Raw genomic sequence first — 50,891 nt, forward strand, 5'->3', positions numbered from 1 at the left:
AGATTTTAGCTGCATCATTTTTAGAATTTTGGTACTCGCCCCCTCTCTGGCTGGCTAATTCTCTTTGTCCCTCTTTTATACAAACATGGGCTTGCTTCTATGCATATAGCAATGGCTCATGTTCATTCTTACCCAGAAAGTTTTCTTCTCTACAAGGCTGCTCAGAGAATTAGCCATAAGCCTGTCTCTACCTGGGTTTCTAAAACCCTTAGTATTACGGGTGTAAGTGGTTTTATTTCATCTTTTAGAAGGCAAATAACGTTGTAACCAAGTTAAAGGACATTTAACAAGTGGACATGACAGTAGTTATGAAAACATCATTTTATTCATTTATACATACACCTAATACATGAAAAGAAAATCTCAATTGAAATCCAGCGATCTAGAAATAATTCTGGTCATAAAAAGCACAGTTACTCCATGTGTCCAAAGTCAGCTGAGTCTGCTCAAGAAGTTTTTTATTCACTCCAATACCTAGAATCTCCTTAGGACCACATGCTGACACTACACAGGAAAGAAAGGAGCTAAATGCAAATTTCTAGAGTTTTATAATGATCAAAATGGTGCTTTATATAGTTTAAGCATCAACCAGAGAGTTACATATGAACTAAAAAGCGTTCAATGAAACTTTTTACCCCACACCCAGATTATATTCTGAGGAAGGAGGACTGATATGAGGGCTGAGACCCCACAGACAACATTCTGCTTTCTTCCTATCTCAGTCCACTATTGGACATTCTGGAGCGTAAGGCACTAGAACTGGGCTGAGAGAAATGCTCCAAGCTTCAGTTCTTGGTGTGCAAAGAAATCTTGGCATAGATGTTTTGAAACATGATAAAAATAACTCCCCCTCCTCTTGTAGTCTGTCCTTCACAGACAAAAAGACAAGGAGGTAGATGTTTGCAAAGATTTAAAACAGGTGACTCAAAATATGAAGAAAATGTATATAATTATTCAGAAGTGGAAAATTGCTTAGTGAGGCCAAGAGTCTTATACGGGGAAAATGCTGATGCTTAACAGAGAAGGCAAAGGTGTGTGAAACACTCACTGTGAAAAAGTTAGGGACTGCAGGAGAAAGCCCCATATTGACATGAAAATGGGGGCTTACAGATCAGCACCTTGTAGACCAAAGAAGTAGTGGCAGAGGAAGAGAGGTACTGCAAATCAACCCATAGCTCAGATGACACATTTCACCTACTCACCTGCTTCTCAGTCTGTGTGCCTACAGATGTAAGCGCAAGATGAACATTCTCTAGCCAAGAAAAACACCCTTTGGGTTGATACTATGCTGCTTATTTATCAACATTTGTGAGGTGGGGATGTTGGGATGCAGAAAATGAAAAATGACAGCTTATTCTTCATTACCCCAAATATTATAAATTAGTTTCCTTGGCTAAGAATCAACAGATACAAGGATGAAATCTGTAGCTGACTTTGGCAAACAGGCTGATGGAATTTACTCTTCCCAGGACTGGTACCAATACTATGAGGCATAAATTCTCCCAAAGTATGGTGATGAACTTTTCAGATGCTAGCAGATGTTTGTTCCTAAGCTAGAGAACAATTGACCGGAAAACCAAAGCTGTGAATCTTCAGTGAAACAGCATACCTTTAGCAGATCCCAGTATTTGTAACTCATACTGGCACTGCCATCCACATCCAACAGCAGAGCAGTGGAATACTAAAACCTACAAATTTGTTTTTCATGTTTAGTTATAATTCTTGCTTGAACACAACAGCCTAGAATACAGTAGGTGTAAAGGAGACAGGCCAGAGCTAGTACTGGGCCAAGCTGAAGTGGCTGTATTCCACTCCTGCACAAATGGGCTCTTAGAGACCAAAATGAAGCTACAGTTTAGTGCTGTTACATGATCCTGTGTCCCAGGACTAATGAGGCCTGTAGGGACCCACAGAAGAACAATTCAGACCATTCAATCCTTTGCTCCTTGTCCCTTTCTATAAGGTACCTGTCATGGAAGCAAACTCTGCTAAAAGTTTGAGTATATTTCAAATGACTGTGGTAGTGCCGAGAAACAGGTGTTTCATGTGGCATGAATAGCTAAGGGGAAAGAAAGCCTTCATTCGTATCAGAAAACTTCTAACCCTAGGTCATATATATATATATATATATATATATATATATATATATATACACACACTTTGTTACTTTGTTCAAAGAGATTTATCAAAGAACATGGAACCCCTCACTCACTTCTGGGAAAGAAATGTGCCAAAAGATCATTCCAGAGAATCTGTCATCTAAAGCTAAAGAGCTGACTGGCTCCCCACAGTGTGCTGTCATACAAGGCAAGCCGAGACAGCCTCACTGTCCAAGAGCTGGAAATTTCTCACAACTGAGGATGTACAGTCTTAGTCTTCCTGGATTTTCAGTCACACCTCTAGCGCAATGGTTCTCAACCTTCCTAATGCTGCAACCCTTTTGTTACAGTTCCTCATGTTGTGCTGACCCCAACTATAAAATTATTTTTGTTGCTGTAAGTTTGCTACTAATATGAATCATAATTAAATATCTGTGTTTTCCAATGTTCTTAGATGACTCGTGAAAGGGTCAAGGTTGTCCAACCCCAAAGGGGTCATACCCCACAGTTGAGTACCACTGCTCTAGACCCAGCATGTCTGTCGTTAACCTGCTTCTACTTCAAGAAGCCTAGAACTTCTGGATCAGGTGTTCCAGGTAAACGGCCCCCTCAACTAATGTAAGGTGTGTATGACACCCACCATAGAAAAAGCCGAAGCAAGTCAAGCACTGCCTGCGAGCTGAAAAGGCTGAAAACAGCAACAGCCAGAACTTCTAACTGAAGACTTCCTAGAAAGTTGCTGTATGTTTTTGGAATACAGTGGTTTCCCTCCAACTTAGAGACTAAAAAGTGAAGAAAAGAATCAAAATATATGCTGAAATTACTCTTGATGACATTTGTAGTTGAAGAATATGTTTTGGAAGTTGTGAGGGTTTTTGAATTGTTAAAGAGCAGTTTTGCTGCTACATCTTTGTGGGGTTTTTTGTTTGTTTGTTTTGGTTTTCAAGACAGGGTTTCTCTGTCCTGAACTTGCTTTGTAGACCAGGCTGGCCTCAAACTCGCAGAGATCGGCCTGCCTCTGCCTCCCTCTGGAAAGTTGGAATTAAAGGTGTGTGCCACCATGCCCAGCCTGCTGCTATATTGTTACTATTAATGCATAGGTCAAAATTCTTTTGTATTCAATTCCAAATAAACTTTGATTCACACAGACTCTGGAATGTTTACAACCATCGACAGTATTGGAAAGAACACAAAATACCTGGCGTTGTGTGTATCTACTTCCATCTTCATAGGTCAGCTAAGGGCCTGCTCTTGATCTCCTCAGTGGTTCACTGCTGCTGTTGCCTTGATCAGCTCAATAGCAGAGTATTTCTCCTTTCTTCCCTGTGCCTAGAAACAGCACCTCTCATCTCATTAAATACACATTTCCTCCAGAACAGTAATCCCCCTTCACAGCAAATTGTGTGCCTTTTTTATAAATCAATTAAAATCTTATCAGAAGCCAAGTAGGAGTGGTCTAGCGGAGAAAAAAAATTGTAAGAAATGTGTAAAAAGAGTAGTCTGAATACAGTTCTATAGAAATTTGAGCTGCTCTAATTAAGTGAAGGATTTCTATTAAGAATTTAACAGAACCAATGCTTCCAGAACTACGTTGAATTAAAGGCTGTCTCTGGAGATTTTTTGAGACAGGGTTTCTCTGTGTAGTGCTGGCCTTGAACTCACAAACATCCACCTGCCTGCCTCCCAACTGCTGAGAGAATTAAAGGTTCTCATAATCCACACTGGGGCAGTTTGTATACAAGAGAAAATTAAGTGTTGGTGTTATGTAGCATAGCCTGTGACATCCAAGTTTACTTTCAGAAAACACTGTCACAACCCCCTGGTGCTCAGGAGACTAGGGCAGGTGGACCACCACAAATTTGACACTAGCCAGAGTTCCAGTGTTAAGCCATCCCACAAAAAGAAAATAGCAGTACCACTGAAATGTGTAGTGCATTTTCCATTCCAAAATTCTGTCAGGAGGGCTGGATGTGCATGGGTACCAGGGGAAGCCTGGAAAGAAAAGATGGAAAATTGTCCTTATAGCTCTCCATGGTAACTGAATGTGGCTCTGTTCATACTAAGGGTGTAAAGTTTGGGACTCTGGTAGCTCTCTGGAATGCAGTATGTACAGCATGTCTTACTCACCCAAGACAACCTACCTAATCCCCTCTCCCTCTTCTAAAGGAGTAAGAATGAATGTTGAGGTTGTAGGCAGGCTATACAAGGCACAGATGAGGAAAATCAAGAAGGGCTAGCTTGCTGACCTATGATGAGCGGAAAGAAAAGCAGCACTCTTCTAACAGGAACTCAACATCTGCATTCACCCTGCTCCTGCTGAGAAAAGCAACACAAAAGGCAACAGGGTTTTTGTTTGTTTCTTTTCAAATACTGGCACACGTATACTCAGCTAAGAAACAACCAACCTCATGATACAGAACAGCCGAAAATAAAATTGCAGTCAGGTTGCCCTGGCCCAAACATCTAAGGACAAAGTTGGGGAAAGGGGTGCCAGGTTAACTACTAGTCCCTTCCACAGAGCAGTGTCCGTGCAGGCCCTCTCATCAGTGAGGTAGATGGCTAAGAGGTATCAGGCGGCAGCTTACAGCACAGTGGAACAGAATCATCTGCCTGGTTAAGACACAAGTTATTCCCAGGGCTGCATTGGACACACAATAATCTGCCAAAGTTAGCAGGTTACTTCTTAAGAATCCCAGCCCAAGGGAAATGGACTTCTGCCCTAAGACTTAAATAATGACTACATGCCTTACGATGAATTTAACTATCAGCCTGTCACCTTAACCTAACACCGCAAGTGGCTTCTGCCTTCCACTGGGAATGTGAGCCTGCTGGAGGGATGAGAAGAGCCTGGATTATTAGGAGGGGTGACAGCAAATGAAAAAATGGGGGGACAAGAAAGGCTTTCAAAGAAAAGTTTTTAAAGTAAGTCAAACTGAAGATTCAGATAGAGGACAAAAGTACCTCCCGCAAAGAGACAAGAACAGAGAAAAAAGTCAGCTCCCGGAATGATGCTCCCTCAAGGTGAGAGAATGGGAGGAAGGGAGGATGTCTTGGCATTACTTCCCATGAAAGTCACTCAGCTCCACATCATCCTTTCTACGCTTGTGAGTAAAAAAGGAGGTGACAGGGTAGAGCTTGGCCTTGGCCTGAAACCGATGTCCTGCAATGTCAATTTCATATTCTCCTCGGTTGATGAAATCCGTTGTCACCACCTGCTCCTCCCCACTGTCCTCAGAAAAATTGTGTACATAACCCAGGCATACGTGACGCTCAAGAGTGTAACTATAGGCACTACTGGTGGTCTTGCCAGCATACTTTCCATTCCGGTAAATGGGTTCTCCCCACCAAGGCCACAAGTCCAGGTCTGTGTCATGGTCATCCAGGATGAACATAGCAAGGCGTTTATATACCCCATTCTGTTTCTGCTGCAGCAGGGCATCCCGGCCGATAAAATCTATGCCCTAGGAAAGAAAAGGGGGGGCAAAGAACCTGAGACACCAGTCTGTGTGACAGCCCTTGGCAGGTAAAGGTGGGAACTGATGGTAAGTGCAGTGGAATGCAGCCTACATTCCTAGCTTTTGGAAAATGACAGTTTAGGAATTGTAAAAAGCTGCGTTCACAGCAGAGACACCAAAGAACTTTTTTAACAGCAGAAGTACATGCTTCTGTGAACAGATTTCAATCACAAGCCTACATGGAACAATGAATGTTAGAAAATTTGGAAAATCAAGAATACTCGCTAGAGGGATGGAAAGATGGTTCATCAGATAAATGCTCTTAACCACACAAGCCTAAAAACCTGAGTTTTTAGGTTCTGAGCCCCAGAACCTATGTAAAGTTGGCAGCAAAGAACTAGTTCCATAGAAGTAGAAGTAGCTTTGGTGTACTTCCAACAAAAAGCCCATGCATCTTTATGTACTAGTGCATATACTTACATATACAGGTGAATAAATGTAATAGTGATTATATCTAATTAAAATACAGGTCATTTTAGTGAGTTAACATTTTCACAGCACAAAAAAGTAACGGCATGTAATTTTTCACACCTAATTAATATGCTTGTGGCCAAAAGGAATACTATAGCTGGGCATGAGGGCACACACTTTTAATCTCAGCCCTTGAGAGGTAGAGGCTGGCAGATCTGAGTCCAAGTTCAGCCTGGTCTGTTGTGGATGTAAACGTGTTTGTTTTGGAATGTGGGACTGATTCAGATGGTCCACAGCAGCAGACTATTTGCCTTACATGGGCTCAGAGAGGAGCTCTTTACCAGCTACAGACAGTTTAAATCTGAGGACTCTGGAGACAGAATACATGCCAGAGCCCAGAGAACATGGCAGAGCGCCGAGAAATAACAAGGCTGATGCTGCTTCTCCCTTTGACTCCTGTTGCACTGAGACAAGAAGTTGGAGATCCCCTGAAATGAGGATTGGACTGGCTGCAAGGAACCCAACAACCCTAACCAGCAGGAAGCAGCTAAGAGAACTGAGACCCCTCTCCCACTAACCCTTTCTCCCTCCTACCTGTTATTGGGGTTTTGGAAGGGATTGGGATGAAGTAGGGAGAGAAAAGAAATAAAAGAGTTTTTTTTTTTCAAAAGTACGCCAACACTGGTCTATATAGAAAGTTCCAGGCCAGCTAGGACTGCACAGTGAGACCGTCTCAGAAAATAAAGACAGCAACTCCAAACGTACTGCCAAGGAACTCCCAAATACATTGTTGTAAATAAAGCCAGGTACAAATTTAACACCATCTAGGTTAAAGGTGGGCAGTGGGCAGGGAAGATCACACACTGTCATACTTGTGCCATATTAACACTCTAAAACAGAAATAAACTGCTGCTTCTGAGAAGCCAAGAGGACACAGCACACGGGATGATGTTCAGAGGTGGGAAAGAGTCTCTTTGTTGAATTACAGTTTTCTAAATAATGCCTGGGGGTGGAGAGATAGCTCAGAAGTTAAGAGTTCTACAGGACCCAAGCTCACTTCCCAGTGCCCTTTTGACAACTGCACGGAAATGCATACACAGAATTAAAAGTTTAAAATATGTTTAAGAAAATTAGGCAGCTGGCTGTAAGATGGCTAACTGGGTAAATACTGTGGTACACTTATGAACGGCCACAGTCGACTAAAAACCTTATGGCAATGTAAACAAGTGTTGTCAGGGTGTTGGGATTTCATGTGACGATGTGTATCCCACAAGTAAGTTTCCTGTCCTGAGAACACTGTTCCTTGTGACTTTATCTGATGCTAGCTAACACTTCCCTTTCTTTCCTGCTCTTGATGTGTTCAGCTGTTCCCATCCTAGACAGATCACACTGCTCAGCTGAGAGGCACAAGGGAGATTTTGATAAATAGTACCTTCTCTAACTTCACTCGAGACTCTCCTCCACATTCCAGGGGCGTGGTGAGGGTGTTTAAGTCCTGACCCCAGAAGGCAAAAAACTTTTCAATTCGAAGACTTCGAAGAGCATAATACCCAGCATTCCGGATTCCATATTTCTGACCAACACTCATCACCTCATTGTAGACATGCAGAGCGTACTATATGAAGAGAAGAAAAGTTAGCAACCGGTGTACTTCCTAATTAAGTGAAGCAGTGTATTCCATTGATTCTTGGGTAGGCTGAAGAAAAAATTTTCTCATTTTTAATGGTTAGTTTTGAACAGATATAGCCACATTTTAAAACTAAAACCTTGAAGCTGCTGAAAACATAAGCTCAGTTGGTAGACCATTTTCCTAGCCATTACAAAACTTGGTGGTAAATGCTTTCCTAGCATGCATTTGACCCTTGGTTCAGTTGTGGGCAACACTTATGCAAAAACAACCTCATACTACATATCAAATGACAACCTAGAAAAAGTATTATGTACAAAAAGTAGCAAAAGGGGCTGGAGATGGGTCAGTGGTTAAGAGCACCTGTTGCTCTTGCAGAGGGCCTGGGTTCAATACCTAGCAACTTACATGGCAGCTTACAACCATCTTTAACTCCAATCCCAGGGATCCAATGCCCTCTTCTGGGTTTCATGGGCACTGCATCCATGGGGCGCACAGACATACATGCAGGCAAGACACATATAAAAATAGCATATTTAAAATAAAGTATCTAGAAATATAAATTGATACCCGATTCTTCACTATGGATGCAATAGTAACTAGCTACAATTCTGCCACCACAACTTATTGTCTGCTGTGGACAATAAATACTCAAACTGCACCAAAATAAGCCCCACCTTATATGTGGTTGGGGAGAAATGAACAACTAAATTGATTTAAAAAAAAAAATCAGGCTCAGTGGTGGAGGTATTTGTGCTACCATGTAAGAACTTGAGTTTGATCCTGGATCCCACAAAGTGACAGGAGAGAAACAACTCTCAAAATTTACGGCTTTGACCCCCATGCATGTACCATGACAGGTATGCCCCCACCCCTAAACACTATATAAATCCAAAAACCAAGAGTGCGGTGTGGTGTAAGGAAGCCTAGTAAAGTAGGTGCAGTCCCAGATTGATACAAGAAGGCAGAATAGGAGGCCAGCTTGGGCTACAAAGTCAGACCTGGTCTGGGTGTTGGGAGATGGGGAGGTAGCATGGTCAAAAGAAAGATATGAACAAAATATTCCAGGAAACATCAGCTCTGGCTTATTATGTGATACCTATTTCCCTAAATGAGAGGATAGAAAAACTTTATAAGGAAATCTCAGAAATACACAAGAAATATTATTGAATAGTGTTAAATGCTACAGATAAGAAAATAATAAAGTACAAGGAGACAAATGAGGATAGCTTTAAATAAGTTCTAAGAAGTGATGTGGATGGACATGATGTCACATGACTTTAATCCCAGTACTCAGAAAGCAGAGACAAGGATCTCTTAAGTTCAAGCCCAGCCTGGTCTGCATAGTGAGTTCCAGGACTATATTGCGAAACTGTCTGAAAGAAACAAACACAAGTGATATGAATGCTAGGAAGATGGCTCAGCAGTTAAGAGCACTTGAACTCCCAAAGGACCAAAGGGCCTAGGTTTGGCTACTAGCACCCACATCATTAGCTCACCAACACTTCTATTTATTCATCCATCCATCCATCCATCCATCCATCCATTTATTTATTTATTTATTTTCACAATTTATTCAGTTTGTATCCCAGCTGTAACCCTCTACCACCCTCCCTCCCTCTTCTCCCCTTTTGCCCCTCTTCTAGTCCACTGATAGGGGAGGTCCTCCTCCCTTTCTATCTGACCCTAACCTATCAGGTCTCAATCAAGATTGGTTGCATGGTCTTCCTCCATGGCCAGGCAAGGCTGCAACCCCCAGGGGAAGGTGATCAATTAACAGGCCACTGAGTTCATGTCAGAGACAGCCCCTGCTCCTATTACTAGGGAACCCACTTGGAGACTGAGCTGCCTATGGGCTGCATCTGAGCAGGCGGTCTAGGTCCTCTTCATGTATAGTCCTTGGCTGGAGTATCGATCTCTGCAGGGGTCCCAGGGCCCAGGTTTTTTTGGTTGTTTTTTTTTTTTTTTTTTTTTTTTTTTTGGCTCTGATGGTCTCCTTGTGGAGCTCCTGTCCGTTCCAGATCTTTCTATCTCCCCCTTTCATAAAGATTCCCTGCACTCTGCCCAAAGTTTGACTGTGAGTCTCAGCATCTGCTTCAATACCCTGCTGGGTGGAGTCTTTCAGAGGCCCTCTGTGGTAGGCTCTTGTCCTGTTCCCTGTCTTTTCCTACTTCTATCCTGTTTGCCCTTCTGAATGAGGATTAAGCATCTTCCCCAGGGTCCTCTTTGTTGTTTAGCTTCTTTATAACTATAGATTTTAGTATGTTCATCCTATATGTCTAATATCCATGTATAAGTGAGTATATACCATGTGTGTCTTTCTGCTTCTGGGTTATCTCACTCAGGATGACCTTTTCTAGTTCCTTACCAACACTTGTAACTCCATTTCCAAGGAATCTCATACCCTTTTCTGTCCTCCTCAGGCTTCTGCATAACACATGTACACTATACATAAATTCAGGCATATATATATACACACACATACACACACATATACGTATGAAAAATAACAAATCATAGGTGTATGTATACATGCGTGTGTGTGTGTGTGTGTGTGCTGCAGGGAGGGTTGATGTGAGGCCTGAAAGGGAATAGTGGAGAGCTTGGGGATCTCTTTATAGGGAAGGACGTGACAGAAGAAAAACAAAAGTATTGGGAAACAAAGCAGCAGCCTGTCGTCGAGCGTGTTCCAAGACCAGCAGGAATGAGTGCTCCAGAAAAGACAGGCCAAGTTCAGAAGCAAGAGAGGATGTGGAGGGAAAGACTGTCCGCTCTGCAGACTGGCTTTCAATTTCGCTTTACCTCACACATAAAGAAAGTTAATTCAGTCGCCAAAACCAAGCATGCTGGTGCACACGTATAATCCCTGGCACTTGGAAAGTAGACCCTAGCCATAATACGGAGACTCCCAGGCCAGTTTTAAGAAAGAAAATCAACTGGGTGGCACACACCTTTAGTCCCGGCACTCAGGAGGCAGACATCTCTGAGTCTGAATTTGAGGACAGCCTGGTCTACAGAGGGAGTTCCAGGACAGCCAAGGCTACAGAGAGAAACCCTGTCTCAAAAAACAAACAAACAAAACAACAAATAATAAAACACATAACCACAAATGGTGCTAAGAATTCCCTTCCGTCTTTGAATTTATTTGCATGTACATCAAAATTACTGATTTGAAATTAGTAAAAATAATGGTACTACATTAGATTGTTGATGGGAAGAAGGGTATGATTTTACATTTCAGAAATTATAAGTTAATCATTAGAAGCCCTATTACATTTTACTAAAGAACATTAAAGTAGTAAGTATGGGAATATACACAAAGGATAATGTTTTATAAATACAAAGGCTTAAAAATAACTATGGTGCAGCTTGTTAAGAATTTCTGCTTTCTTTATTATAAGTTAAAAATTAGCCTTTCCCATATTCTGAATTGTCCAGCATCAGTAACCACAAGGCTGTACAAGAGGAAAGATCAAAAGGCTCTCCTGCCCCGCTTGGTTAAATATTGTCTGTTTTTACAGGATTTGTGATCACTTAAGTTTTATGATTTTGATCATTCAAGGATGTTTTGATTTATCTTGCATGATGTGTTAGATATTTTTTGAAATGTAGATAAAACGATGTAATCACTGTTGTAAGAAATATAAATAAACCCTGTGGCCCTGAGCAGTCAGTCTCCTCCTGAGTGCAGGTGCAGATAATACATTCTCAGGCCCAGAAAAAGATTTAAACTGTTGTCCGGTGCAACTTCACCCGTCGCCTAATACATCCACCCTTCTCAAGCCCTGTCCTCTGCTGGGACTGGTCTTCAGCAATCCACATAACTGATTTCGTAAGTTTTTAAGTTGAGGAAAAATTATGTTGATGTTTGACATTTTGTTTGTGAGCCGAGCCTTTAACAGCCTAGCCATCTTTTAGCCCACTATGTGTTGGTATTTGAGATCCCTAGTCTCATCTATCCCAGACTAGACTGAAACTCCTGCTTCCACCTTCAAGTGCTGGGGTTATGTCATGTGTTCCCATGCCCTGTTGATAGAGTGCTGGGGATCAAACCAAGGACTGACTTAGTGCTAGAAAAACAGTATGTTAACTGAGCTACAGCCCAGGCAAGTTTTTTTGTTTTTGTTTTTTAAGATGTTTAAACATTTTACTTCTGTTTCATGTGAGTGTTTTGACTGTATGTATGTGTACCATGTGCATGCTTGGTGCCCATGGAAGTCAGAGGAGGGCAGTATATTTCCCAGAACTAGAGATACAGATGGTTGTGAGCTGCCATGTGGTGCTGAGACAGAACCCAGGTATTCTATGCTCCCTCGACCATTTTTAAAATGAATGTGCATCTTCAACATTAATTGTAAAAAATGATAAAACCTCTTCCCTACAGCCTACCCAAGACTCAATGGAACCTACCATTCCAAACCTGGCAGTGCTCAGGAAGCTTGGGAAACTAGTACCCTGCCCAGAGACCCTGGAAAAGGAAGAATGAGCCCTCTTACCTCTATGGGGATATACAGCATGAATCCTGGCTCTCCTGTGTGAGTCATACTCATCACTCGGATCCCATTTGCATAGCCCACACTCATCTCCTGCAAAGAAAAATTAGTCAGCATTAGTCCCTCATGACAGTTAGGAAACTGAGTACCTGAGGGGAACCCTGTCAGTGAATCATCTACTGAATCTTAAAAGAGCTATATACCAAGGAAAGCATCTCATCCTCAAAGTGGAAAATAGCTTCCAATTCTCATGAATATTATTACCACTTCCTGTTTCATGTAAGCTAATTAGAAGTGGTGGCATATTCTTTACTCAGTATCAAATCTTGCTAAAACACTTGGATTAGCCAAGTAGCATCAGGAACAACGAAGACCAATCAAATGTCTTCTCTCAAGCCAAATTCGGGCATCTGCCATACAAAGGGCAATGCTCACAGAATACAATTCATCTAGCTTGGGACCAGAAACTCAATTTTCTTACATTACAGCTTCTCAGTTGCCTTGCAAGGGTCACTGACACACTTGCTGCCCTATAAAGAGAAGTGGTAAGTCTGAGGAAACACTGAAATAAGCCACTTCCACAGGAATTCTGACAAAATATGCCATCTGCCAGGCACAGGGGTATGGGCTGGATCATTCTTTAAAGTACAGAGAAGCCTGTGGAGGGATCTGCGCACTAGCATGGAAGTTTTTTTCTGCCTGGGAGAAAAAAGGAAATTTAATTAAACAATTTGCTATGAAAAAATCTCAACTCAGGTTTAAACTTCTAAGCACCTCCATGGCAGATGCATAGTACAAGTTGCCAAAGTGGCTGTGTGACAGCTTCCTGCAAAACATTCAGTTATTCAGCTGTAGTGTGTGCCAGGCAACTAGTTGTGTGTGTTGTCTAGGGTTCAGCTATACCATTTCCTCCCCTGAAGATGGCACATGTATATAGCACTATGTGTATGAAAACAAAAGCAAATAAGGAGAAAAAAATCTGACCTTAATATACACTATTCCTTACCTTTGTGTTGATTGCACATTTCTTTTCCTTAAAAGTTCAAATCAGCTGCTACAGGAACCAATAAATGTACATACCTGACAGTTAAATGTACTTCAGAGAATATCCTAATCCTTACAAAATAAAACAGGCTTGAAAAGTTAAAAAGAAAATTTGCTTGGTCATTTTACTTGCTTAATGAAGGTCAAAGTATTAATACCATCTTAAGAATATGAACCTGAGGCTGGAGAGATGGCTCAGAGTCAAGAGCACTGGCTGCCCTTCCAAAGGTCATGAGTTCAATTCCCAGCAACCACATATATCATAACCATCTATAATGAGGTCTGATGCCCTCTTCTGGCCTGCAGGTGTACATGCAGGCAGAAAAGTGTATACATAATAAATAAATCTTAAAAAAAAAAAAAAGAAAGAAAGAAAGAAAAAAAAAAAAATAATATGAACCTGGGGCTGGAGAGATGGCTCAGCGGTTAAGAGCACTGTCTGCTCTTCCACATGTCCTGAGTCAATGCCCAGCAACCACATGGCTGCTCACAACCATCTATAATATGATCTGATGCCCTCTTATGGCATGCAGTTATACATGTAGATAGAGCACTCATATACATAAAAATAAATTTTTTAAGATATGAACCTGCCACCACAATAAAAGAAATATTCTCTGATATTTAAAAAACAGCTTCTGCTAGGAATGTGGCTTAGTTGGTACAGTGCTTGCCTAGCATGCATGGAGCCACGGGTTTGATTCTCTGCCATATAAACCAAGTACATACACACCTGCAATCACATTAGAAGTATAAGGCCATCCTCTGCTAGATAACAAGTTTGGGACCAGCATGCACTACATGAGCCCCCCCACCCCCGCATCACAAACAATAAATTTAGATTACTAGCACCTACCTTGCAAAAGAGAGTTGGAAAGTGGTCTGGAGTCATAGGGGCATAGGATAACTCAGACAGCACATCCACAGCTCGAGGGCCAATCAGATTGAGGGCTACAGGGTAAAGAACAAGAGATGTCCAGCCTCTCCAGGGGACTGCTGAGCCAGTGCAAAAAGTCTCTTCTGAGCTTGTCCACTGTCCTTGTTTCTTTACCTACTACTGCGATAAAATACACTGACAAAAGCAACTGAAATAGTTTTAGTTCACAGTTCAAGGTCAGTCTATCATGTCAGACATCAGAAGCTTACAACAGTTGGCTACATGACATCTACAACTGGAAAACAATGACAAAAGCACGCTACTGCTTAGTTCCCTCTCTCCATTTCTGCAGTATAGGGTTCACATCAGGGAACAGTGCCAGCCACACTGGTGGGTGTGATTTTCCACAGGCATATACATTTATTTATCGCCCAGTGATTCTAGATCTTGTCAAAATGGCACTAAAACTAACCACCACATCCACCTAGGACCTAGCCTAGAGCTTTAAAGTCATTTTTAAAGTTTCCCTTTACTTAGGGACCTGAGGTTCAATGGCAAGTACCTGAGCCCTGGCATATAAACCTCTGCTAACAGAACTGCTGAATGCAGCTGCTGACTGGCTGGTGTGAAGAGCCAAGCTAGTATGGTTCTTCTCCCAAGTTCACAGGAAGGATGTATTTTATAGTCGTCTCTTCAGTGAAATAAGGGCTGTGAGACCAAGACCTAGTCAAGAGGATACTTCCTGGGCTGGCCATATGCCATTACCGTATAGTTCTCTTTCTCTTCCTACATGATGGAAGTAGCTCCAGGGATTGTCTATCCATGCTAGACTCTGCTGCCTATGACAGAACACATAACTGCTCTAGTACAGGCTAGAACACAAACAGTGTTCAATAATACTCTGCAGTTTGCTACACTAGTAGCAACAAGTTAATCACAGTTGCGGCTAATGAGAGTGAAGGCCTAGATAAGATGAATAGGTTGAGTTAGATGAATGCTAGTCTGGTTTCTCCTCCCACCATGTGTGGCTCCTAGGGATGAAACTCAATTAAGTTGGTCAATTATCTATGTGTAGAGTGTCTTATTTTCCTTTAAAGATTTATTTTCTTAAGGAATATACAGTTTGGTTTTTGGTTTTTTTGAGACACCTGTGGCTGCCCTGGAACTCACTATGTAGACCACACAGCTCCCGGGTGTTTGGATTAAAGGCATGCATCACTACATCTAGCGAAGGGATAAAGACTTGATTATTTTTATTTTATGCTCATGGATGTTTTGCATATATCTGTGTAGGTACTACCCATGGAGGGCCGAAGACGACATTGGAAGTGAGCTGCCATGTGGATGCTACTGAGTGAACCAGGGTGCTTAGAAGAACAGCCAGTGCTCTTAACTAAGCCCTCTCTCTCCAGCCCCATAGACTTTTTAATTTTTATTTTATGTATACAGGTGTTTTGCCTTCATGAATGTATATGCACATACAGGCAGGTGCACAGGGAGGCCAAAAGAGGGCATCAGATGCCCTGGAACTGGAATTACAGGCAGTTGTGAGCTGCCCTCTGAGTACTGGGAATGGAACCCTGGTCCTCTACAAGAGCAGAATGTGTTCCTAACTGCTGAACCATCACTCCAGCCCCAGCGGGTCTCTTTAACACTAATTCTGGCACTCACTTGTAAAATCAAATATAAACAAAGAGTATGTAAAGCAGAAGACAATCTGAATGTGCTTCTTTACTTGGCTGAGTCCAGAAGGCTGATTACCTGTGTATTTCCAGGTGACATCCTCCAGTACCAAGTTGCTGTCTTTCGGCATGTATTTGTTAAGCCAGGCCCAACAGTGGACCTGCTGGTCAGTTGGAGAGATCATGAAGAAACTGAAAATAAGAACACCCCAAAATAATCAAACCCAAAAGGCAGAAAAACAATCAGGAACCAAACATGTAGTTTCAAAGCCTCACTGAGAACTCTTAGAAGCATTCTCTTAACTTTCAGGGAGGCTATTTCATCCTAGATTCTATACCAATAATGGCAAAATTACAGACTTAGTAACATTCTTAAAGAACCTTCTCCTGTTAGGATAACATTTTTTTAAAGATTTGTTTATTTATTTTTTTTAAGATTTATTTATTTATTTATTATATACACAATGTTCTGCCCACATTTACCAGATCTCATTATAGATGGTTATGAGGTACCATGTGGTTGCTGGGAATTGAACTCAGGACCTCTGGAAGAGTGGCCAGCAGTAGCACTCTTAACCTCTGAGCCATCTCTCCAGGCCCCCAAGATAACTAACTTCTACACCAAGTTTTACATAGTACAACTTCTTCTGCTTTTATGTTTTATGTTTTTAGACAGAGCGAGTCTCACTTTATAGTCCAAGCTGCCCAGGAACTCATGTTGGCCTCAAACTTATGGTAAACCTGCTTCAGACTCCTGACATTATAGGTATGAGCTGCCACAGCCAACCTCAGTTTTTTCTGTTTGCCTTTACAGCTTCTTTACAGCTGCCTAATGATTTAGACAAGGGTATATGAAATAGTTTCTGGGTTCCTAGGACTGTGGGCTCTAGAGAAGTATTAAAGGCCCTGCTTTCAGAGGCCTGGAAGTATCAGCTTATTGGAAAGAGCAGAAGGGGACAGCAGCTCAACTCACCTGCGTTTGTTCAGGCGTGCAATGCTACAGTCATTTTCATACCCTCCATATTCGTTCAGCATACCAGTATGAACAATGTGGCCTACGGGCACATCCAGGTCATTGGAGAAAAGGTACTGAAGAGTTTCTAATGCCTGATCCCCAGTAGACTGCACAGAAAGGGACAAAGCAAGAAATGTAAACACAGGAGCACCTAACAGCACTAAACCTTACTGAAATTCAATGATATAACACCCACATGACACTATTTGCAGGTTTACCTTTTGTAAGAAGCCACAAGAAAAGCTAACCATCAGTACTTAAGATAAATGGACCTTTCTAAGGAAATTAAATAGGAGCTAAATTTCAGAAAAATATGATTATATAGATAAAACCCTGAAATAGTATAGAGTTCTTTCAGAGTCAGTTTTGAAGCAGCATGAAAAAAACAGGCATTTGTGGGCTGGAGAGAATTAGCTGCTCTTACAGAGATCTTGACTTCAATTCCCAGCATCATCAGAGCAGCTCATAACTAGAGTCCCATGAGATACGATGCCCTCTTCTAGTGTCCAGATACATAAGCAAAAAAAATACTCATACATAAACATGATCTTTGCTGGGCTGGTGGCACTTGCCTTTAATGCTAGCACTCAGGAGGCAGGCAGATCTCTGAGTTGGAGGCTAGCCTGGTCTAGGAAGTGAGTTCCAGGACAGCAAGGGCCACACAGAGAAACTGTCTCAAAAAAAAAACAAAACATTGGGGGTCTAGAGAGGTAGAGTTCATTGGTTAAGAGCACTGACTGTTCTTTCAAAGAACCTGGGTTAACTCCCAGTACCCACACGGCAGGCCCAGCATGCACATGGCACACAGGCATACACTGAAGCAAAATAACCACACACATAAAATTAAAAACATGAAAAATACAGGAAAGGAAGGAGAAAAGAAAGACAAGCATTCAATAAGTAGGAAATGTTTCCCACCCTGCTGTTTTAGTTCTCAAATACTTACAGTTATTTCAAATTTTGTGAAAGAAGACATGTCAATGACACACACAGCTTCCTTACAGCATTTGACTTCAGACTCCACAATATCAAACCAATCTGGCTTGTAGAAAGTCTTGCTCTGCTCCAATGCAAGAAGGTCTATGAAACAGAAAAAACAAGGTGGAAATAAAAAGACTTTTTGATACTGAGTAGTCCCTCATATATTTCGTTATGGCCTACAAGATTTTATTTTTCATTCTTCCAGGAACACATTCTAGCTATATGCACTTAAAATTTACCACTTTTAAGAAGGGGGTAGGAAGAATTGGTTCAGTAGCTAAAGTGCTTGCTATAGAAGCATGAGGACTTGAGTTTGGTCCCCAACATAGATATATAAAGTTAGGTGTGGCAAGGCATCCCTATAACCCCAGCAGTAATGGGAAAGGACAAGAGGATCCTGTGGGCTTGATGGCCAGCCAATTTAGCCAGTCAGTGAACTCCAGATTCAGTGAGAAAATCTGTCTCAAAAAGTGGAGAAGAGAGAAAACACTCAACAGCAATCTCTGGTCTATACAAGGGTGCATACATACATACACACATATACACACACACACACACACACACACACACACACACATGAAGCCAAGTGTAGTGGCTTATGCCCATATAATCCCAGCCCTTGAGATGCTGAAACAAGAGGGCTGATAAGGATTCAAAGCCAACCTGACATACAGACACATTCTTACCCTTGTTAGGTGGAACAAAGTACTTTGGTCTCTCAAATCCGTGTTTCTCCATCCACCTGGCTCCTTGAGCATCCAGCCGGTCATAGAGGGGAGATGTGCGTAACTGCCTCCCAGTCTGGAAGTCCCAACGGGGAACTTTCAGATCGTATATCAGAGCTACACAGATAAACAGTCTGTCAGCTGGGCCTGACAACACAAGCTTATAGTCCCAGAGACGTAGGTGACCAAAGTAAAAGGACTTCAAATTCAAGGACTACCTGGGATCCCAACTAGACTCCAGCCAAGCCAAGCCTGGGCAACTAACTTGTGGTGGTTAATGTGAATGGCCTTCATATTAGGTTTATATATCTGAATGCTAGGCTCCCAGCTGCTTTCCAAAGAGCTGCTTTGGGAAGGACTAGAAGGTGTGGCCTTGTTGAAGAAGGTATGTCACTTGGGGTGAGCTTTGAGGTTTCAAAAGCCCACACCAGATCCAGTATCTATCTCTCTTCCTCCAACTTGTATATAAAAATCATCTATTGCTCTAGTACCAATCATGCCTGCCTGTTGCCATGCTCCCCACCATAATAGTCATGGACTTAATCTCTGAAACTGTACACAAGCCCCCAGTTAAATGGTGTCTATTCACAGCAATAGAAAAGCAACTAGGGCAGCAAATTAGCATGTCCCTATCTCAAAGCAAAAACTCAAAGACGAAGGCTAGGACTGAGGCACACTTCCCTAGCATACATGAGATTCTGGGTTGAGTTCCCACTACCATAAAAAGAGAGGGGGGGGGACTGGAGCAATGTCTCAGTACTGGCTGCCCTTCCAGAGGACCTGGGTTATTTCCCAGAACCCACCTGGTGGCTCACAATTGTCCTTAACTCCAGTTCCAGGGGATTTAATGTCCTCTTCTGGCCTCCAAGGGCATCAGGCACGCAAGTGGTGCATAGGCCTAATACTCATACATAAATATTTAAATAATTTTTTTCTTTTTGATTTTTAAGACAGGGTTTTTTTGTGTAGCCTTGGCTGTCCTGGACTCACTTTGCAGACAAGGCTGGCCTTGAACTCACAGAGATCCACCTACCTCTGCCTCCCTGGGTACTGGGATTACAGGCATGCACTTGTAAAAATTTAAAGCCAGGCAGTGTTAGTGCATGCCTTTAATCCTAGCAGAGGCAGGCAGATCAGCCTGGTCTAAAAAGCAAGTTCCAGGAAAAGCGAGATCTGCTCTCAAATAAAAACAAAAAAATTTAAGTGTAAAAAAGGCACTTGATTCTTTGCTGTGCTGCAGAGATCATCATGTTTTGTGTACTTTTCCTTCAATATGTAACCTCTTCTGAAGAAAGAGGGTTTGTAGCATACCTTCATTTGGTGGTTCTGAAATCTGAAAGGTGACATTATTCACATAACAAAGCTAAAATCCAAATTAATTTCTCTTTTTTTTAAAGATTTTATTTTTGGAGCTAGAGAAATGGCTTAGCATAAGAGCACTAACTACTCTCCCAGAGACAATGAGTTCAATCCCTAGAAACCCTACATAAAGGGAGGAAGAGAAACAAACTTGTTCTCTGACCCCCACTCCTGCTCTGTGATACATGTATCCACACCCACACAACAGACACAAAAATACATATAATAAAATTTTAGAAAAAAAAGAAAACAATGGTTATTGGTGATAGAGTAGAGAACTTGCCAATTAACATGCAAGAAGCCTCAAACCTCAGTACCACAAAAAAGAAAAAAATAAATAAAAATAAAGGAGAAGCCAAGGAATAGTGGCACACACCTGTACTCCCAGCACTTAGGAGACAAACACAGGAAGATCAGGAGTTCATGGCAATATAGCAAATTAAAGACAGCCTGGATTTTATGAGACTCCATCTCAAAAACAAAACCTACCAATGATTTCAAAGCCTAGGTGGGAAGCTGAGCGTAGCACTCATGACCTACTAAAAAGGATGCATTGCTAGCAACACACAGGAAGCTGCAACATACGATCTGCAAGTCCTGCTCTACTTTCCTGCTCCTAAGTATCAGATGGGGCCTAAATCCTTATCCTCAAACCTGAAACTGCCACACATGAGAAAATCAACTCAAATACAGAGCTAAGGAAAACCTTGACTGATAAAAAGAATAGTATACTTACGCATAACTTCCATGACCCGATGGCGCAGAAAGGTGCGGCTGCTCTGGAGGGCTCCAAAGCGCTGCAAGTCCAGTTCCCAGACATTTTCAGATGGATAACCATATACCATCCATTCAGCAAGGAACCTGTTTAGATGGAGACAAAAACTGTTGGGCCTCAGATGATACACAGAGAACAATTCAAATAATATCATACAAGAAAAAACTAATGGAGTCAAGGGTCTGTGCTGCCACAGAATTTGAGCAATTCTGGGCAATTTTCTTATATTTACTAACATGAGCAAACATGGATCCAAGTACAGTTCTCATAGAACCACTGTAGAAATTCTTTTTTTAAACAGGCCCTGGCTGTCCTGGACCTCACTAGGTAGACCAAGCTGGCCTAACACCCAGAGAGATCTGCCTGCCTTTGCTTCATAAGTGCTGGAATTACAAGCAAATGCAACCATATCGACTTTTGGGGATTTTTTTTTTAATTTACATGTATGGGTGTTTAGCGTGCATTTAAAACAGCTGGTACGTGCAGAGGCCAGACAAGATCCCAGGAACTGCTGGGCTAGAATTACAGGTGGTTGTGAGTTGCTATGTTGGTGCTGGGAATTGAACCCCAAGTACTTTGGAAGAGCTGGTGTGCTCTTACCTGCTGAGCCACCTCTCCGGCCTCATTATAAAGATTTTAACCCTAATAATAAAAAGTCATTAAGACATGTCGTATCAATGAAGAAATGTGTGTATTCGTTTTTTATGAACAGTCACCAGGACAGTATTATGCAGTCGCCACACCATGTCTTTGCTCCAAATGGTTCGGATGGCTCTTCAAAGCCACCTGGTAAGTCACTCAAGGGTACTGACCTCATGAGTTTCATTTTTTCCTTTCATTTACTGAGTATTTTTTTATATGATTGGAGCTGGCACTTGTGAAGATCAGAGGATAATTTTGTAGAATCAGCTCTCTCCCTTTGCCTTTACATAGATTGCTGAAATTGAATTTAGGTCACCAGGCTTGTGCAAAGAGCTCCTTCATCCATTCAGCCATCTCATGAGCTCCCCAAATTCGGTGAAAAAAAATACTTTAATTATGATAAAATACAGTTGATCCTTGAAGAGCAGAGTTTTGGATAGAGCAGGTATATTTATTTCTGGACTTTTTTTTTTTTATTGTTGCTTCGTGACAATTAGAAAAAGCCCAACTCATTTATCCTACACATATCAAAAACACAGAGTTAGAGAGCTGGAAAGACAGCTCAGCTATTTAAGAGCTCATACCACTCTTTTTTTTAAGTCCCCAATTCAACTCCCAGGACCCACCCTATAATTTCAGCTCCAACAAGGGGGTTCAACACCTGACCACCACAGACACCTACATTCATGTGCACACACTCATATACACAGGTTAAAAATAAAAACTTTTTTAAAAGGAAAAAAGAGGGGCTAGAGAGATGGCTCCGCAGTTAAGAATACTGGCTGCTCTTCCAGAGGAACCAAGTTCAAGTCCTAACATCCACATGGCAGCTCACAACTGTCTGTAATCCAGTGCCAAGTGATGTGACACCCTCACAGACATACATGCAGGCAAAACACCAATGCACATAAAATAAAAATAAATAACTCTTTACATTAAAAAAAAAAAAAAAAAAAAAAAAAGGAGCTGGGCAGTGGTGGCATGCCCCTTTAATCCCAGCACTCAGGAGGCATAAACAGATGGATCGCTTGAATTTGAGGCCAGTGTGGTCTACAAAGCGAGTTCCAGGCTACATGGAGAAACCCTGTCTCAAAAAAAAAAAAAAGTATGCCAAAATGTATCATAGGTAAGTCTATTTTATTATTTACTAACAGAATATATAGACAAATATATTTTAGTATATAAAAATTCAAATTAGTTTTCTTGGGGAAAGTTGTTTTTGTTTTTAAACAGTTTCTCACTTTTTGTTTTGTTTTTTTCCAGACAGGGTTTCTCTGTGTAACAACCCTGACTGGCCTGGAATTTGCTTTGTAGACCAGGCTGGCCTCAAACTCACAGGGATCTGCCTTTGCCTCCTGACTGCTGTGATTAAAGGCATGTACTGCCATGCCAGGCCCCAGTTTCTCACTCTTAACTCAAACTAAGCAAAAATCACTATGTGGTCCAGACTGGCCTCAAACTCACTGCAATCCTCCTCCATCAGTCTCCTAAGTGTTAGGATTACAGGCATAGGGCACTATATCCAGGTGATCAATCTTTTTTTTTTAACCTGAGAATAAGGCATCCTATGATGCTGAAAATGACCTGATCTTGATCCTTCTGCCCTTTACTTCCCAAAAGCTGGGACTGTATGCATTCAGCAAGAATAACTGATCAACTATTTTAAAGTGTGTGGCTCAGTGGAATTAAGTCTATCTATACTGTTGTGTAACCACTATCATAATCCATTTCCAGAGCTCATTTCATCTTGCAAAACTGAGACACCAGATCTATTTAACAGTACCTCCCCACCTTCTCTTCCAAACCCTGGCAACCACTATTTTTCTTTATGTTCCTAAGACTACTAAGTAAAGTACCACACAAATGGAAGGGTACAGTATTTGTATATCTTTGTGACTGGCTTATTTTTTTTATTTTTGAAACAGTCTCACCATGTAGCCCTGGCTGGCCTAAAACTCTCTTCATGGGCCAGAGTGGCCTCAAATTCAGAGATCTACCTGCCTCTGTCCTCCCCAGTGAGGATTAAAAGCATGCAGCACTATCCCCAGCCAATTTTTGTAAATACCTACGTTTAAACTAAATCTAATTGCCTTGCTTGATTGCCTGTTTCACTTAGGATAGCTGGTTACTTCTAACCTTACACAATCAAAACACTAACATTTGTTACAAGAGAAGAATTACAAAAAAATTTCCACAGTTTCTGTGGCTAACTAAATGATTGAGTTTCCAAAATATATTATTCAGTAACTCTCAAATATATACTATTATTAACATTGCTCTCTGGTCACAGAACATATTCACAATAGGTAATCTGAAAGGGAAGAACCTGCAAGCTGTGGTGTCCACAGGTGACTCTGTGTAAAAAGACTTACTTTCCAGCTCCTCCACCCAACGACAGGCCAGCAGAGTTCATCCCTGCCAGGACAAAGTAGCCCTGTACTACAGGAGACTCGCCCATGATGCACTTCATGTCTGGTGTGAAGGTCTCAGGGCAATTCACCAACTTCAAAATCTCCAGAGTCTCCAATACTGGCATCCTACGCAGGAGGGAACTCAACAGGGGCTCTGAGCAATCAAAACAAACCCAAACAGAGTCCTCACCTTTAGGGAATTAAACTTTTTCAAGTTCTTATACTTTTTAACTCTTCCTTTCAAAAAATACTCTAGAGGATCTTTTTCTAAGAGTCATTTGGTCAGTTATGAGAAAGAAGAGAACTTGGTAAAATTACAGAACACACCTGCAAAATGCCTGGCAAGGAGCCACAAAACAAAAAGTAACACAAGGCTATAGACAGTAACCTCAAAGGGGTCAAGGTGTATGGAAAAGAACTTACATACCACCTAACATTTCCATAAAAGACAGCGTTTCCTACATTGAGATGGATGTAAAAACAGGTTTACACCTTATTCTGTACTATCTCTGGCAGTAACAGAGGGAGACAAGAGTAAACTGGTTAAGGGGTAAAAGGGTTTAGTATCCTATAAGCAGCAGTTAACTTGTTTACAAGCCCATCAAAGATGGAAGAAAATTAGGAGATCTTTTCATAACCTTTCAATTTATAACTATGTAACTACAATAATTTTTTAATAAAGACAATTAAAGTTATTTAAAAACGTAATAATTAGAAAAATAATCTACTTCCACAATCCTCCTGCCTCAGCCTTCCACAGGCTGGGATTACAAGCAGGTATACATCACCAAGCCCAGCTAGTAGTTCAGCTTTGTAGAAACCTCTTCAATTTCAGTAAGTCTTTGTAAAAGAAGGTCCCCCTTCTAAAGTTTCAGTGGTGATTTAAGTAAATAAGTCAAAGTTCATTAAGACCATAGACCCCTGAATCTAACCAGTAGCCATAGCCTTAGATCAAGCAAACTCTCGACTGTTCATGATTACTACTGTACTTCCTGGAGTTGTCTTAAAGATAAATAAAAAACTACTCATGAAAATGCCTTGAAAAATACAACATTTTAGATAAGTAGAAGGCACTGTTGTTATAATTTACTTCACATACCAAAGTGATCCCAATCTTCCCGAAGGTTCTGAATTTCCAACTGGTTCTTGCCTTCAGTGAAAATAGGTTTTGGGTTCTTTTCAAAGCCACCAGACAAGATGCCACCCTGCCAGTTCCTAATGTAAATCCTTCCATCAGCATCCACAATAGCTGAAGAAGAGAAATGACAAGGAAGTGTGATGAAGAGAAAAACAAGAAGTCAGAGACCGGCCAGATTCCTAGATGGAAAAACATTTATAAATGGCTTTACCAACAACACAGCATCCACTAGTCTTAAAATACCATTGGAGGTCATGGATAAGGACCTTCCCACTCAAGATTACAGATTAGATTGTTTCTCCAATTATCCCCAAAATTACCAGGAACCTAAAGGCCAACCCTCACAACCAAACTATACTACCACTGTGCCTGGCCAAAGTCTAATCTCCCTTCCTGGAGGTTCAAAGTTCATTCTCTGAAAAGGGATCAAAACCCACCTAAGTTCAGCATGCCAGCCTCTGCCTCCATAAAACAAAAGTGAATTCAAGGCCAGCCAGGACTATACAATGAGACCCTGTCTCAAAAGATAGAATAAAATAAAATAAACCCCACCCAGGCTGGAGAGATGGTGCAGAGGTTAAGAGCACTGGCTGTCCTTCCAAAGGTCCTGAGTTCAATTCCCAGCAAACACATGGTGGCTCACAACCATCTATAATGAGATCTGGTGCCCTCTTCTGGCCTGCTGGTTCACATGCAGGCAAAATATTGCATAAATAATAAATAAATCTTTTAAAAAATAAAAAAATTAACCCAACCCTCTCCTTTTGGCAGTTTGCACCACTGAAGTATATGGCCTGACTATGCACTTGTGCAACGCATGCCACTCAAGTTAAAAATGGAAAAGTTATGCTCCATATTCTCAATCATCTCTATTAGGAATTAAAATTAGCTTGAAAAAAAAAGTGGGGGGGGGGCCTAATGGTGTGTTCATTCTGGCCATCTTTTCCTAAGAAGTAATCAAAGAGCCAGGTGCAGTATCCCAGCACTCAGGGGGGCAGAGGTAGGATGATCTGTGAGTTCAAGGTCATCCTGATCTACAAAGTGAGTCCAGAACAGCCAAAGCTACACACAGAGACCCTGCCTCAAAAATCCAAAAAACAAAAACAAAAAAACAAAGGGGGGGGTGGGAATCAAAGAAAAAAAGTCAGAATTGGATTCGCCCCCTGTAACGTGTTCCAGAAAAGAAAAAATTCCTCTAGTCATAATGTGTCCTTAATGAAGAGTCTTCCTTTCAAAGGACAGAATACCAGCAAGGAGATAAAATTATTCATAGAGGAAAGAAAAAGCACAAGTCCTCACTTGGAGTGCTGCTCTGCAGAGGGGCGTCGCAGGGGCGAGTCAGAAGGTAGAAGTGCTCACAGGCGTGCAGCGGGATGCTAACCGGCTCCTCGTTGGACAGACCCAGCTCATATGCCCACTACAATGCACAGTTTGTGGGTAGGAAGAGGAACAGAAACACAAATGAGCAAGTTCAGCCCACTGAACTAATTTCAAGTGGCTTCTGACTGCTCCTGCTACAGTGTCAGGTACAGGGAGACACATTGAGCCTGCTTTATCTAGTTAAAGAATTCAGATAGCAAGCAACACTGTACTTTTTAAATCATAAAATTATCCTTTCAATGAAAAGAAGATAGAGTTCCCAGTCAAATGAGGCCCTAGAAATAAAAATGACTGGTCATCATCTAGAAACCCCAAATGCCACTTATTAAATAAACTTTACATAACAGAAAGTATTTCTAGGCCCCTTCAGACTGTAGAGTAGAAAGCAAATGACCAATCTGCTTCAGAAGTTGAAGCAGCTTACATTCTAGAAATTAGATCCATGGTTCCGGTATTTTATTTGAGTTTGTATAATGGATTCATGTTGATGCCTATTTGGTGGCCTTCTGATTAAAACAGAACTACTTTACTCAGTGTGGATAAAAAAAGGCTACACCAGCTGCCTGTATCTGAGGACTAAGTGTAGGTTTCTGGTAGAGAATACAATTCTGATTACCCAGTCCAAATAAGCAGTGTAGTACCTGGTGTCTCTTTAACCAATAAAATGATAATCTTATATCTCCACAGAAGAAAGTCCAAGTTAGATAAAGTCAGAAACCAAGTACTGCTGGTAATCTACCTGACCAGCACAGTTGACAAAATATTGGCATTCAATCTGTCCTTTATCCGTCTCCACACCGGTAACTTGACCTTTTTTGATCAATACATGAAGAACACTTGTCCGGTCATAAATCTGAACACCTGTTACAAAATAAAGAAAAAGAAAGCAAATTATCAGCCATGCAGTGGTTGTGCATGTCTTTAATCCCAGCACTCAGGAGGCAAAAGCAAGAGAATTTCTGTGAGTTCTAGGCCAGCCTGGTCTACAGAGCGAGTTCCAGGACAGCCAAGGCTACACAAGCGCGCACACGCGCGCGCGCACACACACACACACACACACTGTCTCGGGGGAAAAAAAAGGCAAATTATTTGATGTTACAAAATTAAGGTCACTGAAACTCATTCTCCACTCTAAAGAGATACTAAAGAAGCTTGCAGTGCCTTAATTTAAAAACAAAACCTCAGCACGAACAGTGACATACAACTATAATTTTAGCACTTTTGAGTCCGAAATTTGGCTAATATGCCAAGTTTCAGGCCAGTCTGAGCTATACTGTGAAACCCTACTAAAAAAAAAAAAAAAAAAAAAAGAACTTGGTGGTGCACACCTGTAATCCGAGAGCACTCAGGGAAGTAGAGGCAGGTGGATCTCTGAGTTTGCAGCCAGCCTGGTCCAGGACAGCCAAGGCTTACACAGAAGCCTGATTTCAAAAACACAAAAACACACACACCTGTCTGGCATGCCCAAAGTACTGGGTTCAATTCTCAGCACTATATATAACATATAATGAATCATAAAATACATTAAGTCTTTCTCTGATTCACTCTGGGTCACATTTACACTGTAGATTAAACTCCCAAATTTTTCTCTAGCCTTGGCACTTCTCAAATCCAGGGGCAAGGACTCTCATAAGTCTGACATGTATTAATCAGCACAAGCAGTTCTTTAGAACAAGAAAAAAAATTAACGATGAGGAAATAGTGGATACTATTGGAAAATGCAGTGCAGTGGTCAACACTGGAAAACTGAATTCCCATACCTTTCTTTCTCCATATCTTAAGCTGGTGTTGGTACCTACTGTGATACTCTCTTCTTCCCAAACCCATGCAAATAATAATTATAATTAATTAACTAATCGATACACAAAGACCTGCTCACCATTCTGGGAGGCAGCACTTGCCAGGGCAAGAGCCACATCAGCAGAGGACACTATTGCATCATCAGGAACATGCATAGCCCCCACCAGATCATGGACATTGAGGAGAGGGTGAAGTTCAGCCACTTTCTTCGGGGTGATGATCTCAGAAGGGATACCTACAACACTGCCACATAACACAAAAGGACAGTGACGTTTATGGGCTCTCTGAAGACCAAGTGTGCAAAGTAAGAGGAGTATATAGTCTCTTACGTACTTTAGCCTTGAGTTGATACGCTTCAGAGAGATCAAGCGGTCCTGAGTTTGGGCCAGAGAGATTGAGCCTGTCCTTGAATAACCTGTAAGAAAAGTCAAGCAAGAGGTCCAGTGGGACCCACCAGATCTGTAAGTTAGACTGTTATGAATCACTATCCTTGAGGAAGTACATTTGCCCCTTTAGGCTTCTAGCAAAAGTTACAACACCAGAGACAGAACCGCTCTCAGTTCACAGTTTTATGAGAGTCAACTAGCATCCTAACATACATAAAAGCAGTCATAATAATAAATGCGACAATAGGTTAAAGTCTTGCTAGGGACTCATCCCTTTCTTTTATCCCTTTTTAATAGTTTACATCTTTCCCTTTTAGTCTTGGTGGGAGTACATTCCTTAGTAAAAGCCATTCATAACATCTGTTACCAGAGAGTCAGTCAGATCCCCACTCCTTCCCCAGTACAGCCAAACAACAAGCTGTTACCTAAACAAAGCCAAGTGGACCTTCTTAGAACATTCAGTCTTGAGCAAGTGAGTGAATGACTGGAAGACTCTCATGTACTGCAGAGGCAGTAATGTCCTGGACAGCTCCTTTCTCTTCCCTAGATCCTGGCTCCCTAGCCTGTCTACATCTGGAAGTTTCCCGGAATTGTTATTAAGTTTTGATTCTTCTTGGGTGGGAAGGTCTTCTGAAACTGAGGCCCAATGCCATCTCCACTTCACCTTTTTTCATACTGATTTTTTCTGTTACAAAAAATTTCTTATAGCCAGACCTGATAGCACATGCCTTTAATCCCAGCACCTGGAAGGCAGAGGTAGATCTCTGAGTTCAAGGCCAATAAAGTCTACATAGTAAGTTCAAGACTAGCCCGGGCTACATCGTAAGACCCTGTCTCAAAAAACAAAACAAAATGTATTAATATATTATGTGATTACATGAGTAGATATACAAACGCCACAGCATGTGTGTGCAGGTTGGAGGACAACTTTCTCAAGGTCAGTCCTCTCCTTCCACTATGAGTTCAGGGATGGCAAGAAGTTTTACCTACTAAGCCATTTCACCAGTTTGTATTCTTTCTCCTCCTTCCCCGCTTCCAGGCTGTCCTTGAACTCCTGATCCTCATCCACCTTCACCTCTTAAGTCCTAAATTACAAGCATGTACCATCATACCTGGCTTATGTAGTGCTAAGGATCAAACCCAGGGCTTCATAAATGAAAGGCAAACAGTCTACAATATGAGCTATATCCCTATCCCTGTTTGTTTTTTTAAAAGATTTAATTAATTTATTTTAAAATTATGTGTGTTTATGAAGGTGAACACAATGTTTGCAAAGACCAGAAGTTATAGGATTATCTTATAGGAATAATAATACAAAAGGTAAATTATTGAATCTATATTTCAACTTAGAGCTTTAATTATTTTCCAACAAGGTTATTGTACATTGATAGATATTTAAGGTTTTCACTGGTATAAATCTTGGTATATAGAATTCAATTTTAAGGTTATTTTTTTATATAGATATTTGTTTCTACTCTGCTATGAGGTTATTGGGCCTATAAAACTAATTATAATATAAGATTTACTTCCAGTCTTTTTAAAAGCTGCTATTACAAACTGTTTGGGGGTAGTTTAAAAATACAAGTTAATAATTAATCAATCAGACTCAGAGTCATGTCAATCACTAGTCTCGCTTATCACAAAATAAACATCTAGGTAAACAGTAAGTGGCTAAAAACAAGCAATGTTTCCCTGTTCAGATTTACAATAGATAAATGAATAGATAAATAGATAGATAGATAGATAGAGATAGATCGACAGAAATATGATTATGTACTACTTATGATAAATAGATGGTCTTCAAAAACCTCAGAGACCTACAGAATATGGCATTTAAAGATGTTTTTATTAATTTAAGGATTTATTGACTAGACACGTCAGTTCCTGAGAGCACCCCATCCATTCGGAAAAATATGATGAGCATCCCAAGACTTCCAATTTGGAGTCTATTTCAACTGGGCAAAAGGTAATGCCCCTATACTCTCTACAGACAATATGCTTTGCGAAAATGGACAAAACCTGAGCTGACTGCCTAGCTCTGCCATAACAGGGTAAGCAAGTCCTTCTTGCTTCACAAATATGTCTGTCAGATATACTAAGCCAGAAGGCTGAAGATGATGCTCCAACATTATAGAGGTATTGGGTGACTGTCCAGGCAGCAAACTGTCTCTGTGTCATTTTTATTAGTTTTGGAAGCTGCTTGTTACACTTCCTGCTTGCTCAGATAATAATGTTATTCCTTCTCCATCCCTTGATAGGGTTGAAGACCAAATAGTTGTAGTCTTACAATTAAGCTTAGTTGTTTAGGAATTAAGAAAATGTTTTTGACAGATACAATATAAGATAGAAAATGATGTAGGTACAGAACTTTAAACTCACCAAGATAGGACTGTATTTTCTTCAAGGTTGCCAAATACAAATAAATGTAACTCTTTTATAACAGTTTTATGATTGTTTCATAATTGTTCTTACTATATATACAGTTTATTATAAAAAAGGCCTTTTAAAATTAGACAGAAAGGGGGAGATGTTACAGCATGGTCTGGTGCTTTATATTCAGATGTTAATTGCTTGCCCTCCAACTCCCTAAGTTCTTAATGTTCTACAAGCTGACCCACCCTCTCAAGTATACCAAAGTGATACTGTGTAACCTTGTGTCCAAATAATCCCTAATTGGTTAAATAAAAATGCCTACACCTGGGAAGGGCAGAAGTAAGACAATTGAAGCTAAGGTTCACAGGCTTAGAAGACCCGAGAGGGAAAAGGAAGAGGCAGACCCAGCATTGGTTATTGCGGAGAGAAGCACATGACCTGGAGGAGCCTGCTCTGAGCATCAGCATGGCTGGAGAGAAGCAGCCACATGGAAAGCATGTGCAAGTATTTATGGGACACTGGACAGGAAATAGCCCAGAGAGAAATGATTAGAGCAAATGGCATGGGATATAGGGCTGGGAGGTAAAAAGAGGTTAGTTTCTGCCCAGTTGCAGTACATAGGCATATTAAAAATCTATCAGGGGGGGGGGGGTTGGAGAGATGGCTCAGCAGTTAAGAATACTGACTGGGGCTGGAGAGATGGCTCAGAGGTTAAGAACACTCTCTGTTCTTCCAAAGGTCCTGAGTTCAATTCCGAGTGACCACATGGTGGCTCATAACCATTTACAGTAAGATCTGGTGTGCAGGCAGAATGTTGTAAAAATAATAAATTAAAAAAAAAAAAGAATACTGACTGTTCTTCCAGAGGACCCAGGTTCAATTCCCAGCACCCCATGGTAGCTCACACCTGTCTATAACTCCATGATCCAATACCTTCATGCAGACATACATGCAGATTAAATACCAATGCACATAAAATAAAATTTTAAAAAATATTATTAGATGTCTGTGTCTTTATTGATATGGTAGTAGTTAAATAATGACTGCTGTAATAATTCTGTGGATTAATAGTAAACATAAATAGTTACTTTTTTTCTACAAGAAGTGGGTGTTGGAGTCCCTGGAGTTGGAAATACAGGCAATTGTAAGCTTCCTAATGTAAGTGCCAAGAACTGAACTCAGGTCCTCTGGAAGAACAGTACATACTTTGTAACCACTGAGCTATCTCCCCTGTGCTGTTACGACAAAGTCTAATTCTTTAATCCAGGACGTTCTGGGATTCATAACAATGCTCATTCCTGCTTCAGCCTCCCAAATACTGAGGTTATAAGCATGAGTTCCAGCTTCTCTCAGGATTTTAACTGAGTGGTTAATCTGATCTGCCAACCTGACAGAATCTCCTAGCACACACGTGTGGACATGTCTGTGAGGTCATTTCCCGGGAGGCTCAACTAAGGACCGAAGACCTATCCTGAATGAGGCAGCACCACCCCACGGGCTAAGGTTCTAGCTGAAATAAAAAGAAGGCGAGTACAACAGCAACATCCATCTGTCTCCTAACTGTGGACACAAGGGGAGATGACAAGTCACCTCCTGTCCCTACCATGTCTTCCTCACTAATGTGTGCCACCATCTGTACCCTCAAACTGTAAGTTAAAACAGATCCTTAAGTTGAGTCTGTCAGGCACTTTGTCAGAAGCAACAAGTAATACACCCTCCTTCTCCAACACTGAAAAGCCTGGTTCTCCTCATCCTTAGTGAAGTTACTCTCTAGTTACTGCCATATATTACTCATTTGCTGAATCCCAGTACAAACAGAAAAGAACAGAACTGTCCACATCTCCTCAGGAAAAAAACATGCTAATTAAAGGCCAATTGCAGCAAATGGATCTGTCTTTAGACTAAGAGGGAACAGTTTAAACACCCTAGCCAAAAATGGACATAATGTAATGCCCATTATTATGGTTTCAGATACACAGAAGCTGGGGTAAGAGGGTCATTGGAGCCTAGGAGTTCAAGTCCTGCCAGGGCAATACAGTAGGACCCTGGCTCAAAACACAGAAATGCTCATGGTCAAATGCTCCCTAGGCTAATTCTTTCACCTTACTTTAGTATAATACTCACTTAAAATACTGTTGGTCTCTTCCCAGCCTTTGAGATTTTATATCTGAGAATATAAATGTTAAAATAATTCAAAAGTGGGGTTTGGAGGGATGGCTCAGCAGTTAAGCATTCTTGATACTCTTGCAGAGGACCCATGATCAGTTCCAACAGCCCACATGTTGCCTTACAACCACCTATAATTCCAGTTCCAAGAGATCAAACACCCTTTTTTGGCCTCTATAGGCACCAGGCACACACATAATACATATATACACATACACACATATCCAGCTCTTGCAGGATATTTGATCACACTGTGAACCTCAAGATTGTATTATTTACTGGAAAAACCTGTTTTCAGTTGTGGTCTGACTCAGCCTTAGCACATACCTTTAATCCAATAACTTTCTGCTTAAATATTGTAAACAAGATTAAATAAAGTCAACCATGAGTCAGAGCAAGCAACCAACTGACAGGAAGTAAACATATGAAAAAAACCACAGAGAGTAAGGGGAAGTCAGGCGGACAGATACGGAGACGCTCGGGAAGTAAAAGGGAAGGGGATTTTGTTTGTTTGTTTTGTTTTTTGAGAAGGCACAGGGAAAGAGGTTTCTTTACTCCTTTTGGGCAGAGGAGGTCAGTTGGGTGTTCTCTGCCTCTCTGAACTAGCAGGCTTTCACCCAAGCTTCTACCTCCCAAGTCGTTACTGGTAAAAAACAAAGGATTGAGATTTTGTTTAAAACAACAGCAAGCAAAATATTCATATAATGTGGTAGTTTGAATGAAAATGGTCCTCATAGGCTCATATATTTCAATATTTGATTCCCAGTTGGTAGACTATTTAGGAAGGATTAGGAGGTACAGCCTAGTTGGAGAAGATTTATCACTGGGGTTGGGCTTCGAGGTTTTAAAAAAGTCCACACAAAAGGCTGAAGAGATAGCTCAGCAGTTAATAGCATTGGCTGCTCTTCCAGAGGTCCTGAGTTCAATTCCCAGCAACCACATGCTGGTTCACAACCATCTATACTGGGATCTGATGCCCTCTTCTGGCATGCAGGTGTACATTCAGATAGAGTATTCATATACACAAAATAAATTAAAAAAAAAAAAAGTTTGCACCAGGCCCAGTCTCTCTCTCTTCCTCCATCTTGATCAGATAAAAGTTCTCAGCCACTGCTCCAGTACCATGCCTGCCTGCCCTCAGCCATGCTTCCTACCATGATGATTATGAACTCTAACCCTATGAACTGTAAACAAGCCCTCAACTCAACACTTTATAAATTCTCTAGGTCATGGTGTGTCCTCAGAGCGATACAACAGTAACTAGAACATGCATATAAAATAAAAATTAATCTTTAATATATATATACATATGACTTTTTTGGTGGGGGTGGAGGTCTCACTATGTAGCTCTGGCTATCCTGGAACTCACTATATAGCCCAGGCTGGCCACAAACTCACAGATATCCACCTGCCTCTACCGTCTAGGTGCTGGGACTAAAGATGCAGCACTATACTCAGTAACATATGATTTTTAAAGCCAAAATTACAGAAAGTTCGACTTAGACACCCCTTCCTGATTGCAACTGTTACATCCTGTTTTTCACCTACCAATGTCAGTAGCTTTATTTTTTCTGTATTGCTATTTTGCAAACATCTGCAGAGAGTAGCTTTAAATATGTTTGTTTGGGGCTGGAGAGATGGCTACAGTTATGAGCACATACATCTCTTCCAAAGGATCAGAATCCAATCCCTAGTGCCTATATCAAGCAGCTCACAAGCTGCTATAACTCCTGCTCCAACTTCTCTGGCACCTATGAGCACCTGCACTCTTTTCTGGCCCCTGAGAGTACATATATATGTGTGCCTACACACATGCAGACATAGGCACATACATACAAATAAAAGAAATCCTAAAAGGAAAAATTACAGTGGGGCATTGGTGCACACCTTTAATCCCAGCACTCAAGAGCAGAGGCAGTCAGATCTCTGTGAGTTTGAGGCCAGCCTGGTCTATAGAGCAAGTTCTAGTTCATCCAAAGCTATTATACAAAAAACCCTGTCTCAAAAAATCAAAAGAAAGAAAGAAAAAGAGAGAGAGAGAGAGAGAGAGAGAGAGAGAGAGAAGGAAGGAAGAGAAAGAAGGAAGGAAGGAAAGAAAGAAAGATTCAATTAGAACAAAAAACTAAGGCCAACACTGTGGAACTACTTTTACTAAGTTTGTTTTAGAGTCCTTGGTGGCCAAGTTCAGTTACCTTACAGGGAGTGTGGTGATGTACCCCAGGCAGGGACTAGAAGAAGCAACAAAACAAAAACAACAGTATTTCATTTCATTACCCAGAAAACTGAGATATACTCAGTCTCTGGATAATCCATCAATTTTGTACCAACTAATAGCCCTTTTCCCATTTTGTCACACTGTTTATTAGGACTGAACTGTCCTTCCAACAGTGCAGACATTCTCCTGGCTAGCATCCTCACTAACGCCCAGTACTATTTTAGTACTACTTAATTTACAGTTCTACATCTTCTTTCCCCTGACTACACAGATAATGTATTTTTTTCAATTTATTTATTATTTATATGTACATTGATGTTTTGCTTGCATGCATGTCTGTGTGAGGGGGTCAGATCCCCTGAGCCTGGAGTTACAGACAGTTGTGAGCTGCCATGTGGGTGCTGGGAATTGAACTGGGTCCCCTGGAAGAGCAGCCAGTGCTCTAATCCACTGAACCATCTCTCCAGTGCCCCAGATAATATATTTCTATACTTCATAATATTAGTTGGTAAAGTTTATGAATTGAACTATGATTTAACTGCTAAGCACCTGAACATGTGCTCTTTCTCCTTCTCTTTGTTTAGGAGCTAAGTGCTGCCATTAATTATACTTAGAAAGCAAGTCATTAACTGTATTTAAATGAGTGAAATGTATTTTTAAAATGGCCTAGAAAAACTTTCATATCATGATAATAATGTAATAATGATAGGATCTGTAGGCTTTGGGTTCAATACACTCATACCAAAAAAAATTACAGTTATAGAATCTGAAAATGCCCTGAGATTAGTGATTGCAATCTCTTCATTCTATAGGTAAAGAAGGTGAAGACAAGCTACATTACTTGCCCAAAAAATATCAAACACAAGTCTTTTTTTTTTTTTTGAGACAGGGTTTCTCTATGTAGCCTTGGCTGTCCTGGACTCGCTTTGTAGACCAGGCTGGCCTTGAACTCATAGCCATCTGCCTGCCTCTGCCGCCCCAGTGCTGGGATTAAAGGCATGTACCACCATATCTGCAGGCCAAAAGACAGCACCAGATCACATTATATAGATGGTTGTGAGCCGCCATGTGGCTACTGGAAATTGAACTCAGGACCTCTGAAAAAGCAGGCAGTGCTCTTAACCTCTGAGCTATCTCTCCAACCCCAAACACAAGTCTTAATTACCAGATGTAGTAACTACTGAGTAAGGGTTTGGAGACAGGAAGACCAATAAACAGCAGATTACCTTCTTACCTGTTTGGATGCCTGTTTCTTGCTCTAACTGATGGTAGAGTTTGTTTGAATAGTCGGCCATCTTTTGTTCAATGCTTGAATGCCTAGCAGTGCTGAGGATGCCAGCGCAGAACCTTGTTGAGCCAGCAGCCAGCCTGCAGCATAGATGCAAGATACTGTTAGAAAGACTCAGTTGTACCTATGGATATATGTCCAGGTTCCAGGGCTACAGAAGCCTCCGCAGATTAAAAGCAATGGTTGTTCCTATAAAAGATACAGGTTTGATTCCCATCACCCACACAGTGCTCACTATTGTGGCTCACAAGTGTCTGTAACTCCAGCTAGGCATGGTGCCACACGCCCTTAATCCCAGCACTCTAGAAGGAGAGGCAAGCAAATCTCTCTGAGCACCAGGCCAGCCAAAAACAACATAGTGACACTGTCTCAGCAGTTAGGAGTATGTGTTTCTCTTGCAGAGGACCTGAATTTTATTCCCAACACCTACACAGCGGCTCAGAGCCATCTGTAACTCCAGGTCCAGGTTTTTCCAACACACCCTCTTCTGGCCTCCACAGGCACCAGTCATGTATGTGCTATATAGAGACATATATGTAGACAAAACAGCCATACACATAAAAAATAAATAAATAAATAACACAAAGGACTGGGGAGATAACTCAGTGGTTAAGTAACCTTGCTGTTCTTCCAAAGGACCTGAATTTAATTCCTAGCACTCATTTGGTAGCTTACAACTACCTGTTTTTGTTGTTTTTGTTTTTTATACCTTATTTATTTTTATTCTATGTATAACGGTGTTTTAACTGCATGTTTGTCTATGTGAGGGTGCGGGATCCCTTGAAACAGGAGTTACAGACAGGTGTGAGCTGCCATGTGGGTACTGGGAATTGAACCTGGATCCTCTGGAAGAGCAGTGTTCTCAACCATCGAGCCATCTCTCCAGCCCTTACAACCACCTGTTAACTCCAGCTTATTTGATGCCTCTGGCATCTGCATGTACGCACACACTTAAAAAAAAAAATCTTTTCCCACCCCCAAAAACAAGGGTGAAGGAAAGAACTATCCACATATATACATACCTCATATATAATAAGTTTTTAAATTTTTTTGTAAAAAGAAAAAAAGTATTTTTTGTCTAGATATAGATCTGCATTCCACATGTGTGTGCTTCGTGCTCAGAGGCCAGAAGAGGGTATCAGATCCCCTGAATCTGGAGTTATAGGTGGCTATGATCTGCCATGTGGGTGCTGGGAACAAAACCTGGGTCCTCTGGGAGAGTAGCCAGTGCTCCTAACTGCTAGGCTGTCTCTCAAGCCCTGTAAATCTAAAACTGTACTGAATCAAATGAAAATTAATAAGAGAAAATGGGCAGAATGTAGGCACTTTTTTTCAGCTCATAAGCACAGGACACAGCTCTGAAGAGAATGACAACAGAGAGTAAGATGAGCTGGGCTGTGAATACATGCCCTTTTAACACTGTTGAAATGTGCTACCTCTCTTAAATCCCGAAAACATGAATGCTAGAGCATAGCTAAACACAGAGCAGATTTCACCTTGGGTCTTTGACATTATGGAAAAGATGGGGAATAAAGAAGCCCTATACTGTCACTGCAGCCAAACCCCAAGTCAAGTCAATTTGATCCTTACCTGCCCTGTTCCAAAAGGACAATATCCTGCCACCCCATTTTGGAGAGGTGATAGGCCACGGATGTACCCATGATTCCACCCCCACAGATGACCACCTGGGCCTGGGCAGGCAGAGCAATAGAATGTGCCTCGGCAGTGGACGTGCTGCTTCTTGCTGATGACCAGGTCTGCCATCCTGGGCTAGTTCTTTGTCTTTGGACTATCGACAGCAACCGGAAAAGCATCACCACCTGAAAGATATGATTTCACTCAGCTAAGAAGATCCAAAGAATACAAACTAGAAAGAAAAAGCAAACAAACAAACATATTTCATTCCATTTAAGTCAGTTCTTAAGACTAAATGAGAAAAAGATTAAACAAAGAACAAAACCGGGATGGAGAGATGGCTCAGCAGTTAATAGCACTGACTGTTCTTTCAGAAGACCTGGGTTCAATTCCCAGCATCCACATGGCAGCTCACAACTGTCTGTAACTCCAGTTCCAGGGGACTGGCATCTTCACACATATGTGTGCATTCAAAATAACAATGCACTAAAAAGTAATAAATAAACTATAAGTCCTTATATATTTGAGGACCTAAATTTCAGATTCTGCTTAAAAAAACAAAAAACAAAAAGCAGGCATGGTGGCACATAGCTTTTCTCACATCATTTGAGAGGCAGAGACAGGTGGATCTCTGTGAGTTCAAGGTCAGCCTGGTCTACATTGCAAGTTCCAGGACAGCCAAGACACACTGAGAAACCCTATCTCAAAAAAACGAAACACATACATGCACACACAGAGGCAAACCGAAAACTAGTATAAAGAAGTCTAACCAAGGGCAGGGCATAATGGCACACGCCTTTATTCCCAGTGCTTGAGAGGCAGAGATAGGCTAATCTCTGTGAGTTTGAGGCCAGCCTGGTCTACAAAGTAAGTTCAGAGACAGCCAGGGCTGTTACAAAAAGAAACCCTGTTTTGAAAACAAACAAACAAAAAAGAAGTCTAAACTAGACCTAGTTGCACAGGCCTATAATCCTAGGGCTTGATGAAGTGGAGACAGGAGGATCCCAGAAGTTCAAGGTCATCCTCAGCTACACTAAGCTTTCCAGGCCAGCCAGGGTTAGAGATCTTTTCTAAAAATAGATACTGAGAGAGACATAACAGAAAGAATACCAGCCAGTGAGATGGCTTAGTGGGTGAAGACACTGCCACAGGGCTTTATAACACCTGTAATCCATTTAGGAATAAGTTATATATATAAATATATAACTTACAAATATATACACACACATATATATGTACACATATAGATATGTATATAGAGAGAATCTAAGACATTTTAATAATAGATATATATATAGATATACATATATAAACATAGAGATACATGTATACATATGTGTGTATATATATAAACACACACACACACACACACATATATATATACACATATATATGGAGAAAGAAACTGTTTTGTCTGATGTATATGTGTATACCACACGTATGCATGGTTCCTGAGAATGTCAGAATAGGGTGTGAGACCCGCTAGAACTGGAGTTATAAATGGTTGTGAGCCGCCATGCGGGTGCTGAGGGCCCTCTGTAAGAGCAGCCAATGAAAGTAATCTTGGCAAATAGGATGTAGAGAGAAAGCTCATGCAAGTGAAGACCAATTATCATTTCTGCTTCCCATTAGTCTCAGTCTGGTACAGTGATGCACAACTATAACTCAGTACTTGAGAGGCTAAAGCACAAGGATTTTGAATTGTAGACCAGTCTGGGCTACATATAACCACATCTCAAAACACTCCAAAACAACAACGGCAGAAACTTCTCTACATGAGTAGATTTCTGAGGTCTCATCTTCACATACCTTAAATTTCTATCTATAAACTCAGACTCACTCAAATTCTCCACTGGGCCCTCTGGGTCAGTTTCAAGTTAAATACCCACCCTCTTACGAACATTCTCTCCACCTCCAGTCCCAAAGGAAACACAGCCCTCCTGGAGATCCTCGTCCTGTTCTACTGCCTACCCTTCCTATTCCGTTATGAACCATTACAACTTGGTCATGCTTGGAAAGACCCTTGGGTTGGCTGGTTTTCTGCAGAGTCATTTGGGAAGGAGAAACCTCAACTGAGAAAATCCCCTATCAGATTAATCTGCAGGCAAGTCTGTGATATATTTTCTTGATTAATGGCTGATATAGAAGGGTCCACTGTGGATAGTGCCACCCCTGGGCACAGTGGCTCATACCTTTAACTCCAGCACTTGAAAGGCAGAAGCAGGTGGGACTCTGAGTTCAAGACCAGCCTGGTCTACATAGCAAGTTGGCAGACAGCCAGAGCTACAGAGAAAGACTGTATCAAAAAACAAAGAGCAAGCTGAGTCAGCCATGGGAGTACGCCAGTATGTAGCACTCCTCCAAGGCCTCCACATCCATTCCTGCCATGTGTTCCTGCCTGACTTCCCTGGACGATGGACCTGGAGATCTGTAAGTGAAATGAACTTTTCCTCCCCAGGTTGCTTTTGGTCGTGGTGTTTCATGACAGCATAGAGACCTTAAGACACCCCTGCTCCTTTGTGATTCAGGTTAGCACCCTGTACCAGCTCTAGGACACAACATGGAAAACCAAAAGCATACTGCCTTCTCTGCATCCCAGCCCACTCCACTAGCCTCTTCCACACCCTGCAATCAATGACTGCCTACCGTTTGCCCTTCTCCTCAGCATGGTAATATGCTCAAGCCCCTCCTAGGAAATCTAATAAAAGAAACAAAAGCTCTCTATCATAGCATTTTTATATTGTGGAAAATTAAGTGTTTGCAAAAATTCAAATACAGAAAGGAACTAGTATCACAATCATCAATACCAGTATGCACAGTAATTTCCTAGAATTTTATGTCTTCTACCATCCAAGCCCTAAGCTCCAGTTTCCTCATATCTTATGAGTATACAATGGCCATTGAGGTTTTTTGTCCCTGCTCTTTTTGAGCCAAAATCTCACATATTCTAGACGATGTAACCAAGTATAACCTTGAACTCCTGATTTTCCTACGACCACATCCCAAAGTGGCAAGATTACAGGTGTACACCACCACCCTAGTTCAATCACAAAGAGTTTTTGTTTGCTTGGTTTTTTTGTTTGTTTTTGTGTATATGGGTGTTTTGTTTCTGTATTTGTCTGTTCACCAATTGTATGCAATGCCCAAGGAAGCCAAAAAAGGTCACCAGATTCCCTTGGAATTGTTTCAGACTGTTGATGGTACCATGTGGGTGCTGGGAATTGAACTCAGGCCCTTTGGAAGAATAGCCAGTGCCCTTTACCAGATCCATCTCTCCAATCCCCAACTGATTTTTTGTTTTTCGAAACAAAGTTTCTCGGTGTAGCCCTGGCTATCCTGGACTTACTTTGTAGACCAGGCCAGCCTTGAACTCAGAGAGCTCCCCCCTGCCTCTGCCTCCCAGAGTGCTGGGATTACAGGAGTGCACTGCAATGCCCGCTCCTGACTGAATTTTTTTAAACAAAAAGTTATTCTTGAGGATGAGAGTGGTAATACACACCTTAATCTCAAGAGGCAGAGACAAGCAGATATCTGGATCTCTTTTGTTAGAGGCCAGCCTGGTCTACATACATTCCAGGACAGTAAGGGCTATGTAAAGACCCTGTCTCAAAAATAAATAAATCAAAAATAAAAATTCTAAGGTGAATAAATTCTGTTGAGAGCCAGAACAAACCACTGCCCAAAACTTGAGACCTTGGGTTTCATACCAACACTACATTAAAAATAAAACATTCGGGGTTGGAAAGAGAGCTCAGAAGTTAAGAGCACTGGCTGTTCTTCCAGAGTTTCTGAGTTCAATTCCTAGCACCCACATGGTGGCTCATAACCATCTATAATAAGATCTGGTGTCTTCTTCTGGCGTGCAGGTATACATGCAGATAGAACATTGTATACATAATAAATAAAATCTTTAAAAAATAAAATAAAATAAACCCCTGCTCGGTTGTAGCCCATGGTAGCTCAGTAACCAAGTAGGTTTCCCTAGTTAGGGGAACGGAAACTATTTCTGACATGAACCCAAAGACTGGCTCCTTTATTTCCCCCCACCCCCGAGGGAGGAACAGTCTTGCTAGGCCATAGAGGAGGACATGGCAGCCAGTCCTGGAGATACCTGATAAACTAGGGTCAGATGGAAGGGGAGGAGGACCTCCTCTAGCAGTGGACTTGGAAAGGGGCAGGGAGGAGATAAGGGAGGGAGGGTGGGATTGGGAGGAAATAAGGGAGAGGGCTACGGCTGGGATACAAAGTAAACCACCTGTGATTAATATAAAAATAAAAAATAAAATGACACATTCTTGCTGGACATGGTGGCACCACACATTTAACCCACACACACACACAGTTAGCGCAGCCTAGTCTACATAGCAAGGTTCAGGACAGCCAGAATTATGTAGTGAGACCCTGTCTCAAATAAATAAAAGAAACTTTCAAAAACCTATCAATCGCTTGACAATAAATTAATAAGTAGAAAATATCCTTTTGCAACAAAAATAGGCTCTGGCCCTACCACACAGCGGCACCGACACTTCCCTCACCAACAACACTGAATTCAGTGGTTTTAGAGGATCTCTCACACCACACCGTTAAGACCACAGACCATGCCTTCCTACTTGCACACAGGTTCCTGGTTTCACTTCTTTAGCTCCTGGCTCACACCTCTTTGCTGGAGCCTGTCCTCTTCTACCCTGAGCCTTCCCATGTCTTCCCCTTTCTTTTGGTATCAGCACAACCCATGGCCTGACCCAAGAAGCCTGCACCCTGAGCTTCAGATCTATTTGTCATGTAAAGAATGGCCATGCCCACTTGATCCCACAGGGAAAACCCAGCACATCCAAATGCAGACAAACCTCCTTCACCCTCCAGGCTTCCCACACCGTGTGGCTCCACACGCTACAATCCAGAGTGTCACCTGGCTTTCTCCCTTTCTCCTCTCTTCTCCAGCCACTTCTCAGGACATTCCCATCCAGTCTACATCCTAAATCTCACACAGACACATCTACTCTCCGAATCCCCTGGACCTCTGGCTCTTGCTGGAATCAATTCCCAGCACCACATGGGGCGCACAATCGTCTCTAACTGCATTTCCAGTTAATTCAATGCCCTCTTCTGACGTTCGCGGACGTCAAGCACTTACGTGGTGCACAAACATACTTCTAGGCAAAACACTCAGAAAATAGATGTAGTTAAGTATGTATTTAAGTAGCTTAAAAAAAGAAAAAAGTACACCAGGAATGAGTCTACTCCAGAAGGTCTGGCAAAGTTCCGCGGTGGAAAGGAGGTAAAGCCAGGAAAATAGACACTGAAGACCTCAAACTCGTTCAAATTGAAACGTCAGCAAGGTTAATTTTTTTTATTTTATTTTCTTGAAATTCGTGAAAATAACTGTGTATCTCCAGCAGTAAGAGTAACGTCTAAATAGCCTTAAGACCCAGACTGATCCTGCTCAGATCTTACACCAACAAGGTGACGACCGCTCTATCCGGGAGTCGTGCTCGCACCTGTAACTCCCACCACACCGGATGCAGGATCAGGAGGCACGTTCCACGTTCCAGGTGTGCCTGGGCTACAGGGCGAGACCCTGTCTTTAGAAGACAAAAACAGTGACAGTTCTAACAACCCCTGAATTCTTCCTCCGGTAATTCTTCCTCGTTGTGAGCCACAGGTCACAAAGAACGACTGCAGAACGGAGGCGGACGCATCCCTCACAGGGAACTCAGTGGGATCACGGGAACAAGATCAAAAGCAACAGACTCTGACTGAACAGTCATTCCGACCCTGCAGGTTCGGCATCCAAGTCCCTGCCGCCAAAAAGCGGACCCTTAAAGGACGTCTTTACCACTAGACCCTCGACCACAGCACATCCCTATACATCAAGACTGCATAAATGCTCAGAGTGGACTTGGAGACGGCAGACTCGAACCTCAGGATCACACACAACAGTCCCCTCAAATCACCCACTGGAACCCACCGCCCTGATGGAGTCTCTGACAGGAGGTGATAAAGCACAGCCGAACCGCACGATGCCAGGTGGGAAACCAACTCCCCCGCCGAGATGCGGGAGCACAGCTGGCCGCGACAGCAGGTGCGTGGCCGCCAGAGCGGAGCCAGCCCCGAGGCCCGGCCGCCCTCGGGAGAGCCGGCGCAGGCCGGGGACAGCCGGCGCGGGTCCCCGCGTCCCGCACAGCTCGGCTGCCTCAACCCAACCGCACCGCCTCGGAGACCAGGAGGAGCTGGCGGGAGCCGGAGGCCAAAGCTGCGAGGACAGAGGCGTTGGGCGCGCAGACGTTCGCGGGCCGGAAAGGCCGCCCGCACCGGCAGGTCGTGGCCGCCTTCCTACCTCAGGGGCCCGCGGCTGGCGGACAGCGCGCTCACACAGGCCCGGCCGAAGGGAAAGCGCAGCGGCCGAAGGGGGTCTGCGCGGGCCGGAAAGGGGGACGGGGCATGGGAGGGAGGCGGGACGCAGAGCGAGAAGTTCCGGGACCGCAGGAGCCCGCGACCTTCCGCGCTTTACGGCCCGCGGCAAGGGTAAGGCGGGCGCGCGCGCCGGCGCCGTGACGTCACCCCGACGGTCCGGCCTGCACGTGGGCTTGTTTGGGTCTCGCTTGACCACGCCCCCCAGCGACGCCTCCGCCTCCAAGATGGTGGCGCCGTGCGGGAAGCTGCCCCGCCTCGACCCAGGGTGGACAGTTGGGGTGGTCGTCTGCGCCGGGCCCGAGCCCGGGTCCCGCTGCGTCGGTTCTGCGGCCCGGAGCCACCTCTCGGGCCCGGCGGTCGCCCCGTTCTCCGGCGCTGCGCGTCGCCTGAGGCCTTCCCGGGCTAGGCCTTGGCAGAGCCCATCGCAGAGCTGGTTCTGGTCGGCCGACCTGACTCCCCACCTCACTCCCTGCGCCTTTCCCGCTGTCTCCGCCCACAGGCCTCAGAAACGCCTTCCGTCCCCTCCAGCTCTCAGTCACAGCTACCAGTTTCTTTCCTCCTCAGAACGCATCACTAGCTCAGATACATGTGTTCGCTGCGTCCCTTACACCGGTGTGGACGCGCCGCTCCGACTTCTAGAGGACCAAACCTTACTCAGGTGTGGTTTCTCACTCAGCACCTTCTACCTGCACCTGGCACACGGTCAAATACATCCTTCTTACCGATAACGATAGAAATGGCGCATCTTGGACCACGATTTCTAGTTTCCATTCTCTGAGCCGAACCTATCTTGTCATACCAGCCAGTCTTGAACATTTTTTGGCAGCTCTTGCAGACCTGGTGCTGTGTTGAGTGCGCTGGCTACGAGGAGGGCTTCTGCCCCTAGTGGCAGCAGCTGCAAGCCACTCATTCCCCAGCTTGCATGGTTTATAACCAACTCAAAGGACAGTGAAAGCTCAACTCGGACACCCTCCCCCTTTTAAGTTTGTTTTATTTAAGCTTATTTGTATTCGTGTGTGTGTGTGTGTTCATGTGGCCCCGGTGGATTCAAACTGTAGCACGGGAGAACTTAGAGCTCCTAGTTCGCCTGCCTCCACTTCCCAAGTGGCTTGCTTTACTGTCACGCGTATTCTCCTGTCCGCTTAGTCTCCTGATACGGAAAAGTCCAAGGCATCTGCTAGATGAATTCCGTCACATTTTGGCTAGATATTTAATGATACCTAGCCAAAAAGTGGAAAAAAAAAAAAACACCTGTCAAAAACATTTGGGGATAGTTTTTAAATGCAATTTGGAGGGGACACAAAGATTTTTTTTTCAATCCATCTGCCTCTTACCATTTCCAGGCATAAAAACTGTGAAGAAACCTGCTTATCTGCAGGAAAGAATGAATGAAATAAGGCAGCGTGTGATATGTTGTGTCGCATGCAGTAAGTGCTTTCCCACACATAACTGTTATTGACTCTACTATAAATTTCTAAATCTGCCCAGGCAGTGGTGGCGCACGCCTTTGATCCCAGCACTCGGGACACAGAGGCAGGTGGATCGCTGTGAGTTCCATGCCAGCCTGGTCTGCAGAGCTACAGGAAGAAACACTGTCTCAAAAAAAAAAAAAAAAAGCTAAATCTAAAAGCTCTTTGCATGTCAATGATAAGATTTGTTCTTTGTAATTTCTTATAGTGTTGGGTGCATTCAAGTGGGCTGGAGTGGTTTTTGTTTTATGTTTTTGCTGGTACAAGAGATTGATCCTAGTCCTCACACATGCTAATCAAGCTCATGATCACTGAATGACAGCCCCAACCCTGTTTTTACAGTTTGGTCTTCTCTTTTTCCATAAATCATCAGAGGTGTTCTCTGATTGGCTCCTGACTTCTCTATGCTGAAAATCCCTTAGAGAATCAGATATTTTGCATGAAAAATGTTTCTTGGAAGAAGTTTTTATTTTAGTCACTCTGCCTATCATAAATAATAAGTAATCATTTATAGAGGATCCTGTCTGCATGTGTGCTAGAACACCGGAAGAGGGCACCAGATCTCACTGTAGATGGTTGTGAGCCACCATGTGGTTGCCTGGAATTGAACTCGGCCTTCGGAAGAACAGCCAGTGCTCTTAACCTCTGAGGTATCTCTCCAGGCCTAGTTAATCTATCTTATTTCCGGAGTTTTATTCATTCAGGAGTGTACCCTGTACAACCTATCTTTAAACTTCATTATTTAGAAACCCATGTGTTTTATTGTATATTTTTTTGCTGTATATATATGCATTACTTCAGTGTGTGTTTAATGTGTATGTTAATTATATGTCTGTGGGGTTTTTATTTTAATTTTTGTGTTCATTGATGTTTTGCTTGCATTGGGTGCCAGATCCTCTTGAACTGGAGTTACAGTTGTAAGCTGCCATGTGGGTGCTGGGAGTTGAACCCAGGTCCTCAAGAAAAGCAGCCAGTGCTCTTAATGGCTGAGCAATCTCTCCAGACCTTTTTCTTGGAAGACTTGAATGCACTTAACATTTTGTTCTTTGAAAACATATTTGGCATCCTTGTTTATCTCTTTGTCAAATACAGAGTTTGCAAGAGTGGGAAGATATTTTTAGCGCTTGTTTCTAAAGATCCATGCCAGGATGTTCTCTGGCTACAAGAACTGGAGTCAGAGCACATTTCTACAGGTTGGTTCCAGTGACTTGCATTCCAGAATGTTGGATAGCTGTAGATAGTAAGAATGAGAAAGAGGGAAAGTTTATTTTGGACTGTAGGCGCCCATCAGCCCACACAGTCTTTCCTTCCTCAGAACAGGAGTGGAAAGTTATGCAGCTTATTTCACAAAAGAGTCTCCTAGTTTACACTTAACTCTTGGGTCAAATCTTGGACTTTATCAGACACCCCTATAACTTATTTGTGCTTATGAGTGGTATTTTCCCTCAGCTCACTTCTGTTCCTGTATAGAGTTAACATGTGGTATTGAGAATATTCTAGATGCTGAAGAAGATGGAATTAAGAAGATGGCTGACTAAGCTGAATGTAGTGGCTCATCCCTTTGATCCCAGTACTACAGGAGGAAAAGGCAAACGAATCTCTGCAAGTTCAAGGTCAGCCTGGCCTACATAGTGGAAAAAGGACAGCCAGAGCGACATAGATTCTATCTTGAAAACAACACACAAAAAAAGAGGCTGACTGGGCACACGGGTGACTAAGCATTTCTGCCCTCTGAATGTGTATTAACATTGTGTATTACTTCCAGCCCTCTGGGTTTCATTTAACATTCTTCCTGCTCTAGATGTATAAATGAATAAATGAACGTTTTCATAACTTTCGTTGTGCTTAATTTAAAATGTCCTCCATTTGTAGTATGTTATCTGCCATCCCAAAGGATGCCCTGTCTGTAAAACCATTTGCATCTTGATACTAAAGTGTAAGGTTTTGAAAACCAAAGTAAAAAAGGTACATACTTGTGACTCTCAATGCAGTGAACTGGCTGTGGAGAGAGACTCTTCCATTCCTCCCCCTGCAGCTAGCGTTACTATCAATACGCTTTACTCCAGGCTACCCCTTTGACTTACAGTAAAGACACATGGGACCCAGCCCCACATACATGCCAGCCCTTGTGCATGTTGAAGCTGAGTGAAAGATAATGCACACTCTTTGCCAGATGCAAAAGAAACTAGTCAGAGAGAAGTGGCTGGTATACTTTCACCACCTGTAGCTTCTGTGAATAAACCATAGGCCATCGTGGCTGCACCTGATGGTGCTATGCACCTGTTGCCTACCGTGTCAGACTGACTGATGACCTACAGACAGCCATCTTCTCTTCATCTCTGGCTTCATGTAGTCTTCCCTCCCACCTCTCTCCAGGGTCTCACGTAGCCCAGGCTGGATTCAAACTCACTATGTAGTCAAAGATGACCTTGAACTCTTGACCTACCTTTTGAGTGCTGGGATCACAGGCTTGAGCCACCATGCCCAATCCTCCTAGAAATTTTTTATAAGGATATCAATCACATTGGATTAGGGTGTACCTAAGGACCTTATTTAACCTCAAATACCATTTTAAAGGCCACTTCTCCAGCCAGGCAATGGTGGCACAAGCGTTTAATTCTAGCACTCAGAAAGCTGAGACAGATGGGTCTCTGAGTCCAAGGCTAGCCTGGTCTACAGAACGAGTTCCAAGACAGCCAGGCCTAAAACAAACCTTGTCTTGAAATACAAACAAAACAAAACAAACAAACGAACAAGAAACACTTCTCCAAATACTGGCACTCTATATAATCTAGGACCACGATTCTAGGGCCTGGGTTGGCTCTAATCTGGTTCTCTGCCTTGGAGCTACCTGGAGAAATGTCCTCTTGACCCCTTTCCTTCTGTGCTGTGGAAAGTTCTGAACTTAGAATCATATTTTTCCTTTTTTTTTTTTTTCCAAGACAAGGTTTTACTGTGTAGCCCTGGCTATCCTGGAACTCAATATGTAGGACCAGGCTGACCTCAAACTCACAGAGTTCTACCTGCATCTGCCTCCTGAGTGTGGGGATACAAGGCGTGCACCACCACGACCTGGCTGAATTTAGAATCGTAATACTCCAATTGCCTCTCCAATTTTTCTGGAAAAGCCCTCTCTTCTCTTAAATATTCAATATTCAGCCCATACACATTCCACCTCCTCAGATGGGGCATTTCCTTTCCAGGCAACTGGACTCCCTTTTTGTCTTCACTGACTTCCTTCCTTTCTTCTTAAAAAGCTTTTAGGGGGCTGGAGAGATGGCTCTGTGGTTAAGAGAATTGACTGCTCTTCCAGAGGACCTGGGTACAGATCGCAGCACCCACATGGCAGCTCACAACTGTCTGTAACTCCAGCTCCAGGGAATCTGATAACTTGACACAGACATACGTGGACGCAAAACACCAATGCGCATAAAAATAAACCTTTTTAAGCTTTTTAGATTGAGCATGTGCACGTATGTTTGTGTGCATGTGTCTGCATGTATGTATGTGCCTTATTCCTATAGAATCCAGAAAGGGTATTGGGTCCTCCAGAACCAGGATTGTGGATGGTTGCAAGCTACCATGTGAGTGCTGAGAACCAAGCTCGGATCCTCTGCAAGAACAGCAGATGCTCTTAACTGCTGAGCCGTAGCTCCAGCTCTCTCCACCATGCCTTTTGAGACAGGATCTCACTATATAGCCCTGGCTGACCTTAGCTCAGACCTTGAAATCAAAGCGATTCACCTGCCTCTGCCTCCCAAGTGCTGGGGTTAAAGGAATGTACACGATCACCCCGCTGTCCTCCTTCTGATACCCCTGTATTTGTTTGTCTTCCTGTTGCATGAACTTTTCCTGAGGAGTCAGGAACATCTAATTACCCCAGAACGGGCACAGATGACAGACCAAATTAATGATGCCACTAAAGTCCAATTTGGCAACAGAGTGAAATTTTGTTTTGTTTTGTTTTTCTTACGGAGCATAGTTGAGAGTTACTTACAGGAACGTGGGTGACTCCAGAAAGTCTCAGCCCAGCACCGATGACTTCCGTCACAGCTGCACATACGGCGTTCCCCTTCGGTTACTTCTGCGCTCAGTAACTCGGGGTAACCTCCTAAGACCATGAGACCTCTGGCAGCACGTCAGAATTGCATAGAGCTGATAAAACGGCATAGGCAGGAGTAGCTGGAATCTCAGGTGAGGGAGCTTTAAAGTTTCTTAAAATGTCCTATGTCGGTCTTAAAATGAGGATTAACTCATTGTCTCTCAGACCAGAGGGGACCCAGTTCGGCCTACGTGCTCCCACTGACCACTAGGTGGCGGTGGCACCCCTGGATTGAAGTGACCTGGCCTCCTGCATCCCTTATTCACTGAGTGAACTGGTTAATTAGAAACCCAGATCAGACTAATAAAATCTCCCCATGAAGGCTAATAACCCAGAGTGACTCTTTGGTAGGTGAGGAACAGAGTTGAGGGAGCCTCGAGAAAGGGATGTAGCAGGACTGATGGATCAAGTCGGTAACCCCAGCCGCTCAGGGGCTGCAGGACTGCGATTTGTTCTGTCGCCGTTGTTTTACGTTTGTTTCTTTGTCCTTGTTGTTGAGATGGAATAAAGACGCGATCTCTTGTAGCCCAGACTGGCTTCTAATTTGCTATACAATCTTTATAGTTGAGGCTGATCTTGAACTCTTCATCCTCCGGGATCCACCTTCAAAGTTTGGGGTCACAGGCATGTGCCACCACATCACCCTTCTGTGGGGGCTGTACCCAGGGGTTCATGCATACCTGACAAACACTGTAACAACTGAGACACACCCTAAGCTCACGGATTGCAAGGCCAGTCTGGGGAATTCAGTGAGACTGCCCCGAAAACAAAGAGTGGAAAACAACAGCAACAAAGACCTAAAACCGAACATAGACGTTATGTACATTAAGATATATAAAATACAACAACATATTAATGCTTATTATAGA

At 42.5% G+C, this 50,891-nt stretch overlaps 1 protein-coding gene across 3 annotated transcripts; it reads right to left on the reverse strand.

Moving 5' to 3' along the window:
- Nucleotides 1-302: 302 nt before the first annotated feature.
- On the reverse strand, nt 303-45,310 carry Pdpr (pyruvate dehydrogenase phosphatase regulatory subunit). 3 transcript variants are annotated; one of them, XM_060391954.1, is made up of 18 exons: nt 45,174-45,310; nt 37,993-38,222; nt 36,349-36,482; nt 28,308-28,389; nt 28,054-28,217; nt 26,914-27,035; nt 26,094-26,211; nt 24,756-24,905; nt 23,618-23,810; nt 20,565-20,689; nt 18,431-18,586; nt 17,710-17,843; nt 16,722-16,870; nt 15,828-15,940; nt 14,046-14,140; nt 12,149-12,238; nt 7,458-7,640; nt 303-5,560 (listed from the first exon to the last, which is right to left on the reverse strand). In XM_060391954.1, the coding sequence occupies exons 2-18, from the start codon at nt 38,214-38,216 to the stop codon at nt 5,156-5,158; spliced, it is 2,637 nt and encodes an 878-aa protein (XP_060247937.1). In that variant the 5' UTR covers nt 38,217-38,222; nt 45,174-45,310; the 3' UTR covers nt 303-5,155. The 3 variants fall into 3 exon arrangements, with proteins under 3 accessions (XP_060247937.1, XP_021488198.1, XP_021488197.1); XM_021632523.2 differs by lacking the exon at nt 45,174-45,310 and adding an exon at nt 44,006-44,943; XM_021632522.2 differs by lacking the exon at nt 45,174-45,310 and adding an exon at nt 44,375-44,503.
- Nucleotides 45,311-50,891: the final 5,581 nt, after the last annotated feature.

The sequence above is a fragment of the Meriones unguiculatus genome, chromosome 10 (assembly GCF_030254825.1).
Source record: "Meriones unguiculatus strain TT.TT164.6M chromosome 10, Bangor_MerUng_6.1, whole genome shotgun sequence".
NCBI classification, from domain to species: Eukaryota; Metazoa; Chordata; class Mammalia; order Rodentia; family Muridae; genus Meriones; species Meriones unguiculatus.

Bases quoted from the DNA above. Each gene is read 5' to 3' on its own strand.
- Pdpr (XM_060391954.1), bottom strand. From the start codon at position 38,216: ATGCTTTTCCGGTTGCTGTCGATAGTCCAAAGACAAAGAACTAGCCCA. The intron at 36,483-37,992 runs GTAAGGATCAAA...TCTATGCTGCAG, and splicing joins GTCCTTTTGGAACAGGGCAG to GCTGGCTGCTGGCTCAACAA. The intron at 28,218-28,307 runs GTACGTAAGAGA...GTTATGTGGCAG, and splicing joins CGTATCAACTCAAGGCTAAA to TGTTGTAGGTATCCCTTCTG.